Source organism: Mobula hypostoma, chromosome 2 (genome assembly GCF_963921235.1).
Source record: "Mobula hypostoma chromosome 2, sMobHyp1.1, whole genome shotgun sequence".
Taxonomy (NCBI): domain Eukaryota; kingdom Metazoa; phylum Chordata; class Chondrichthyes; order Myliobatiformes; family Myliobatidae; genus Mobula; species Mobula hypostoma.
In genome coordinates this window covers 228,231,060-228,303,148 of record NC_086098.1, presented here as the reverse complement: position 1 = coordinate 228,303,148, position 72,089 = coordinate 228,231,060, and the positions used below count along the sequence as shown (strand labels likewise).

Here is a 72,089-nt window from a genome sequence, read left to right as displayed (position 1 = left end):
TTTTTCAACTACCAGCATTTCTCAAACCCTCCCCAAAGTTTTCAGTCCTGACGAAGGGTTTCGGCCCGAAACGTCGACTAATCTTTTCAGCTGATGCTGACTGACCTGCTGAGTTCCTCCAGCGCATTGTGAGTGTTCCTTTGACAACAGCATCTGCAGATTATTTTGTGTTTACAATTATAGTGAGTTGCTCAGAATTTGAAAGAGAAAGACTGAAATCAAATTGAATGACACGAAAAGTCTCTAATCTTCCGTGGATTTGTATATTTACATAGAAATTGGAAAGCAAAGTAGCTAACAGAACCTCACAGCAAGTAGTATCGCAGTTACTTATTCATGAATTGGCCAGAGCCCTTTGCTTCTTCCTCTTGAGCCAGCTTCTGATCCACTGCAGTTTTGACTTGGGTTCCATGTGTGCATTTGTATGTTCCTGTTCAGTCTGCTAAGCAGCACCCTGACAAAGGCCTTGCTTAAATCTAGGCCTCTTGTCAAATGACTTACTGGCCTGTTATTAGGCAATTGGCCCCACTTCTAAATATTCAGCTATTAGTTATGGCCTTGCCTTAACATATCAATGCTGACTACTTTTGTTCGGTAACATTTTGTAAATGATATGTATTGACCCTCGGGGGTTTCTTGAATAATGTTAACCCTTCTGGATTATGTTTCTTCCACTTTCAAGCAACAAATTGTCAACAATCTTACAAACTTTACCTGCAGCCAGGCAATATGTAATCCTCGGCCCAGATCCTGTGGGGAAATTATATCCAAAAGCAGTTTAGGGCAGGGGTTCCCAACCTTTTTTTAATATCATGGACCCTTACCATTAACCGAGGGCTCCGTGGACTCGGGTAGGGAACCCCTCGGTTAGCGCGAGTTCAGTCATGGTATAGCTTACCTGGCGGATGGGGGGATGGGAGGAAGAAACTCAAGACTTCCTTGACCTCCAAGCTTCCTTGTTGTTTTATGAAATATCTTGACAGCGACTTTTTTCCTCCATTTAGAGCACATGAGCTGGCACAGAGAGGAATTGCGTTAGAATGAATTAAAGATTAGTTAGCACATTAGAGTACATGGCTTTCTTTCAGGTTGAGAAAATGAAATTAGTGAAATACCCTAAGGCTAATTTCTTAGCTCTCAATTATTTATGACTTGTATTATTGAACTGGGGGAGGAGCTAGAGTTTGCTTGTAACTCTTTCTCCTCCAAAACTAGAGCCATAGAGCTGAGCCGTATAGAAAGGGCCTTTCAGCCCAACTTGTTCATGTTGATTGTGTTCAGCCCAACTTGTTCATGTTGATTGTGGTGATTGCCTGTGCTCATTTGATTTGCCACATTAGGCTCCTTTCCTAACCAACTCCAAATGGCTTTTAAAATGCTACCTTAAGTGATCACCTCTTGATCTATATTAGCACGAAGTGCAAAAGAAACTTGCTCCTCAGATTTCCTTTAAGTTTCTCTCTCCTCACCTTAAACTTATTCTTTATAGTTTTAGACTCTCCTTCCTTTGGAAAAAGACTTTTGGCCTGAACATTGAAGAAAGGACGTTCTTGCTGTGGGAGAAGTTTGGCAGTTCCACCAGATTGACTTCTGGGGAGGAAGGGCTTTTGTATGAAGAGTTATTGGGTTAAGTAAGCTTATATTTGTGAAAGGTTAGAAGAATAAGAGGATGTCTCTTTAAATCTACAAAGTTCTAACAGGACAACTAAGCTGGATGATCTTATTGCGCTATTACAGATTGTCAGGTATGATGTTGTAGCCATCACTGAATCATGGCTGAAAGATGGTTGTAGTTGGGAGCTAAATGTCCAAGGTTACACTTTGTATTGGAGGGATAGGAAGGTAGGCAGAGGAGGTGCCATTGCCTCTGCTGGTAAAGAATGGTATCAAATCAGTAACAAGATGTAACATAGGATCAGAAGATGTTTCATCCTTGTGGGTTGGGTTAAGAAACTGCAAGGGTAAAAGGACCCTGATGGCAGATGTATGCTCCCAACAGTAGCTGGGATGTGGATCACAGAAAAGGCGTGTCAAAAGGGTAATGCAATGATAGTCATGGAAGATTTTAACATGCAGGTCGATTGGGAAAATGTGGTTGTAATGGGATCTCAAGAGTGAGTTTGTTGAATGCCTACAAGGTGACTATTTAGAGCAGTTCGTTGTTGAACCTACTAATGGATTATCTATACTGGATTGGGTGTTTTATAATGAACTGGAGGTGATTAGGGAGCTTAAGGTACAGGAACCCTTAGGAGACAGTGATTACAATATGATTGAGTTCAGCTTGAAATTTGATAGGGAGAAAGTAAAGTCTGATGTAGCAGTATTTCAGGAAAGTAAAGGAAATAATAGTGGTATAAGAGAGGAGCTGGCCAAAGTAGATTGGAAGGAAATGCTGGCAGGGATGACAGCAGAACTACAGTGGCATGAGTTTCTAGGAAAAATGAGAATGGTGCAGGATTGATATATTCAAAAGTGAAGAAATACTCAAAGGGCAAAGTAGTACAACCATGGCTGACAAGGGAAGTCAAAGCTAATGAAGCAAAAGAAAGGGCATACGACTAGGCAAAAATTAGCGGGAAGATAGAGGATTGGGAAGCTTTTAAAAACCAACAGAGAGCAACTAAAGGAATTGTTCGGAGGGAAAAGATGAAATATGAAAGCAAGCTAGCAAACAATATCAAAGTGGACAGTAAAAGCTTTATCAAGTATATAACAAATAAGAGAGGAGAATGGATATCGGACAGCTAGAAAATAAAGCCGGAAAAGCAATAACGGAGGACAAGGAGATGGCAGAGGAACTAAATGAGTATGTTGCATCACTATTCACTGTGGAAGGCACTAGCAGCGTGCTAGATAGAACATAGAAATTTACAGCACATTACAGACCCTTTGGCCTACAATGTTGTGCCGACTATGTAACCTACTCTAAAGATTGCCTAGAATTTACCTAGCACATAGCCCTCTATTTTTCTAAGCTCCATGTACCTATCTAAGAAGCTCTTAAAAGACCCTATCATATCAGCTTCCACTGCTACCGCTGGCAGTGCATTCCACACACCCACCACTCTGTGTGTGGAAAAACTTGCCCCTGACATCCCGTCAGTACTAATTTCCCAGCACCAATGATACCCCCTTGTGTCAGCCATTCCAGCCCTGGGAAAAAGCCTCTGACTACCCACACGATCAATGCCTCTCATCATCTTGTATACCTCTATCAGGTCACCTCTCATCTTCCGTCGCTCCAAGGAGAAAAGGCCAAATTCACTCAACCTATTCTCATAAGGTACCAGATGAACTGTACTCTAGGGTTCTGAAAGAGGTAGCAGTAGAGATTGTGGAGGTATTAGTAATGATCTTTCAAAAATCATTGGATCCTGGCATAGTGCTAGAGGACTGGAAAGTTGCAAATGTTACTTCACTCTTTAAGAAAGGAAAAAGGCAGCAGAAAAGAAATTATTGGCCAGTTAGCCGGACCTCAGTGGTTGGGAAGATTTTGGAGTTGATTGTTAAGGATGAAGTTTCGGGGTGATTGGAGTCACATGATAAAATGGGACAACGTCAGCATGGTTTCCTTGCCTGGCTGACCTGTTGGAATTCTTTGAGGAGATTACAAGTGGGTTAGATAAAGGGGATGCAGTAGATGTTGTATGTTTGGCCTTTCAGAAGGCCTTTGACAAGGTGCCCCAGATGAGGCTGCTTACCAAGTTAAGAGCCCATGGTATTACAGGAAAGTTTCTAGCATATTTAGAACATTGGCTGATTAGTAGAAGGCAGCGATTGGGAATAAAAGGATCCTTTTCTGGTTGGCTGGCGGTGGTTAGTGGTGTTCCGCAGGGGTCGGTGTTGGGACCGCTTCTCTTAATGCTATATGCCAGTAATTTAGATGATGGAGTAGATGGCTTTGTTGCCAAGTTTGCAGATGATACGAAAATTGGTAGAGGGGCACGTAATGTTGAAGAAACAGGAAGTCTGCAGAACGACTTAGACAGATTAAGAGAATGGGCAAGAAAGTGGCAAAGGAAATACAATGTTGGAAAATGCATGTTGGAAACTTTGGTGGAAGAAGTAAATGTGCAGACTCTAAACAGGGAAAAAAATCCAAAAATCTGAGATGTAAAGGGACTTGGGAGTCCTTGTGCAGAACACTCTAAAGGTTAACTTGTGGACTGAGTTGGTGGTGAGGAAGGCAAATGCAATGTTAGCATTCATTTCAAGAAGTCTAGAACAGCGGTCCCCAACCACCGGGCCGCGAGGAAGCGATATGATTTGCCGATATGAGTCAGCTGCACCTTTCCTCATTCCCTGTCACGGCCACTGTTGAGCCATTACACATGCGAGGTCATTACTCGCGTGTCAACCATTTCAGCGCGGGAAGGAGATCAACTCCTCGAGCTTGCAGGTGACGGCGGGCTGGAAAGTATGTTTGACATAACATCTCTGCCGGCATTCTGGATCAAAGTCAAGGCTAAAAGTCCTGAGATAGCCACGAAAGCTCTGAAATGTTGCTTCCATTTCCAACATATCTCTACAATGAATGCAACGGAAGCTAAATTGCGGAATAGACTGGACATAAGGAACCCCATTTGACTATCGCTGTCTCCCGTCACCCCTCGATAGGACTGTGTTGTTGCAGGAAAACAAGCCCAGGGCTCCCACTGATTCAGTGATATTGGTGTGTTGCAATGATTTTATATGTTCATACGGGGAAAATATGTGCTGCGTGTTTAATATCCAAACGTTACTTAAAATGTTGTGATGCTATTGACTTATATAACCATATAACAATTACAGCACGGAAACAGGCGATCTCTGCCCTTCTAGTCCGTGCTGAACGCTACTCTCACCTCGTCCCACCGACCTGCACTCAGCCCATAACCCTCCATTTCTTTCCTGTCCATATACCTATCCAATTTTTCTTTAAATGATAATATCGAACCTGCCTCTACCACTTCTACTGGAAGTTCATTCAACACTTACTTCAAGCTCCCCTGTCCTTATTGCTATATTCATGCGAGGAAAATATGTGCTGTGTGTTTAATATTAAATTGGTTAGATAAACCCTTTTAGAAAGGAAATTGAGTGTATTAGCCACTTATCACCGATATTCTGGTTGTGATTAACACCCCCCCCGAACAGAATTGCCAAAAACGATTTGTAGAAAAAAATCGCAGTCACGCATGTGCACTGGTGCCCGCACAAGGCTTCATGGTCATTGTAGTCTTCTTTTGGTAATCCCAGCGTATTTGACTGCTATTCTTGCCCGTTGGTGACCCTACCCCCCCCGCCCCGCCCCCAGTTGGCCGGTCCGCAAGAATATTGTCAATATGAAACTGGTCCGCAGTGTGAAAAAGGTTGGGGACCCCTGGTCTAGAATATAAGAGCAGGGATCTCATTGAAACCTTTCAAATGTTGAAAGGTCTAGACAGAGTGGATGTGCAAAGATGTTTGCCATGGTGGGGAGTCTTGGGCAAGAGGGCACAGCCTCAGGATAGAGGGGCGTCCATTTAAAACAAAGATGCGGAGATATTTATTTAGCCAGAGTGTGGTGAATTTGTGGTATCTGTTACCACAGGCAGCTGTGGAGGCTGGGTCGTTGGGTGTACTTAAGGCAGAGTTTGATAGGTTCTTGATTGGCTACGGCATCAAAGATTGTAGGGAGAAGGCTATAGGGTGGGCTGAGGAGGGGAAAAAATGATCAGCCATGGTTGAACGGTGGAGCAGAGTTGTTGGGTCAAATGGCCTAATTCTGTTCCTTGTGTCCTATGGACTGAACAAACCACAGATGAAGGATATTCCTAATTATGGAGATGTCAGATGTCAGGGAAAGGGTTTACATTTTAAGGATAAGGGTAAGTCATTTAAGATTGAAATGAGGAAAATTTCTGCTGAGTGATAAACGTACAGAATACTCTTTCACAGAAATCATTTGAAGCCAATACATTAAGTATATTAAAGGAGTTAAATGTTGCTATTTGGGGAACAACTAGGAATAGGGCACTAAATTGAATGTTAGAGCAGGCTCGAAAGGCGAAATAGCCTACTCTTACTTTCTCTATTCACTGTGGAGGATACATGTGTGTTTACAATGTGCTTTATGTGTGATTATAAAGGACATCTTTGTGTACTAATCCAAAGTGCTTTGTGCTTCTCTTGCAGGAAGTTTGCACACTGGTCCTTGCCAGCCATCTGATGGGTGACCAGCTGACTGTTTTAAACTGGTTGGGATTTGTAATGTGCCTGTCTGGAATCTCATTGCATGTAGCACTTAAAGCTATCTATTCAGAAGGTACAGCTTTTGCTTCTTGTTTAAAACTATTTTTTGTTGTAGTAGTTTGAGCATAAGTAGTTACAACTTGTGTTTTCCTATCAGTAAGGTTTCACAGTTCCTGTCATCCTCCTCTTCTCTCGTGATTGGGCAGTCAAGTTTTGTGTTTTTCCACAAATATTACTTTAAAGCTTATCTTTGCTTAGAGTTGCCAGCTATTGCTTTGTTGGCAGTGGTACAAGATACATTTTATCTTGTTCATTTCTCTAAGTGCAATTATATTTCTTCTACAGGGATCCTCTTTTTTTTATTCCAGTTAATTCTTTCTTGGAAAGCAGCTGGGATGCTCTCCCTTGCAGAATAACCAAAATTAGGAATCTTTAAACTGATGTGATTTCATCATCCTTATCTAATCTTGGGTCTTTTTCTTATGACATGTGCTTGATGTGAGAGGAAACTGGAAAACTGGGAGGAAAATGTGTAGTCTCAGAGAGAACATGTGAACTACACAGCACCAGAGGTGGGGTTTGAACCCTGGTATAGCTGAAACTATAAGGCAGCAGCTCTATTAGCTGTACCACTATACCTTACAAGGCTTTTTGTTTCTTTCAAGATGAAATCTTGACAGCCACTTTATTTAGGTCAAATGCTTCTGATTTTAAAGTAACTTCCAATTGCACTGCATGCTGGGTATGGCTATTCTAACTACAAATAAAGCAAGATCACTGAGCAAAACAAGCCAATGGAATAACTATAACTTCATAGGAGAAATATGTTCCTAATTTTATTGTTTGTGCATAGTCTCATCTATAAATTACTTTCAACATCTGTCCTTCTCAGATTCATCAAATGACAGAAGGATTGATAAGCTCCACGATATGGCTTTGACTGACATTGATACGGAGTTACTCCTAAGAAATGGACAGGCAAATGAGAGTGAAGAAGAGGATGTTCGACATCATTGACAGCTACATTGTCTACAATCTATATTGTCAACCATCCCAGGATTCTGCCTCTCATGTTGTACATTTGCTGTGCAAGGATATACCCCTAAAAACTTTAAACTTGGTCTTTGTGGTCCAGTCAGTGATTGGAACAAGTTAAATGGGCATAATTTGCACTGTGAGTGGACATCCCTCTGACCAAGGTAACACTGAAAATGTCGGATACATTTTAATGTTGTTACAGTTTTCCATTGAGGCCCCATGTGCCCCCTAAGGCACTAAGGGTTCAGAGGACGATGACAGTTTTCCATCACTTTCAACTATGGCGAAGCCCTACCTAATGTTCAATTAGGAATTTGGATCATCATGTTTGGGGCCTTAGAGACAATATTTTCAGCTGTGAAAGTACTGTGAATTAAGATCTATGGACGATGGATGTAGCAACTTGTGGAAGATGTGTTGCACTGAAATCAATTCCTCTTTTCCTCTGGTCATTTGAAATTAATTATTGAATAAGGCAGGTAACAATGCTGGGTTGAAGTGAAATGTTTATTTGATCAGTTATAAAGAGAAAAAGGACACTGATTTAGACATTAAATTGAGGTATAAATAACCTTCAGTTTTATAATTGAATCGTGACATCATGTGAGTGTAAACAAATAATAACTGCTTTAGTTGAATTGACCCTTCATTTGACTTTGCTACCTTTTCTCAAAAATGCATTATTTCACATGGAGACAATGAAATGTGGACTCAAAACATAACAAATCCAAAAGAAAAATACCCTGTACAGGACTTGAAACTCAGTCTGGTATGATTAGAAACAAATGAAGTAAGTTATTGACAGACAATTACAGTTGATGTTTTAGGGTTCAAGTGATGGTTACCTTGTACAATGTGCAATACTTTAAAAATCATTTCCCTTTTCTTGCTCCACGGTCTTGTGTATTTTATGTATGACACATGGAAATTATGTCTAGAGGTCACTGTGGTATTCCACAGCACCTCAAATATGACCCATTTTCCTGGGGAAAAAAATCAGTTCTATTTTTCTTCATTTTGGGAAGAAGCAGTGACCTAGAGTCTGAAGAATCTTAATTAATCTCCCCCACATATTGTCCTTCCCTAATGAAGCAGTGAAGCAAGTACAAGGTACTTGGACTACTTTTGAAGATCTTTTAAATCTTGTCTTCTCATTCTCTTGCTTTTCTCTCTGTTACTGGTTTCTTCACCAACCGGTTGATTTTTTTTTCCCCTCTGCTTCTGAAAAGCAACGAATTCAGTTACCACTCTTGCCCTGCTACGTGAATCAGACCTTTATTTGTGTCTTTGCCTTAATTATAAGAATCCTCTGCCATAATTACAAAAATTCTCCACTGTAAATAATACCAGCAGAGCCGCAGAATTTCATTTGTTGTTCACAATAACTATATTGTATTCCATGGAATTGTTCTTCATTAATAACCATTGCCCAACCCCACTAATGCCTCCGTCTTTTTTGTCGTACACGTACTGGGCATTATCTGCCAGTTGGATAATTGTGTGCTTTTATGCACTACAGCCTATATTTTATTTCTGTTTTTTCAGGCAGTCACTTGCTCTTGTTCCTCTGCTTTACTCTTTCTTTTTAACAGAGTTGGCTACCCTCTGCAATGTATAAAGCTTCATGTATTTTTCCTTGTGTATGTGGCAATGTGCAACAGCCCCTTGCAATATATAAACATCTACCGTTGTAGATGATATGTCATTAGTTTCACTTCTTACTTCCATTTTTATCTACTCTGGACAAAATTAATTGGGACTATTTTTCACTTTCTAATTAGATCTTCCAGATTCAAATCCACTTTATCTCTAGCAAGTTCCTGTATAGAACAAATTGATTTATTTCTTTCATCACATTTTATGGTCGTCTTCTCAGATTAAAGAAATCTGTCACTCGCGCAAACATTTTTGTATCTTCAAACTTGTGTTTGATTATTCACCTTTTTTGTCTTCTAATCACTCAATATACGCTGCACAAGTTTAATTTTTTTTAATCTGTGCAATTTGAACTAATGCAGCTTATGGACTGCCATTAATCAACCTCAGTCCCAGAGAGCCAACAGTTTAGATCATAACACCATAAGACATGCTGTAGGAGCAGAATTAGGCCACTCAGCCCATCTAGTCTGCTCTGCCATTCTATCATAGCTGAGTTATGAATCCCTCTCAACCCCATTTTCGGCCTTCTCCCTGTAACCTTTGGCACCCTGACTAACTAAGAACCTATTAAACTTCCACTTTAAATGTACTCAGTGACTTAGCCTTCACATCTGTCCATAGCGATTGAATTCCACAGATTCACCACCCTCTGGCTAAAGAAATTTCTTCTCATCTGTTCTGAATGGACATCCCTCTATTCTGATCCCTCTGGTCCTGGACTTACATATTATAGGGGACATCCTCTCCACATCCACTCTCTCTGGGCCTTTTAATATTCAATAGGTTTCTTCTCCTACGCCCCCCACCCCGCCCCCCATTCTTTTAAACACTCCGTGCATGTTAACCATCTCATTCCAGGAATCATTCTTGTGAATCCTCTGGACCCTCTCCAAAATATCTCTCCTTGGATAAAGGGCCCAAAACTGCATACAATACTCCGAAGTGCAGTATTTCCAAAGCCTTTTAGAGCTTCAGCAACACATCCTTGCTTTTGTATTCTAGTCCTTTCAAAATGGATGCTAAAATTGCATTTGCCTTCTTTACTGCTGAGTCTGCAAGTTAACCTTTAGGAAATCCTGCACAAAGACTCCCAAGTCCCTTTGTACCTTTGAATTTTATCCCTGTTTAGAAAATAGTCTGTGCCTTTATTCCTTCTACCAAAGTGCATGACCATGCACTTTCCTACACTCTACTCAATTTGCCACTTCTCCCAATCTCTCCATGTCCTGCAGACTTCCTGCTTCCACCACACCACCTGGCCTTCCAGCTATCTTTGTATCTTCTGCCAACTTGGCCACAAAGCCATCAATTCCGTGAAAAGAAGCAGTCCCAGTACCAGCCCCTGTGGAGCATCGCAAGACACCAGCAGCCAACCGGAATAGGCTCCCTTTATTCTGACTCTTTACATAGCCTGCCAATCTTCTGTCCAAGCCAGTATCTTTCCTGTTATACCATGGGCTCTCTACTTGTTAAGAAGTGGAGTGACTTTTGCATTTTTCCAGTCATTCTGAATCATTCCAGAAACTAGTGATTCTTGAAAGATCATTACTAATGCCTTCACAATCTCTTCAGCTACCTCTTTCAGAAACCTGGGGTATAGTCTATCTGGTTCAGGTAACTTATCCACCTTCAAACATTTTAGCTCCCGGGCAGCTTCTGCTTAGTTATAGCAACTACATTCACTACTGCCTCCAACACTAGAATTTCTGGCATACTACTACCAGTGTCTTCCACAGTGAAGACTCATGCAAAATACTTATTATTTCTTCATCCCGTTTCTTCTTCTCCAACATTATTTTCCGGAAGTCCAATATCCACTCTTGCATATTTTACTCTTTGTATAGTATTTCTGGGAAAAAACAACTTTTGATATCCTTTGGTATTATAGAGTCATAGAAAAGTACAGCATAGAAACAGGCTCTTTGGCCCATCGAGTCCATGCTGAGCCATTTAAATTGCCTACTCCCATTGACCCTCCATACCCCTATTTTCCATGTGCCTATCCAAACTTCTCTTGAACGTTGAAATTGAGCTCGTGTGCTTCACTTTTGCTGGCAGCTCATTCCACCTCTCACCACCCTCTGAGTGAAGAAGTTTCCCCTTAAATTTCTCATCTTTTACCTTTAACCAATAGATGCTCTAAAAAGCTATCTTGTGGGCGTTCTTCAAATTCCCTCTCTTGAGGTCCAGCACAAACGTGATGTTCCCAATTTGCCTCCTATTGTAATGCCCCATGATTATCATAACATTGCCCTTATTACCTGCCTTTTCAATCTCCCATTGTAATTTATATCCCACATCCTGGCTACTGTTTGGAGGGCTCTATATAATCCCCATCAGGGTCTTTTTTTCCTCTTGCAGTTTCTTAACTCTACCCACATGAATTGTATATCTTGTGATCATATGTCAGTCACCTTTTTCTAAGGATTTTGATTTTTTTTAACCAGCCGAGCTACCCCACCCCTTCTGCCTTCTGCCTTCTGCCTGTCCTTTCAATGCAAGACGGATCCTTGGATGTTAAGTTCTCAACTAAGATCTTCTTTCAGCCACAACTGAGTGATGCCCACATCTCTTAAATATGCTACATCATCTATCTTATTCTGTAAATCTGTGCATTCAAATATAACACCTTTAGTCCTCACCCTTTTTGATTTTGCCCGCATGTTGCACATCAACTCATCCCACTGACTGCAATTTTGCCCCATCATCTACCTGTCCTTCCTCACAGTCTCACTACACATTGCATTACTTGTATACCAATTGCCCGATCCTCAGACCTATCATTCTTGTTTCCATCCCACTGCTAAATTAGTTTAAACCAGGGGTTCCCAACCTGGGGTCCATGGACACTTCGATTAATGGTAAGGATCCATGGTATTAAAAAGGTTGGGAACCCCTGGTTTAAACCCACCCCAACAGCTCTAGCAAACCTGCCGGCAAGGATGTTAGTTCCCCTTGGGTGCAGGTGTAACCCGTCCTTTTTGTACAGGTCATACCTTCCCCAGAAGAGATCCCAGTGATCCTGAAATCTGAAACTCTGCACTTGCACCACTTAGTCAACTACTCATTCATCTGTACTATCATTCTCTTCCTGCCCCTTCTAGCATGTGGTACTGGGGGTAATCCAGAGATTACTACCTTGGAGGTCCTTCTCTTCATCCTCTTGCCTAACTCACTATGCTCACTACACAGAACCTCTTCTATCTATCTCATTGGTGCCAATGTACATCACAACCTCTGGCTGCTTATCCTCCCTCTTGAGAATATTCTGCAGCAGCTCTGAGATACTCTTGACCCCGGCACCTGGAAGACATCAAACCATCCTGGCTTCTCTTTCGTGGCCACAGAATCTGCTTTTCATCCTCTTAACTATCAAGTCTCCTATTGTTAGGTTTGTGGCCATGAATAACACACTTGAGGGATGGAGAGGTGAGGAACAAACATCCAGCTGCTTTATTTGCCCAGAAAGCCCTCTCACATTAAGTTTAGTACTTAACGCACAGGAAGCTAGACAGCAACCCATAAGGGTCAAGATATGCATGAATCCATATTACTTCCTTCTTATTTTGAAGGCTTCTCCCCCTTCCCATGCACAGACCAGCTGCTGAACTGTTAACATTTAATGGAGTAATCCTCAAATTCAACCAACAACAAGAACAATTTTTTTCTAAACTAGGGAAGAACTGCTTCTATTCACAGACATAACCCTGGGTATTATTCTGGAGATGCAGTCTGTCTGGAGGCTGCCTGTTCTTGGGATGGTACTGATGACCCAGGGATGACACCAAAGTCATTTTATCTCTTGCTGGTGTATGTATAGATCTTGGCTTGGGTACTGCATTGTCATTGGGGGGTACCTCAGAAAGCACAAGGGATGGGGAGCACTGTCTGTGTCAGTTGATCTTGGTGGCGGTTCTGCAGTTGTCTCAGAATCCTGTCCCATTTCTACATCAGGATCTGGATTGGTCATTTTATGTTGGTTTTCAGTAGCCTCAGAAGTGATCACCGTTCCCTCTCCAGATGTTGTGGTTACCAGTTTCCACTGTGTACGACACAGGGCCAGTTTGTGCCACCGCCATCGCAGGTATCCAATTTATTCCAGAGATGTAGTTCTGGGCAAGTACTCTCTCTCCTATGAAACTTCTGCACTTTGCTTTGGCATGTGTCTCTGCTTGTGTTTTCTATTCATTTAGCACAATCTGTTTTGTGTTTTGGTGTATAGGGTGTGAAGCTGTCTTTTCATCAGTTCAGTGACTGGAGCCATTTTGGTAGTGGTTGTTGCGGTATGTCAGCAAGTAAGTGCTAAGACGCTGGTTGGGGGATCCACTTCCCACTGAAGTCTTGAGGGCTTGTTTCATTGTTCGTATGAATCATTCAGCAGGGCCTTTCAGTGGCTGAATGATTTGGTGCTGACTTGATATGCTGAATACCATTCACTTCCATAAATGCTTTCAACTCTTCTGATAGGAGTTGTTACAACTAAGGGGAGACTGGATAGTCCATCAGCATTCAATTGACACTCAAACCTCCTGTACTTGATGTTGTACTGATGTGCAGATAGTAATAGAGTCCAGCGTTGCATTCAACTAGCAGCCAGGGAAGGAAGGTCCACAAAAATTGGACTAAAAACTGATATCAAGAGGTGATGGTATCTCAATACTGTAAATCATCTACTGAAGAGGAATTGATGGAATTCCTTAACTTCAAAGTCAATTGTGAGTACTTCCCACTTCAATCCGGGCATAGTGGCTTTCTGCCTTGCTTAATGTCCTTGATGTGAAAATGATTGGATACTTTTCACCCGACGGCTTGATGTGTGAGATAACTGCCCCACACCATCCTGGTAAACCTTTTCTACACCCTCTCCAAAGCTTCATCATCCTTCCTATAGTCTCCACAAAGCCTTTAAGAGCCATCCCTTTTTAGGACAGGAACCCCTGGAGTTGCCCATTCAGCTACACACACTGGTTCCAATACACTACCTTGGACTTGCCTTGCCTTCAGGCATTTGGCTGTTGTGTCGGGTTTAACAGCCAGTTTAACAGTGATTCTTCTCATACTGCCCAGTTCTCCATTGAATACTTCTGTGTGATTTTTCAATACCTCTCGTAGACCAGTGCTCCCACCAATCAAGTGTGTTTCATGCCAGTTGAGTTTTGAGCTGCCCAGAAGTGCAGGATAACTACCTTTAACAATGTACAGTGGATTTTCTTTCTCTGTTACTCCACTGTAACATGTATCACTTCCCTCAATGGAACAACCCCACCTGTGTAAGTCTAAAGCCAACCTCTTTAAAGTGAGATGCTGCAATTTCTCTTTGTAAACTGTCTCTAACACCAGCAATACTGGAGCACTGGTATCCACCTGCATCCTCACTGTGATCCCCTCTAACCGTGGTGTTAACCAATAGCCATCTTTGTGTCCTGAAATAGATTTTTTTTTAAATGCAAAGCTTCTTCAACTACTGAGTGAGAGTCACTCAGTCTGTCCTCAGTACGCTGCATCTTGTTAATGGTTCTTTTTGTTTTTCCAAAAGTCATTTTTATTTATTTGTGTTTTTGGTTAACTGTCTTTTAACTTTTACAGGCACGTTCAGTATGTTTCTTTCTGCCACAGTTTCAGCAATCTAAATCCTTATACCAGTGTTCTTTTGCTTAGTTTTGCCACGGCGGTAACACTGATTGCCAGCAAGTGTCTTATTCTTAAAGCTGGTAGAAACTTTATGAACTTGGGAAGATGTGCTTAATAGCTGTGCTTCTTTAGTTCCCATCGTTATAGATGTACTAATCTCATTTGCCTTCTGTAATGTTTGTCTGTCTTCTGTAAGCAAATGTTTCTGAATTGTCTCAGTACACAGACCATGTAATGTGTCATTCAGCAATTGCCCAAAATCAGTGTTCAGACAATTGCTTCAGCACTGGCACAAATTTTGAAATAGCCTCACCTTCCTTTTGATTCCCTTTATGAATCTGAACCTCAGTAGTAATCAAAGGTTTAGTGGAATAGTGGGTCCTTTAAAACTTTAACCATGTCCTCGAAAGGCTTACCACCAGGCTTAGCAGATTGCACTAGACTGTGTAATAAATTAAACGTCTTTGCACCCATTACAGTCAGAAAAGTTGGAACACGAATATTATCTGAAATTTTGCCAGTGTAAAATATTCAAATCTTTCCGTATATGAAGTCCATTGCTTTGTTGTATCGTCATAGTCATACTTCCAAACATTCTCACCATTTTCAAATACAGTCAAGTTCCAGAAAATTCAGTCTCATTCGTCTCTTTCTCTCTCTCTTCCTCTCATTTGATTTATTTAACCGTCCCATTTTCTCTCTGCGGATTCTTCATTCACCTTGCTTCCTGTGGCTATTTCTAGTGGCATGCGGCGTCGTCTTTTCACTCACCCACGTGACGCCGTGGTACACCGAGAGCTGCACACTGACTTTTCTTGCCGAAGGAAACAACACAATAAATATGACATGAGGACTTGTCACCTCATCACTAGTTGTTATGGGAAGCTGGGTGGCTGTGAATAACACGCATGAGAGGTGAGGAACAAATGTGCGGCTGTTTATTTTGCTTTTAAGTCGGCTACCTGGGATGCACTCACATTATGTTCAGTATGTAACACACATAGAAGCCTGACAGCAGCTCTGTTGGATTAAAATGTACATGAGTACATAATACCTATCACTATCGCTCTGCCTGACTTTACCCTTCCATGCTGAGCTTCAGAGTCTGTGCTCTGATGGGTTACTTCCTTCCCCCTTCCCCTCTCCCCAGCAATATCAAAAAGCATGTACTTGTTGCTGAGGAGAATGGCCACAGGAGAACCCGGCTCTGACTGATTACTACCTTTACTTCTCCTGGTGGTCACCCATCTACTGTCTGAAACCTGTGCTGTAGGTGTGACCACCTCAGGAAAAAGTCTCGTCTGTGAAGTTTCCAGCCTCCCGGGTGGTCCCGAGTACATCCGGCTCCAGTTCCTTGACCTTGTCAGCCAGGAGCTGAAGTTGGGTGCACTTCCTGCAGATGCAGTCATCAGGGAGACTGCTAGATACCCTGAAATCCCACACCTTACAGGTGTATTCTACTGCCTAAACTACCATCCTGCCTACCCTTGTTATACCTCTAACTTAAGTTCTAGCTTGCACCTGTTGAGCCAAAGCCTGACAGCTCCAACACAGTCCACTCCTATAGTGGTTGCTTTGTGTAAACCGTGCTACTTTTTATTGGCGCTTGCTGGGTTACTAATAACCCAAGCAATCTCCCGCTCCACAGACAAGTCCATAAAGAACTGTCTCCAACTCACTCAGCGATCTCCTGTTAAATAGTAATTATTTAGTTAATAATTAGTCATTTTCAATCAGCAAGATTTGTTTGTTGGGATCTAGTTCTGAAAGCAGACATTGAATAATATATTCTTAATTCACTGCATACACCAGAAGAGTTTTTTAGTTGAACAAGCATTGGGGATTGAAGTTGGTGAAAATATTACATTTGTCCCAGTTGTCTGCAAATTGAACAGTAATTTTTATGTATCCATTCCCTCCAACTTACTTGGTTTACTACATAAATTTGTCTACTCATGAGATTTTGGTGTATTTCAATAACAAATTAGTTTCAGGTTCAGATAGGACACTTTTGCAAATGTGTTACATCTTCTGTTATTGAAGACCTGGTGATGAGTTAGTGTGCCAGAAATGTAATGGCCATAGGGCAGTCAGTCTTTGTGTCATCCTGCCTCTTAATTTTACCTAAAATGCTGGTCTTTTGGACTCCTCTTTACCCCATCGCTTCTATCCATGTCTCTGCACCTGCCTTTTCACCACCCCTTCCTGCCTCTCTCTTATTATTACTACAAGTTCTTTACTTGTTCTTTTTTAAAATAGCTGTAAATAATTTTACGTAATTTTGATTAACAATGTGGCTTCTATTTAATTCTGAAGCACATCCTATTTGACTTCAGGACTGAAAGTTCATTTGCTTTGGCGTTCCAATATCTGGAACAAATAAGGCTATATTGTGGTTGTTTTGATTTCTCCCCTATGGGGAAGTCTGGTGTTTATCTGTTGCTACCTCATTTGCTGCAGCCTGGTCAAAAATCTATTTTGAAGAAATTCAGGCTCAAGCACACATACTATAATTTCTGTTTACTAATTGAGTTACTGTTTCCTGGTCTGTGTCGAGCAAAGTAGTTCTTGGCTAGTCTTCTCTCTATATTACTGCAACTCGTGTGGGATGTGTTGAACCAATATTTCTGTGTGAAAATTTAAAGAAAAATTGCAGATGCTGGAAATCTGAAATAAAAGCAGCAAACACTGGAAACACTCATTCAGTCAGGCAACATCTGATCATTTCAGGTCTAAGCTCTATCATCAGGCCTTTGACCTGAAAAATTAACTTTTTTTCCCCTCACAATGCTGTCTGGTCTGCTGGGTGTTTCCAGCATTTTGTTTATATTTCAATATGTATATTATAATTATGTGTAACTGATTTGAAATGATTAGCTGTTTTAATTGATATTTGATCACTTCATTGTGAATACTTTCGCTAACCTTTAAGGCCAAATAAATTAATTTCAATCTGTTTCAGCAAATAGCTCATCTGTTAATTTTGATGATTGCAGCAAATCCCTCAGTATCCATTTGAAAGGGAATTCCCTCTGATATTTCTGCTTTTAGTCTCCACTATTTTTTGGTATAACTAAAATCTGAAGATTTTTTGAACAACTTTACGAAATAATTATGGAGCTTATAGAATACTATGACACAGAAATATGCCCTGAAGCTCATCTAGTCCATGCTGACATGATCTTCTGCTTAATACCTGGACCATATCCCTCAAAACCCCTCCCATCCACGTACCTGTCTAAACTCGTAAATGCTGCAGTTGAGCCTCCATCTGCCACTTCTGCTGGCTGCTTGTTCAATACTTGCACCACCCCCTTCACCATCAGATTCCCTTAAAATATTTATCCTTTCACCCTAAACATATGCTAGTTTCACCCAGCATGAGGGAGAAATGCCTGCATGCACTCACCCTATCACCCATCATGATTTTGTAGACCTCTATGAATTATAATCTCCCCTCATTCTCCTGTGCACCAGGGCATAAAATCCTAACTTACTCAAACTTTCACTTTAAGTCAAGTCCCGGCAACGTCCTTGTACATTTTCACGGTACTCTTTCAAGCTTATTGGTATTTTTTCCTGTACCCCAGATTCATACTCACCAGTGCCTTGTACAACTTCAACAGAATATCCCAACTCCGGTATTCAGTGCCCTGATTTATTAAAGTCTATGTACCAACAGCTGTCTTTACAATCCTATCTACCTATGATGCCATTTTCAAGGGATTATGGATCTGAATTCCCCAGATTCCTTTGTTCTACAGCACCTGTCAGAGCTCTATCATTCACTGTGCGAGTCTTGCCCTGATGTGTCCTCTCAAAGTGTTGCTGTCAACTGCACTTGCCTGTATTAAATTCCATCTGCCATTTCTCACCCTATTTTGCTAGCAGGTCCAAATCACCTCTAATAGCTTTCCTTGCTGACCACTATATCCCTAGTCTTGGTGTCATCAGCAAGTATACTGATCCATTTTGCCACATGATTATCTAATCAACATAGATGATAACAATGGACCCAGCACCGATCCCTGTGGCACATGACTAGTTACAGGCCTCCGGTCAGTGAGATTTCCACCACTAATGTAAGACTCGCTGGTCTATAATTCCTATTGCCTTTCTTGAACAAAGGAATAACATTTGCCATCCTTTAATCCCCTGGCCCTACCTCTGTGGCCAACGAAGATGCAAAGATTATTGTCAAGGCACAGCAATCTCCTCCCCCTGCTTTTCGTAACCTGGGGTATATCCCATCTGGCCCAGGGAACTTATTTGTTCCAATACTTCTCAAAAGTTTCAAAACATCCTCTTTGTTAACATTGATATTCCAGCATACTAGACTGTTTATGTTGTCCTCATATACTGTACATCAAGATCTTACTCTGGTGAATACTGAAGCAAAGTAATAATTAAGGATCTCCTTAACTCCTCCTACTCGAGGCATGTTTCCTTATTTTTATCCCTGATAGGTCCTACCCTCACTCTAGTCATCACTCTGTTCTTCACTTGTAGAATGCTTTGGGGTTTTCCTCAATCCTACTCTCCACAGCCTTCTAAATAAGCTTATTTAATTATGATTCAACCATATATGTCAAATGAAACAGTGTTCCTGTCCACTTCTAGCTCTTCCAAGTTTGTACTTAAGCTCCTTCCTGGCTATCTTATAACCTTCTAGAGCCCTGTCTCAATCTTGCTTTGTAAACCTTAAGTATGCATCTTTCATTCTCTTGAGGTGATGAAGTTAGTCAAAGTAAAATTTGCTAACTTATGCATACTTGTTACCTGAGATTCTTTTCCGCGGGGATACATAGCAAGTATATAGAACCATAACTAAACAGAATCAATGGACAACAATATGTGCACATGCAGATATAAATAAATGGGAATAAATGACAAATGTGAAATAACAAGATAAGAGTCTTTAAATGAGTGTAGTAGAGCCTGATGGTAATTGTTCTTGAACCTGGTGGGGCAAGTCCTGAGGCACTATACTTTCTACCTGATGGCAGCAGTGAGAAAAGAGCATGGACTGGGTGGAGAAGATCTTTGATAATGGATGCTGCTTTCCACCAGCAACGTTTCATGTAGATGTGCTCGATGATTGGGAGGGCTTTATCCATAATGTACTGGGCAAAGTCCATTACCTTTAGTAGAGTTTTCTGCTCAAAGGCATTGGTGGTCCCGTACCAGGCCATAATATGGCCAATCAGCACACTTTCCATGACACACCCATAGAAGTTTGCCAAAGTTTTTGATGACATGCCAAATCCCCACAGACGCCTGAGGAAGTAGAGCCACTGTCATACTTTCTTCACAAATATATTTATAAGATGGGTCTAGGAAAGATTTTCTGAGATAGTGACACTCAGAAATTTGAAGTTACTGACCCTCCGATGATTGCTGGCTCAGGACTGGTTTTCCTCTCCTGAAGTGAACAATCAGTTCCTTGATCTTATCAACACTGAGTGAGAGGTTGTTGTTATTACACTGCTCAGCCAAATTTTCAATCTCCTTCCTGAATGCTGATTCATTACCACCTTTAATACAGCCCACAGCAGTGGTGACATCGGCATACTTGTATATGGTGTTGGATTTGTGCTCTGCCACAGAGTTAGAGGTGTAAAATGAGCACAGCAGGGGCTAAGTACACATCCCTGCGGTGCTCCTGTGCTGCTGGAGATTGTGGAGGAGATTCTTTTGCCAATCCAGACTGACTGGGGTCTACGTGAGGAAATCCAGGATCCAATTGCACAAGGAGGTACTGAGGCTCAGAACTCTTTGAAGGGGATATTGATTCAAGAAGAAAAAAGGGGATGTGTGTAAAGCATTGGAAATTAGGATCAAATGAGGCACATGAGGAATATAAGAAAAGCCAGAAAAGATCTAAAGAAGGGAATAAGGAAATCCAGGAGGGACCAAGAAAGGTCCTTAGCCAGTAGGATTAAGGAGAATCCCAAGGCATTCTATACGTACATCAAGAGCAAGAGGATAATTAGGGAGAGGGTAGGACCACTCAAGGATAAAGGGGAGACCATAATATGGTGGAATTCTTCATTAAGATGGAGAGTGACATAGTTAATTCAGAAACAAAGGTTCTGAACTTAAAGAGGGGTAACTTTGAAGGTATGAGACGTGAATTAGCTAAGATAGACTGGCAAATGACACTTAAAGGATTGACGGTGGATATGCAATGGCAAGCATTTAAAGGTTGCATGGATGAACTACAACAATTGTTCATCCCAGTTTGGCAAAAGAATAAATCAAGGAAGGTAGTGCACCCGTGGCTGACAAGAGAAATTAGGGATAATATCAATTCCAAAGAAGAAGCATACAAATTAGCCAGAGAAAGTGGCTCACCTGAGGACTGGGAGAAGTTCAGAGGTCAGCAGAGGAGGACAAAGGGCTTAATTAGGAAGGGGAAAAAAGATTATGAGAGAAAACTGGCAGGGAACATAAAAACAGACTGTAAAAGCTTTTATAGATATGTAAAAAGGAAAAGACTGGTAAAGACAAATGTAGGTCCCCTGCAGACAGAAACAGGTGAATTGATTATGGGGAGCAAGGACATGGCAGACCAATTGAATAATTACTTTGGTTCTGTCTTCACTAAGGAGGACATAAATAATCTTCCAGAAATAGTAGGGGACAGAGGGTCCAGTGAGATGGAGGAACTGAGCGAAATACATGTTAGTAGGGAAGTGGTGTTAGGTAAATTGAAGGGATTGAAGGCAGATAAATCCCAGGGCCAGATGGTCTGCATCCTAGAGTGCTTAAGGAAGTAGCCCAAGAAATAGTGGATGCATTAGTGATAATTTTTCAAAACTCGTTAGATTCTGGACTAGTTCCTGAGGATTGAAGGGTGACTAATGTAACCCCACTTTTTAAAAAAGGAGGGAGAGAGAAACCGGGGAATTATAGACCGGTTAGCCTAACATCGGTGGTGGGGAAACTGCTGGAGTCAGTTATCAAAGATGTGATAACAGCACATTTGGAAAGCGGTGAAATCATCGGACAAAGTCAGCATGGATTTGTGAAAGGAAAATCATGTCTGACGAATCTCATAGAATTTTTTGAGGATGTAACTAGTAGAGTGGATAGGGGAGAACCAGTGGATGTGGTATATTTGGATTTTCAAAAGGCTTTTGACAAGGTCCCACACAGGAGATTAGTGTGCAAACTTAAAGCACACGGTATTGGGGGTAAGGTATTGGTGTGGGTGGAGAATTGGTTAGCAGACAGGAAGCAAAGAGTGGGAATAAACGGGACCTTTTCAGAATGGCAGGCAGTGACTAGTGGGGTACCGCAAGGCTCAGTGCTGGGACCCCAGTTGTTTACAATATATATTAATGACTTGGATGAGGGAATTAAATGCAGCATCTCCAAGTTTGCGGATGACACGAAGCTGGGTGGCAGTGTTAGCAGTGAGGAGGATGTTAAGAGGATGCAGGGTGACTTGGATAGGTTGGGTGAGTGGGCAAATTCATGGCAGATGCAATTTAATGTGGATAAATGTGAAGTTATCCACTTTGGTGGCAAAAATAGGAAAACAGATTATTATCTGAATGGTGGCCGATTAGGAAAAGGGGAGGTGCAACGGGACCTGGGTGTCATTATACACCAGTCATTGAAAGTGGGCATGCAGGTACAGCAGGCGGTGAAAAAGGCGAATGGTATGCTGGCATTTATAGCGAGAGGATTCGAGTACAGGAGCAGGGAGGTACTACTGCAGTTGTACAAGGCCTTGGTGGGACCACACCTGGAGTATTGTGTGCAGTTTTGGTCCCCTAATCTGAGGAAAGACATCCTTGCCTTAGAGGGAGTACAAAGAAGGTTCACCAGATTGATTCCTGGGATGGCAGGACTTTCATATGAAGAAAGACTGGATGAACTGGGCTTGTACTCGTTGGAATTTAGAAGATTGAGGGGGGACCTGATTGAAACGTACAAGATCCTAAAGGGATTGCACAGGCTAGATGCAGGAAGATTGTTCCCGATGTTGGGGAAGTCCAGAACGAGGGGCCACAGTTTGAGGATAGAGGGGAAGCCTTTTAGGACCGAGATTAGGAAAAACTTCTTCACACAGAGAGTGGTGAATCTGTGGAATTCTCTGCCACAGGAAACAGTTGAGGCCAGTTCATTGGCTATATTTAAGAGGGAGTTAGATATGGCCCTTGTGGCTACGGGGGTCAGGGGGTATGGAGGGAAGGCTGGGGCGGGGTTCTGAGTTGGATGATCAGCCATGATCATAATAAATGGCGGTGCAGGCTCAAAGGGCCGAATGGCCTACTCCACCTATTTTCTATGTTTCTATGTTTCTATTTGCTTGGATGTGGAGAATGGGAGTGAGGTACTTATTGAGTACTTTGCTTCAGTACCTACCAAGGAAAAAGATGTGAAGGACCAGGAGATCAGTGCTAAGTGTTTAAATATGTTAGGGCGTTTAGAGGACAAGGAGTAGGAAGTGTTGGGCTGCCTAATGAGTATTAAGGTAGATAAGTTCTCCCAGGCCTGATGAGATTTACCCCAGGTTATTGAGAAGCAAGAGATGAGATTGCTGTGGCCTTGACCAGTATCTGTGTCCTCTCCAGCCACAGGCAAGATCCCGGAGGGCTAGCGAGTGACTAGTGTTTTATCTCTATTTAAGAAGGGAATAAGGAAAAATCCTCGGAACAATAGACCAGTGAGACTCACTTCAGTTGCAGGGAAATTGCTGGAGACCTTCATAGGGATAGGATGTATGACCTGGCCCGTCAAGCCTGCTCCACCATTCAATAAGATCATGGCTGACCTGACCATGGACTCATCTCCACCTACCTGCCTTTTCCCCATAACCCAATTACTATGCCAAAATCTATACAACCTTGTCTTAAATATATTTACTGAGGTAGCCTCCACTGCTTCATTGGGCAGAGAATTCCACAGATTCACCACTCTTTGGGAAAAGCAGTTCCTCCTCATATATTTACTCCCCTGAATCTTGAGGCTATGTCCCCTAGTTCTAGTCTGATCTACCAGTGGAAACAACTTTCCTGCTTCTATCTTATCTATCCCTTTCATAATTTTATGTTTGTATAAGATCTCCCCTCATTCTTCTGAATTCTAGCGAGTACAGTCCCAGGCAACTCAATCCCTCCTCATAGTCTAACCCCCTCATCCCTGGAATCAATCTGGTGAACCATCTCCAAAGCCAGTATATCCTTCCTCTAGTAAGGAGACCAGAACTACATGCAATACTCCAGAAGTGGCCCCACCAGTACCCTGTACAGTTACAGCACAACCTCCTTACTTTTAAATTCAATCACTCTAGCAATGAAGGTCAACATTACATTTGCCTTCTTGATAGCTTGCTGCACCTGCAAACCGAACTTTTGTGATTCATGCACAAGAACTCCCAAGTCCCTCTGCATAGCAATATGCTGCAATCTTTTACCATTTAAATAATAATCTGATCTTCTATTTTTCCTTCCAAAGTAGATGACCTCGCATTTACCAACATTGTACACCATCTGCCAGACACTTGCCACTCACTTAACCTATCTATATCTCTCTGCAGACTCTCCGTACCCTCTGCACAATTTGCTTTTCCACTCAATTTAGTGTCATCAGCAAACTTAGATGCACTGCATCTCTTCCATCTCCCAGATTGTTAATGTATGTTGTGAACAGTTGCGGGCCCAGTCGACCCCTGTGGCACACCGCTTACCACTGATTGCTAAGCAGAGAAACACCCATGTATCCCAACTCTCTGCTTTCTATTGGTTAAGCAATCCTCTATCCATGAGATAATACATCACCACTAACTCTATGCATCCTTGTCTTATGGATCAGTCTTCTATGTGGCACCTTATCAAATGCCTTCTGGAAATCCAAGTAAGTAACGTCCATCTGTCCACTGTGGTTGTTATATCCTCAAACTCCAATAAGTTTGTCAAATATGACCTGCCTTTGCTGAATCCATGTTGCATCTGCCTGATGGATCCATTTCTTTCCAGATGTCTTGCTATTTCTTCTTTAGTGTTACTTCAAACATTTTTCCAACTACAGCTGTTAAACTAACTGGCCTATAGTTACCTGCCTTTTGTTTTACATCCTTTTTTTGAAAAGTAGCATGACATTCACCTTCTTCCAATCTGCCGGGACCTGCCCAGAGTCCAGAGTATTTTGGTAAATTATCACCAAAGCCTCTACTATAACCTCTGCCATTTCTTTCAGTACCCTGGGATGCATTCCGTCAGGACCAGGGAACTTGTCTTTCTTTAGGCCGACAAGTTTGCACAGCACTACCGCTTTAGTGATAGCTATTGTATTGAGGTCCTCACCTCCCATTGCATCTATATCATCTCTCTTTGGCATGTTAGATGTGTCCTCCACCTTGAAGACCAACACAAAATAGTCATTCAAAGTCTTGGCCATTTCCTCATTACCCAATATCAATTCCCCCTTCTTGTCCTCCAAGGGATCCACATTCACTTTACCCACCTTTTTCCACTATATAATTATAAAAACTTTTACTATCCATTTTTATATTTTATGCTAGTTTATTTTCTTGATCTATCTTCCCTTTCTTTATTGCTCACTTAGTGGTTCTTTGTTGCTTTTTAAAGTTTTCCCAATCTTCCAGTTTCCCACTTCTCTTGGCGACTTCGTAAGCATGAGCTTTTAATTTGATGCCTTCTTTTATTTCCTTAGTTATCCATGGCTGGCTCTCCCTACCCTTACTGTCCTTGCTCTTAACTGGAATATACTTCTATTGAGCACCATGAAAAATCTCTTTGAAAGTCTTCCACTATTCCTCAACCGTCCCACCATATAGCCTGTATTCCCAGTCTACCCTATCCAGCTCCTCCCTCATCCCATTGTAGTCTTCCTTGTTTAGGCATAATACACTGGTTTTAGATCAAATAATTGTACCCTCCATTTGTACGAGACACTAAGTCATACTGTGATCACTCTTTCCAAGAGGATCCCTAACTACAAGATTGCTAATTTTATCTATCTCATAGCACAGGACCAGATCCAAGATAACACGTTCCCTTGTAGGTTTAGGAACATACTGTTTGAGGAAGCTATCACTTGATTCACCCAATCTATGTGCAAGTTAAAGTCCCCCGCAATGACTGTGTTCCTTTCCTACATGTCTCAGATATTTCTTGGTTATTGCCTGTGCTACTGTAATGTTATTATTCGGTGGCCTATAGACAACTCCCACCCGTGATCTTTTTTTCCTTTACTATTCCTAATCTCTAACCAGATGGATTCAACATTCTGCTCCTTATATCTTATATCGTCTCTCACTATAGCCTTGATCTCATCCTTAATTAAAAGTGCTACCCCACCTCCCTTACCTTCCTGCCTATCCTTCCGTATTACCTGATATCCTTGGATATTTAATTCCCACTCCTCTCCGCTTTGCAACCATTATCTCCGTAATGGCCTTTGTACTGATTTGTGCCGCAAGTTCCGAATACCTTGTTTCGAATACTACAGGCTTTCAGATAAAATGCCCTTATACTCATCGTGCCTTTAAAATCTAGTAATCTTTGTCTCTTATACACTTGACTTTTCTTCACTCCACCCTTACTTTTCTCTTTTTTTTTAAAAAAACTTTTGCCTTTATCTTTATCCACACTTTTCTCTTACTTTATCCATACTTCTCCAATCTGTTGAACCCTCCCCCACTACTATTTAGTTTAAAGCCCTATCCACAACCCTAGTTATGCGATTCACCGGGATCCAGGTCCCATCATGGTTCAGATGGAGCCTGTCCTAATGGAACAGCTCTCTCCTTCCCGGATACTGGTGCCAGTTTCCTATGAATTCAAACCCATTTCTCCCACACCAATCCTTGTGCCACAGTTTCAACTCTCTCATCTTCTTAACCCTGGGTTAATTTGGATGGCACAGGATAGATATATCCCTTAGAAGAAGTAGTAGTATTCCAAAGGTAGGATGATGCAGCCATAGCTGACAAGAGGTCAAAGCCAACACAAAAGCAAAATTTAATATACTGCAAAAATATGTGGGAGGTAGAGGATTGGGAAGCTTTTTAAAAGCCAACAGAAAGCAACTAAAAAAGCCATAAGGAGGGAAAAGATTAAATATGAAGGTAAGCTGGCCAATAATATCAAAGAGGACAACAAAAGCTTTTTCAGATATGTAAGAGTAAAAGAGAGGTGAAAGTAGATGTCAGACTGCTGGAAAGTTATGCTGGAGAGGTCATAATGGGGGACTGGAACTGAAGAAGTATTTTGCATCATTCTTCACTGTGGAAGGCACTTTTGCAGTTCAAGAGTGTTAAGGGACAGAAGTGAGTGCAGTTGCTATTACTAGAGATCAGGTGCTTGGGAAACTGAAAGGTCTGAAGGTAGATAAGTCACCTGGACTGGATGGTATTCACCCTATGATTCTGAAAGAGGTAGCTGAAGAGATTGTGGAAGCATTAGTACTGATTTCTCAAGAATCACTAGATTCTGGAATAGTTCTGGAGGACTGGAAAACTGCAAATGTCTCTCCACTCTTTAATAAGGGAGGGAGGCAGAAGAAAGGAAATTATAGGCCAGTTAGCCTGACCTCAATGGTTGGGAAGATTTTGGAGTCGATTGTAAGGATTAAGTTTCGGGGTGCTTGGAGCCACGTGATAAAATGGGCCAAAGTCAGCATGGTTTCTTAGCCTGACAAACCTGATGGAATTCTTTGAGGAAATAACAAGCAGGATAAACATAGGAAAATTGGTGGATGCCGTGTACTTGGATTTTCAAAAGGCCTTTGACAAAATGCCACACATGGAATTGAATTGAATTGACTTCATATACATGAGGAGTAAAAATCTTTATGTTATGTCTCCATCTAAATGTGCAATGTGCAATTTGTAGTAATTTATAATAAATAGTACGTACAACAGGAGAGTCAATATAACATAGAAATACAGTTGTGTCAGCATGAATTAATCAGTCTGATGGCCTGGTGGAAGAAGCTGTCCCGGAGCCTGTTGGTCCTGGCTTTTATGCTGTGGTACCATTTCCCGGATGGTAGCAGCTGGAACAGTCTGTGGTTGGGGTGACTTGGGTCCTCAATGATCCTACGGGCCCTTTTTACGCACCTGTATTTGTAAATGTCCTGAATAGTGGGAAGTTCACATCTGCAGATGCGCTGGGCCATCACCACTCTCTGCAGGGTCCCACGATTGAGAGAAGTACATTTCTCATATGAGGCAGTGATGCAGCCAGACAGGATGCTTTCAATTGTGCCCCTGTAGAAAGTTCTTGGGATTTGGGGGCCCATACCAAACTACCACACAACCGGTATGTACAGACCACGTAAGATCCTCGGTGATGTGTATGCTGAGGAACTTAAAGCTTAACAAGACTGCTTAACATGGTGAGAGCCCATGGTAATACAGGAAAGATACTGGCATGGATAGAGCATTGGCTGATTGGCAGGAGGCAAAGAGTGGGAATAAAGAGAGCCTTTTCCAATTGACTGTCAGTGACTAGTGGTGTTCTGCGGGGGTCGGTATTGGGACCACTTCTTTTAATGTTGTGTTTCAATGATTTGGATGGCGAGATTGATGGCTGTATGGCCAAGTTTGCAGATGATATAGAGATAGGTGGTGGGACAGATGGTGTTGAGGAAGCAGGGAGGCTGCAGGAAAAACTGGGACAGATTAGGAGAATGTGCAAAGAAGTGGCAAATGGAGTACAGTGTTGGGAAGTGTATGGTCATGCACTTTTGTAGAAGGAATAGAAGGATCACCTATTTTCTAAATGGGGAGAAAATCCAAAATCTGAGGTGCAAGAGGACTTGGGAGCCCTTGTGCAGGATTCCCTGAAGGTTAATTTGCAGGTTGAGTCGGTGGTGAGAAAGTCAAATGCAATGTTAGCATTTGTTTTGAGAGGACTGGAATATAAAAACAAGGATGTAATTCTGAGACATTATAAGACACTGGCGAGTATTGTGAGCAGTTTTGTGCCCCTTATCTAAGAAAGGGTATGTTGATATTGGAGAGGGTCCAGAGGAGGTTTACAAAAACGGTTCTGGGATTGAAAGGCTTATCATGTGAGGAGCATTTGATGGCTTTGACTCTGAATGAGACAGTAATTCCATTCAAGCTTGACACCGGATACCAGGTGATTCTGTTATCCATCGATGATTACAAGACTCTCACAGTAAGGAGCAAGATTTACCTAGTGAAGTTAAAAGTGACAGGCTACACTGGAGAGAACATTCCAGTAAAAGGAGGCCGTGTAGTGACCTTCAAGCACAAGGGGCAGCACCTAAAGGCGCAGCTACTGACTGTAGAAAAGAGAGTGCAGCTAATATTACGTCTGAGTGCATGCAAAAGGCTCAGCCAGCTGAAGAGTGTTCGTAGTGGCTTCACAGACCAACGATGACCACACGTCATGGATGAATACACAGGTGTCTTTAAGGAGCTCAAATGCTTACCTAATGCAACTCGAGAAACTTGTAATGGCATCCATGAGAGCTCTAGTGAGGTTATGCAAGAGAAGCACAAGAACTCCACCTTCCATAGATGTCCATACCAGCTACACTAGCTTGACGGTGCTGAACAGAATGATCATGATGAAGAAGTCGCCAGACTTGCTTCCACATCATGCAGCCTTGGTTCAAAATCTGTTTCTCATCAACTTTCAGTTAAAGACGGGAAATCAAAAATATCACCACAATCCTCACCGAAATAGAAGTGGAAAAATAAAAAAAAAAAGAAGATGGGGAGACCACGCAATCCCCAAGGTCAGAACAGCTGCACCAGTTCAACACAAACCAACAGGAGGAGTTGCTATCTATGTTACACAGCCAACAGAAGGAGCTCTGTGAGTTGAGACAGACTCAGATGGAACTTGTGCAAAGACACATGTAGTCTAGGACTTCATTATGAGGCAAGTGGAGCGAATATGGAACACAGCAAGAACAAGAACAGAGATGAACAGATAAGATCTTGGCAGATGGACGTAAAAGAAATGGGCACGTAGATCAGTGTTTTCAAAAGGACACAGCAAGTGAAAGCAAGACATCTGTAGAAACAAATAGCAGTCCAAAACGGATCATTAACTGCCAATAAGCAAATACACTCCCTGATTCACTCAACTACTTTCAATCTGTCTCTGTGATGGCTTAATCTGTGTTGGAAGGCACATTACAATTGAAGTTAAAGTAAATATCTTTGTTGGAAAGGAGTATTGTTTCTTGCAGGTTTATGAAGGATTAGTACTGTATTGTGTTTGCTTTAAAGGGGGAAGATGTGTTATTATGTGTGTGCATAATAAAGAACTTCAGTTCCCAGTGTGCAATGTGGGTGGTTCATCCAGAACCAGAAGGACATTGGTGAACTGGGAGCACACACTAAAGTGTGAAGATAGAAGGTATGACTGTCTCCTGTTAATAAATGGGTTAGCATTTGAAAACCCACGCAAAGTTCGTCTTTTATCAAGAGCAAACATAACAGTTAGAAACTTAACATTCAAGGGCACACATTGTATCAAAAGGACAGACAGATAGGCAGAGATGGGGTGGGTGGCTCTGTTGGTAAAAAATGAAATCAAATCCTTTGAAAGAGGTGACATTGGATCAGAAGATGTTGAATTCATGTGAGTAGAGTTAAGAAACTGTAAATATAAAAAAAATGATGGGAATTAAATGATGGGTTGATGGCAGAACACCAATGGCTGGAGATGGGGGCAAGTTGGAAGGTGCAGGATAGATAAATATTAAAGATGAAGTATTCTGAAGCAAGGATGAGTCAAAGACAGCATAAAAGCAAAAGAGAGGGCATACAATATAGCAAAACATCAATGGAATGTTAGAGCTTTGGGAAGCTTTTAAAAACCAACAGAAGACAACTAAAACAGCCATATGAGGAGAAAAGATTAAATATAAGGGTAAGCTAGCCAATGATACAAAAGAGGATTTCTTTCCCCAGCTATATAAAGAGTAAAAGAGAGACAACAGAGGATATAAGACCTCTGGAAAATGACACTGGAGAGTTAGTAATGGGGGACAAAGAAATGGCAGGTGAATTTAATAAGTATTTTCTATTAATCTTCACCGTGGAAGACAGTAGCAGTGTGCCAGAAATTCTAGAGTGCTAAGGGGCAGAAGTGAGTATGGTTGCTTTTACTGAGGAGAAAGTGCTTGAGAAGCTGAAAAGTCTGAGACTAGATAAGTCACCTGGACAAGATGGATAACAGCCCAGAGCTCTGAAAGTGATAGATGAAAAGATAGTGGTTGTATTGTAGTGATCTTTCAGAAATCAATAGATTCTCGCACGGTTCTGGAGGACTGGAACATTGCAAATGTCACTCCACTCTTCAAAGAGGGAGGGAGGCAGAATGAAGGAAATTATAGGTTAGTTAACCTGACCTCAGTGATTGAGAAGATGTTGGAGTCCACTGTTAAAGATGAAGTTTTGGAGTACTTGGAGGCACATGATAAAGTCAGCATGATTTCTTTAAGGGGGAAACATTTCCTAACAAATCTTTTGGAATTCTTTGAGGAAATAACAGGCAGGATAGACAAAGGAGAGTCAGTTGATATTGTCTACATGAGTCTGCTTAACAGGATAAAAGCCCATGGTATTACAGGAAAGGTATGAGTATGGATAGAAGATTGACAGACTGGCAGGAGGCAAAGAGTCAGAATAAAGGGGACCTATTCTGGTTGGCTGCCGGGGATTAGTAGTGTTTCACAGGGATAAATATTGGGACTGCTTCTTTTCATGTTATATGTCAATGATTTGGATAATAGAATTGATGGCTTTGTGGCCAAGTTTGCAGAAAATTTAAAGACAGGTGGAGAAGCAGGTAGTGTTGAGGAAACAGAGAGTCTGCAGAAGGACTTGGATTGGGAGAATGGGCAAAGAAGTGGCAGATAGAATATTGTGTAGGGAAATGTATTGTCATACATTTTTATAATAAGAATAAAGGCATGAACTATTTCAAAAGTCAGAGATGCAAAGGGAATTAGGAGTCCTTCTGCAGGATTTCCTGTAGGTTAATTTGCAGATTTGAGCCAGTGGTCAGGAAGGCAAATGCAATGTTAGAGTTCATTTTGAGAGGACTGGACTATAGGAGCAAGGATGTAATGCTGAGGCATTATAAGGCATTGGTCAGACTGAATTTGGAGTATTGTGAGCAGTTTTGTGCCCCTTATTTAAGAAATGATGTGCTGGCATTGGAGAGGGTGCAGAGGAGGCTTAGGAGAATGATTCTGGGAATGAAAGGATTAATGTAAGAGGAGTGTTTGTTACTTTGGGTCCGTACTTGGAGTTTAGAAGAGTGCGAAAGAGTTTATTGAAGCCTATCAAACATTAACAGAGTGAATGTGGAGAGGATGTTTCCCATACAAGGTGAGTTTAGGATCAGAGAGCACAGCCTCAGGTAGAAAAACGTACATTTAGCACAGTGGTGAGGAGGAATTTCTTTAGCGAGAGGGTGGTGAATCTGGAATTTGTTGCCATGGACAGTTGTGGAGGCCAAGCCATTGAGTATATTCACAGCGGATATTGATAGACTCTTGATTACTCAGGCGTCAAAGGTTATGGAGGGAAGGCAGGAGAATGGGGTTAAGGGGGATAATAAATTGGACAAAATGGCCCAATTCTGCTCCTATATCTTATGTCTTAAATACTAGAATTGAACATTAGTGATCCATTTATTTTTAAATTATGTGACCATGTTGCTAGGATAGAATTAAGAAAATGAATAGATAGCTGGGGAGCAGAAATTTAGGATACCTGTTGTGAGAATCACTGGCCAGCACCTGTAACAACTCACTGCACTCAGAGTTGCGCAGGTCCCTCAGCCCAGCTCATCCATGCCCACTGTATCACCCAGTGCGGTAATTCCCTTTGCACACACTTGGCCATAACTCTTGTCTCCATGTACTTATTTAGATGGCTTTGAAATTTTGTTAATGTGCCTGCCTCAACCACCTCCTTGCAACTCATTCCAAATACACACGCCTCCTTGGCAAGAAGAAGCTGCCTCTGATGTTCATTTTAAGTTTCTCAACTCTGATCTTGAACCCAAGTCCTTTTTTTTTAAAGTACCCCTCCCTGGGGGGGAAAGCGATGTACTTTCACACTGTCTATGCCCCTCATGATCTTGTATACATCTATCAGGTTACCAACCCCTCAATCTTCTACATTCCACCGAATTAAGTCTTAGTCAATGCCACCTCTGCTTGTAATTCAGGTCTCCAAGTTCAGCCAGTACCCTGGTTGTAAATGCTGGAAGCTACTTCCAAATCCTGCATTAATGTCTCAGAACGTGAAGATTACCTGTCCTCGTGAAATGTGTTGCAGTTCATCCACAACATTATTATGCAGAAAAATGTATAAACAGTACTCCTTGTTCAGTGTAGCAAGTAAGGATACTATTCTGGACCATTTTACTGATGCTTTCCATCAGTGTGTTTGGAATATCAGCAGTTAGATGGTCAAACAGTAACAAAATCACTCCAGTAACAGTGAACACCATTATGGGAGAATGCTGGATGCCACAATGATTAATGGACATTGTTCCCGACAACACTACTTATTGAACACAAGGAATATCAGCCAGTGAGCAGGAGGCTGAAGGACACTCAGCTCTAGCCATTTACAGAACCGGCTCTCCCTTGCAGGCATCTTGAGTAGAGGATGGGGGGTGGGGTGCTGGTGGTTACACAGGATCTGGTATTTTAATGTTAATGCTGGTATATGAATTAAAGAAGCTAGGTTCAATAACAGTTACTTCCCTTCAAACATTAGGTTCTTGAACAAACCTCCATAACCCCAAACACCAGTGACCATTTTGATCACTTTGCACTAAAATGGACTTTGTTACAATTATGCTCTTAATAGTAAAAATTCTGTTTACTTTACACTTAATTTTGCGTTTCTTGTAAATGTTGCTTATATGGTGCTGTGTCCTTGTGATGTTGCTGCAAATAAGTTTTACATTGTATCTGTGCATACATGTACTTGTGCAGATGATAAACCCGACTTTAACTCTGCAAAAAAAACCCACAGAGGACAAGGTGGCAATTCCATAAATTCAAAATCAATGCCAGTCAGGCAGCATAGAGGAGAATTAGACTACTGTTGAAAGAAATCACATCCCAAAATACCTTGTTTTGTTATTTATTTGTCCTTTTAAAAGTAATTGAATCTGCTTTTTTCAGTGAGAAAGTGAATGCAGTCTTTGTTTATCCAATACGGAGATACAGTAAACTGAAGAACTTACTCTTTTTTTTTCCAGACGCTCATGCAAATTGTTAAGCTTAAACAAAAATTGTGTTGACACACCAAAAGTTTCTTTTAAATGCCCTCTCAAAAAAAAATAGGGATTGAGATCAAAACTAATAAAGCTTGACTGTTGCTACCGCTTGTTAGAGGAATGATTTGGTTCCTCTAAAGTTGGTTATTTTTGTTTTATATTCTTCCAACAATACATACAGGAAGATTTTAGCAACACTTCCTTATGCTTATTAAAAGTCTTACACAAAAGTTCACACGAAGAGAAAAGAACAAGAAAAAAACCTGGAGAGGGAGCTTAACGATAGCTTTTGTTTGCAATGCACAAGACTAAAAACTATCAAGCTAGAAATGAACAATATTTGACAGAGAAAATGTAGTGGCCTTAAATAAAATCTCAGTTTAAAAAGTGGCCAGGTAATCAGAACAATCAGATGTCTATTTTTTTCCTGTCACAAAGCTTTGGCTGGGAGTGGCTGCTGGTTCCTGGGCGGTAACGAATATCGGTTGCAATCACCAGAATGTTCTGAAACAGTATCAATATTACATTATCACAAACTTGATATTCACCAGTACATGCTTTGAAGCACAGCAGCACAGTTTCAATCTACAATCATGGTTTTGTCATATGCCACAGATTATTGATACCTCACCATTCATAACCACAAGGCCATTCATCCCATGGTGGCTGGAACATCCCGTGAAAGAGTTTACAATTGAATTACTTCATTTGCTCTTTCCCTATAATTGTCATATCCCTCCTTTACACAGCTACATCCTGTTCTCTTCTGGAATTCACTATAGGATCAATTTCTACCACCTTTCCAGGAATACAATGCAGATCATAAGTCACCACATGGTCTCCCTGAATCTTTGTTAATGACCCTTTGCTCTGACTCCTGCTCATCCTTATGTTGGAAGCTATTTCTCCCACTAAGGAGCAGAGAACAGTCAACAGGCCGCTCGGCCCACTGGGTTGTGCCATTCCTGACACTAATTTATACTAATGTCCTTTTCCTGTGTATCATCCATTCCCTTCATAGAGAATCACAGCACAGAAGCAGGGCCCTTGGCCAAAACCATATGTCCATCTAAAATGCTTTTAAACCCCCATCACAATCTGTAGTATTTCTCAGTGGCCAACTACTCTAATTCCACTGCCACCCTGCAAGTGGAGGAAGTGCTCCCCCTGCCCACCCCACCTCCTCCCTCACTGCCATTCAGGGCCCCAAACTGCCCTTCCAGGTGAGGCAACACTTCACCTGCGAGTCTATCAGAGTCACCGATAGTGTCTGATGCTCCCACTACATCACCGGGAACCACTTTGTCGGGCACCTTTGTTCTGTCTGTAATGAGCAGGATTTCCTGGTGATCAATCATTTTAATTTCACGCCGTGGACTCCAATCTGACAGCATGAATATCGATTCTTCTATCTTCCAGTAATTTCTACCCACTCCCCCTCCTCTCTTTTCCCATTCCCCATTTTAGCTCTCTTCTTATCCCTCTCTTCTCCTTCCTCCGTACCACCCCTCATTGGTATCCCACTCCTTCCCTATCTCGCATGGTCTGCTTTCCCCTTCACATTCCTTCTTCAGCCCTTTAGCCTTTCCATTATCAGCTTCTCTACTTCATCCCCCACCAACCTTCTACCCCTTCGCCTGGCTGCACCTATCACCTTCCAGCCTGTACTGCTTCCTGCACACAATACGCCAAGTGATGTTTGATAAATCTTTTATACAGCTACAGAATGAGTTCTTTTCTGTTATGTTTGAAGACTTCCAGCAAATTTCCCATTTGCCTTCTCTACTCTAGGGAGAATAATGCCAGTTTCATCAGCCTCCTCACTCCAGCGCCTCAGCCCTGGAGCCATTGAGGCAAATCTCAGCATCTCCCAGAAAATCAAGTGTCAGGAATATTCTAATCAAATTCTTTGCTTTGAACAGGTTGCATCTCGTTGCTGTTCTTGTATGCTGTGTCAGTATTAACTTCTTACACTGGGTTTAACTTGAAACCACAATTAAAGTACACTTTCCCAACAATGTTGGACTTTCTCTAACTCTAGAGAAAAGTCAGTGGCACAAAACATTTAATTGTGAAGTTATTTTAAAGACATTGCGAACTGCTCACTATCACATTACCATCTGCCTGAACATGATGTTGAACCTCTGCATGGTGATGTTAGTTTTCACAGAAAGGACAAGGAGGAGGAATAGATCCCCCTTATACAAGTCCTCAAGGGAAATTGTTCCCTCGTGACTTTTCTTGTGACGTAATGTCATTTAAATGTCATTCATATCATTAAGTGGATTTCACAGCATGCAATCACTCACCTGGTTCACCGTTAGCACAGGGTTTACAAAGTCTAAGTTTTTCATACTTGGAAGTGGAACTCCCCTGGCTAGTTTCTCTGCAAGCAAAAGTAAGAGAATTTTCTAAGACATCCATAAAGCTAAACAAATAAAAAAAGATGCAGTTGTGGAAGATCCAATCCCTTGACCCCACACAGCATATTGTTTTATGTCAGCACCTTTATCCTATGCAAAGCCCACAACTAATATCCACAATCCTGCTGATCACCTGATGACTACATTCAATGACTGAGACCCAATGCTGTTGTGTAGAGAACCCCCTCTGGGCACCCATTTTGAGACTGTAACCCAACCTGATTCTAGACCCCACAGTCAGGGAAAGTATCATCATTACTTCTACCCCATCTAGATCTGGAAGAACTTTAGACATTTCCTTAAGATCACCTCACGTTCTTTCAAATTATAGACAGTGCAGACCCAGCCTGCTCAATTTCTCTTTATAGGAAAATCCCAACGCCCCAGGAATCAATCTGGTGAACCTTTGTGGCACACACTTTCATCCATCTTTGCGTCATCGGCAAATCTGGACCTCTGGCACTAGATCCCTTCATCTAAATCATTGATGTGGATTGTGAACCACTGGGGCCTCAACACTGTTTTCATGATCTCTTCGATTTCAGAGATTGTGAAAGGCTTCCATCAGGGACTTACCGTTGACCCTTGGTAACACCACGGCTCTTACTACAATCTTGATTAGCAGTTCCAGACCTTCCACCTTCAATGAGAAAGAAAGTGTGAAGAAGGTCATGTAGCTGAAATATCCCAGAATGAAATTTATGGTAGGGAGGTTAGTCCAGGGGAGGCTGGAGCTGACAACGTGAACATTGAAGACTCGGAACATCCCAACACATCCTGACTGCTGTACTTTTCATGGGATCCAGGGTTGGATTGTCAGTTCACTGGGGAATTTGGGCAGTGGACTGGAGCCAGCTTACAACTGAAGCAGGTTCAGTAACTACATGTATTTCAATGGAGAGCAATGGCTTACTGGGAGTCAGGTAAGTTTTTGTTGAAACCCAACATGGAAATAAGCCCTTTTTTTCCCCACTGAGTTCATAACATCAAAAAGTCAGTGGTCACTGGTGTTGCAAGCAAGGAGCTCTACTAGCTACAGCACTGTCTGACATAATTTTTTTAATTGAGTAAATTAATCAAAATGCCCGCTTCGCTGCCGCTGCTACTGTGCGATCGAGAATCTCCGGAGGGGGAGGCCCCAAATCCTCGGCTTTGCCTATTGCCCATTGCCGGGGCCGGGGCCGAAGCGCTTGGCAGAGATGGTGTTCGGTGCTCGGTGTCGGAGGGCTGGTCGGAGGCTTGAAAGTTTTTGGATGGACTCAAGAGTCGGCTGTGGTCGGGTGCTTCCAGGGTGCTGCATTGGGAAGTTTACGGCGCTGGAAGCTCATGGCAGGGAGAGTTTTTCTTCCTTCTACCATCTGCGTGAGATGATGGGACTTTCAAGAGACTTTGAGACTTTTTTTTACCGTGCCCATGGTCTGTTCTTATCAAATTACGATATTGCTTTGCACTGTTGTAACTATATGTTATAATTATGTGGTCTTTGTCAGTTTTTCAGTCTTGATTTGTCTTGTGTTTCTGTGATATCATTCTGGACGAACATTGTATCATTTCTTAATGCATGCATTACTAAATGACAATAAAAGAGGACTGCGTGTCCTCATAATCTATTCTAAAATCTAATTGTTTTTAAAGTAGTTTTGTGTTTCTTAATTTTTAGTAGTGAGACTTCCTTTGTTACATTTTCTGAATAGTTTCCTATGTTCAGGAATGTCAGAGACAGTTTTAACAGCAAGTAAATTTGGTGGGGTGTCTGATCTCCTGTCCAAGCACTATTGGCTTCTACCGACCCTAGCAATCAGAAGACATTTTTGAAACAACACGTTGCTGCAGGTAAGTACTGTCAAGGGAGCAACAAGTGTGGCAGCTCAGATATAGGCCAGACAAAAGTGTTCCATAGACCCATATGTATTACTGCATAGATATTACAGGGTCCAATAGGATTTTGAGGGAGGGCCAATGTCAATGCTGGCCACTTCACTTGATCTTAACCAGGATAAAATGATAAAATAGAACTTTCAGATAGGGCAGCTTTAAAAGTCTTGGAACGGTTTGAATAAATGCTTATCATTTGGGGCTAAATGATTATCATGACCGAATAAGTCGAAGATGATCAAGAATGCTTTCCACAAGTCATTGAGGGTTTCCAGCATTTTCTGTTTTCATTTAAAATATTCAATGTTCACAGTACTTTATTTTTGTGAATATAACTTGATTTTCATTGCATGGAACTTGAATCTTTTATTGCTGTTAAAAGATCAAAAACCTGCAATGTTATTTTTGCTTTCTGTGAGGCAAAGGATGCATCTGCCCCAAATATTCTGATTAGGCCCAGAACTGTTCTTTCCTCTTAGTCCATGTTGAGTTGTGGGGTATTGAGGTGAATGCTTCCATAGATTCTGCTGATCAAGCTGCCGAATCATTACGCTGAGTAAGATGTAGTAACATGTTGTTTGTCTAAAGGTATTACTTTGATGAAAATTCAATTTGTATTGAAGAATCAAATTCATGTCAAACAAACAATATGTAAGGTGTAAAATGAGCTTCTTACCGGAACAGGGCCCACTTTAGAATGTCCACCAGTCAATCCCAGACTATACAAAAGCAAAGCGGAAGAGCAGAACATGATTATATCATAGAGGAAATTGTCAGCAACTCTGGTTTTAACAATGCTGATGCAGACTGACTTTAAACTCCTTCAGTCACTAAAGATACATGTAACAAAAACAGTGAAAAGAATTGAAACTTTTCAAGCAAGTCTCAATCTGAAACTTCAGATGGATGTTAAAGTTTTTTAGCACTTGACAAATGAAGGGCAGTTAGTTCTTCTAGGATTCATCTGACCAGTGTTTATTCTTTAATGACAAGGAACTTCTAGTATTGCTAAAATAGACTGAGTGCTAATTACTTTACTCTGCATGAACTGACGCCATGTTCCGTTACTGAACTGAGCCTTTCGAGTACAAGTTTGTTTTTAAGAAATGGTGGAAATTATTTTACGCTGCACAAACTGAAACCATGTTCCCTTGCACTAATGTCTGAGGGCTTGAACGGTATTTCAAGTACAAGTTTTCTTCTTACCGATTCAGCGTTACGGACCCAACCACTTTCATCCCTAAGACATTCATCCTAACAGAGATGCTGGTGTCCTGGAACAGTCCAAAACAAGAAGGAAGAATCCCCATGATAACAGATGGCCAAGATGTTGAGACACGTTACGAAAGGAACAAGATTTTAGTACTTACAATGTTCAGGCCAAAAAGTGATACAAGGGATGAGTTTGGGAGGATCGCTGATACGTCAAGGGCAGCAAGTGCTTGAAGGGTGACGTCACTTGCAGCCCTCAGAACTGGTGGCTTAGTGGTGTGGAGGTTCATTATCATGTTCATGTTAGGATAGAGCTTTTCCAGCTGTGGGGAAAGATAAGCTATTAATATTTATGTGTGTGATTAACTTTTTCTTTCCTTCTGCATCAAACCTGGCTGATCTTTACATATACGAGCAGTTGAGGGTTGTTTTATATTTAATGTTTCCAGAATCGGTAGTATTTTGGCACTGGTAATACTAATTTTTCCCAGTGAAAAGAATGCAAGTTATAAGTTTGCACCGCAAACACTCTAAGGTGCAAAGAATCATGATCTGGTGAGCACACCCGAGCTGGCTCGGGGAAAGCTGCTGTTGATATCAGACAAAGGCACACAGACTCATGAAACGCTTACCTGAGGCATAATTATACCGAAGGACTTTGTGTTTAATCTGAATGGCGAATCTTTTGGTATCTGGGGAAAACAGAAAACAATTAGCAAATTTTGTCTTGGTGTTTTTTTTTGTGTGACCGTGTTATCACACAATCTTCAGAGGCAAGGGTGATAGGATGGCTAGTGTGCTCCGTGGATTTCAAAACCCAAATCCAATTCTGAGATGGGATTTGTAAACGATTGCAGATTGCATTGGTAAATACCAAAAGTTATCCTGAAGTTGTTGCAAGAAGTTAGTATTTCTAAAGAAAATCATTCTCTATTATTAAATCTAGATTCACTGCTACTTCAGCTATAGAACATACAACATAGAACACAGAACAGTACAGCACAGGACATGCACCTCAGCCCTTGATGTTAAGACTATAAGACTAAAAGTAGAATTAGGCAATTTGGCCCATCAAAGCTGCTCTGGTATTCCATCATGACTGATTTATTATCCCTCTCGACCCCATTCTCCTGCTTTTTCCCTGTAACTGTGACGCCCTTACTAGTCAAGAACCTACCAACGTCTGCTCTAAATACTTGGTCTCCACAGTGGTCTGTGGCAATGAATTCTAGAATCACCACCATCTGGCTAAGGAAATACCTCCTCCTCTCTGCTCTACAGGGACTTCCTTCTATTGTGAGGTTGTACCCTCTGGTCTTTGACTCCCCCACTATAGGAAACATCCTCTCCATGTCCACTCTATCTAGGTCTTTCAATTTTTGATAGGTTCCCATGAGATCCACCCCACTTTCTGCTAAACTCCGGTGTGTACATGCCCAGAGCCATCAAACCCTCCTCTGACATTAACCCTTTCATTCCTAGGGTCATTCTTGAGAATCTCCTCTGGACCTTCTTTATCTTAGATAAAGGGGCCAAAGCAGCTCACAATTCTCCAAGTGCTGCCTGACCAGTACCTTACAAAGACTCTGCATTACTTTTATATTCTGGTACTCTTGATTACCACACCTTGGTGTCACAGACACCCTGTGCGATACTGAGTAATACTACCATCACTTCATATCTGGATGGTGTGAACGTGCCTGTATTATTGCATAATATTATGGTAATTCTTGCACTACCATCTTATTAGGGAGCTTAATGTAAAGGAACTCTAAGGAGGCAGTGAACATAACGTGATCGAATTCATGCTGTAATGTGGGAAGGAGAAGCATATGTCATATGTATCAGTATTGCAGTGGAATAAAAGGAATTGCAAAGGCACGAGAAAGAAGCTTGCTCAGGTGGATTGGAGGATACTAGCAGGGATGACAACAGAGCAGAGATGGCTGAAGTTTCTGGGAATAGTTCACAAGGCACAGGATAGATATATCCCACAGAAGTTCTCATATGGCAGGGGTGGGCAACCATGGCTGACAAGAGAGGTTAAGGACAGCATAAAAGCTAAGGAAAAGACATATAAGGTAGCAAAAGTGAGTGGAAAGTTGGATAATTGGGAAGCTTTTAAAATCCAACAAAAGACCACTAAAAAAGCTATAAGAAGGAAAAAGATGAAGTATGAGGGCAAACTAGCCAATGATATAAAACAGGATATTCAAATTTTTTCAGTTATATAAAGAGTAAAGGGAAGGTGAGAGTTGATATTGAACCACTGGAAAATAACACTGGTGAGGTAGCAATGGGGGACAAAGAAATGGCAGACGAACTTAATGGGTACTTTCCATCTGCCTTCACTGTGGAAGACACTAGCAGTGTACCAGAGGTCTGTGAGTGTCAGGGAGCAGGAGTGAGTGCCATTGCTATTACAAAGGAAGAATGCTAGACAAGCTTGAAGATCTTAAGGTGGATAAGTCACCTGGACCAGATGGACTACATCTCAGAGTCCTGAGAGGTTGCTGAAGAGATAACGGATGCATTGGTCATGATCTTTCAAGAATCATTTGATCCTGGCATGGTCCCAGAGGACTGGAAGATTGCAAATATCACTCCACTCTTTAAGAAGTGAGGAAGGCAAAAGAAAGGAAATTATAGGCCAGTTAGCCTAACCTCAGTGGCTGGGAAAGTGTTGGAGTCTATTATTAAAGATGAAGTTTCAGGGTACTTGGAGACTAATGATAAAATAAGTCAAAGTCAGCATGGTTTATGTTACGGGAAACCTTGCCTGACAAATCTGTTAGATTTCTTCAAGGAAGTAACAAACAAGGTGGACAAAGGAGAGGCAGTGGATGTTATTTACTTGGATTTTCAGAAGGCATTTGATAAGGTGCCACACATGGGACAGCTTAACTGGTTAAAATCCTAGGGTGTTACAGGAAAGATACTGGCACGGGTAGAGGAATGGCTGACAGGCAGGAGGCAGCGAGTGGGAATAAAAGGGGCAGTTTCTGGTTGGCTGCCAGTGGTGTTCCTCAGGGGTCAGTATTGGAACCACTACTTTTCACATTGTTTGTCAATGATTTGGATAATGGAATTGATGGCTTTGTGGCAGTTTGCAGGTGATACAAAGATAAGTGGAGGGGTAGGTAGTGCTGAGGAAGCAATGCAATTGCAGCAGGACTTAGACAAATTGGAAGAATGGGCAAAAAAGAAGCAAAAAAAAAAGAGGCAGTGTTGGGAAATGTATGATAATGCATTTTGGTAAAAGGAACAATAGTGCAAACTATTACCTAAATGGGGAGAAAGTTCAAACATCAGAGGTGCAGAGGGACTTAGGAGTCCTCGTGCAAAACTCCCAGGAGGTTAATTTATAGGTTGAGTCTGTGGTAAATATTGGCATTTATTTCAGGGGGAGTAGTGTGTTGGGGCAGGTAATGCTGAGGCTTTATAAGACACTAGTCAGGCCGCATTTGGAGTATTGTCAACAGTTTTGTGCCCCATATCTTAGAAAGGATGTGTTGTCATTGGAGAGAGTCCAGAGGAGGTTCACAAGGATAATTCTGGGAATTAAGGGGTTAACATATGAGGAGCATTTGGCAGTTTTGGGCTTGTACTCACTGGAATTTAGAAGAATGTGGGGAGATCTCATTGAAACCTATTGAATGTTGAAAGGACTAGACAGGGTGGATGTGGAGAGAATGTTTCCTCTGGTGGAGGTATCCAGAACGGGAGGGCACAGCCTCAAAATTGAGGGGCGACCTTTTAGAATGGTGGCAAGGATGAATTTTTTTTAGCCAGAGAAGGTAAATCTGTGGAATGTTCTGCTACAGACTGCAGTGGAGGCCAAGTCCGTGGGTATATTTAAGAAAGGTGTTAATAGGTTCCTGATCAGTCAGGGCATCAAAGAATATTGTAAAAAGGCAGGTGCATGGGGTTGAGTAGGATCCGGGTTCAGCCATGATGGAGTGGCAGAGCAGACTTATTGGCTGAATGGCCCAATTCTACTCCTATGTCTTATGGTCTTATCAGTGTGAACTTGGAAATCGTGTAAATCTTGTCATCCTTCACTTGTCAATCTTGTACATCTTATTTTTAAGGTAACTTTTTTACATTCTTTCTTCTTGTACTTGTATATCTGTGCACTTGTAATGCTACTGTGAGACTGTAATTTCCTTTGGGATCAATAAAGTATCTATCTATCTAAATGCTTACATTGCATTTGCCTTCCTTACCACTGACTTAACCTCCAAATTAACCTTCAGGGAATCCCAAGTCCCTTTGCAGCTCTGATTTCTGAATTTTCTCCCCATTTAGAAAATAGTCTACACCTTCATTACTTCTACCAAAGTGCATGACCATACACTGTGCTTCACTGCACTGTATTCCATCTGCCACTTCTTTGCCCATTCTTCTGATCTTCTGCAGACTCCCTGCTTGATCAATACTACCAGACTCCCTCCCTACCAGACTCCCCACAAAGCCATCAATCCCATCATACCACTCACCGACATATACAATAATGTGAAAAGAAGTGGTCCCAACACCATCTCCTGCAGAACACTGCTCGTCACTGGCAGCCAACCAGAAAAGCCTCCCTATATTCACCCTCTTTGTCTCTTCCCAATCAAACAATCTTTGATCTTTCTGTAATACCACGGGCTCTTATCTTGTATAGCAGCCTCATGTGTGCACCTTGTCAAAGGCCTGCTTTGGTGACCTTTTCACCTTCTCCAAGATCAATCCCTTCTTTTCCACACAGCACTCCATTTTACTTTCATCCACATGCCTATTTATACGCCTCTTAACTATCTCTAATGGGCTTTTGTATTACCTCAGTACAATGCTGTAATGAGAAAGATCTGTATAGATGGCATACAGAGCATTTCTCACTATCTCGCAACACATATGGCAACAATAGACTTATCTATAAGTTACAAATTCACATTTCCAACTGGAGCTTCCATCATTTTCAATGGCCTTTTTCAGAAGTTTTAGTATTGCTTTACTATAATAGATTTAGACGGAATTATTAATTGTTCACGGAGGCAGCCTCTGGCGATTTATGGGCCTGTTCCCTATTTCTCTACAAGCAAGGTAACACAAGAGTTCTGCAGATAGCATTGCTGTCTCACTGCTCCAACCCTGACCACCAGTGCTGCCTGGGTGGAAACTGCATGCTCTCCCGGTGACACTGTAAGGTTCACCAGAGTGCTCAAGTCTCTACCCACATCCCAAAGACAAATGGGCTAAACAGCACCTTCCAGACCCACGACCACTACAATTAAAGAAGGACGAGAACAGCAGATACCTGGGAACACCACCGCTTGGAAATACCCCTCCAGGTCACTCACCATCCTGGCTTGGAAACATATCACCTTTCATTCATTGTCTCTGGGTCAAAATCATGAAATTCCTTCCCTAACAGCACCGTGGGGTGTACCTACACCTCAGGGACTACAGCAGTTCAAGAAGGCAGCTCATCAACACCTTCTCAAGGGCAACTAAGGATGGGCAATAAATGCCGGTTTAGCTGGCGACGCCTACATCCCGTAAGTGGATAAATAGAAAAAAACAGCTGCCGTTGGCTTAGGCAGCTGGTGAGAGAATCAGGTTGGTACTGGACATGTGTGAGGAGATAGAGTCAGAGGGAAATAAAAGAGGGAATCAGAGATCTAGCATAAACTCAATAGGTCAAATATTATGTGGAGAATATGAAGTGATGTCCTTTGTGATTTTTATAATCAATAACAGAATGCAGAATAAAGTATTACAGTTTAGTAATTTTATAATGAAAGGATAGAAGCTGTTATTGAGACTGGTGACACATGCCTTCAGCTTCTTCTGAGGGAATATACTTTGTTTGTTTCACCCTTCTAACACAGCGGCCTGGAACTTGGGTCATGCTTCTGGACTGATGCATTGGAGTAGATCAGTTGGCAATCACAAAAACATAATGCAACACAGAATCAGTTTGCCCAATGTCCACATCACTGAGCAAACTTCACTGCCTCCTCTCCACATACCCGGTCCCTCCACTAGTTTCACTACAAAGGTTAGAATGAGTCTCTGAAAGAGCTGTCCAATCCAAATTTGGAGTGATTGTGACCACAAGGCAGGTAATGCTTCAGGGCTACGTCTCTTCACTGTGTGGCAACATTTGTTTCCAGAAAGACCCACTCCTGCCTGTGAGAAAAATAACCTTGTTCCCATTGACCAATACATCAGGGCAGTGAAGACAGTCGCTACTCACCATACCATCAGTAACCTTTATTTGCAAAGCTCCAGCTTCGTGAAACACAAATCCTGCTGAATTAGCCAAGAAATCGGATATTCCCAAGTACAACATGTGATTGCTTTGACTGGGGAGGCTGACTGGGGGTGGCTTGAAGGGAAGTTCTTTACGATGTCCCACTCTGAAAACTTCACCCTATAAAAAGAATTAGATATCAAATGCCAGGTCCAGGAGAATGCAGGCCCATAAAATGCTATTTAACCAATGTTTATCTATTCTTGGTTTTCTTTGAAAAGGTGCTGATAAGCCATTTCCTAGGACCCTCACAGTCCTTCCAGTGAAAGTTTGCACTGGGTTTGCGTAGTTGTAAAGAGTTACAGTGTATTGGAAATCAGCTTGGTTCATGGGGATGAAGGGAACTTGCAGATAATAACATCAACTACCAAACATAAATCACCTTTTAAATTCTTGGTGTCAATGGTAAACAAACACATCAAAGGTTTTAAAAACTGCCCAAGGGACAATATTGGATTATCTGTCTTAGGCCCAGCACAAGGAAGCACACCAGTGTCTTTCTTAGAAGGTTAAGGAAGTTGGGCTTGTCTCTGATCTCCCAGCAACCATACATTTTAATTCCACGTGCCATTCCCATTCTGATATGTCTATCCACGGCCTCCCCTACTGTAAAGATGAAGCCACACTGAGGTTGGAGGAACAACACCTTATATTCCGTCTGGGTAGCCTCCAACCTGATGGCATGAACATTGACTTCTCTAACTTCCGTTAATGCCCCACCTCCCCCTCGTACCCCATTCCTTGTTTATTTGTTTGTTTATTTATTTATTATCTTTTTTTCTCTCTCTCTTTTTTTCTCCCTCTGTCTCTCTCACTATAACTCCTTGTCCATCCTCTGGGCTCCCCTCCCCCTTTCTTTCTCCCTAGGCCTCCCGTCTCATAATCCTCTCCCTTCTCCAGCCTCGTATCCCTTTTGCCAATCAACTTTCCAGCTCTTAGCTCCATCCCTCCCCCTCCTGTCTTCTCCTATCATTTTGGATCTCCCCCTCCCCCTCCCGCTTTCAAATCTCTTACTATCTCTTCTTTCAGTTAGTCCTGACGAAGGGTCTCGGCCCGAAACGTCGACTGTACCTCTTCCTATAGATGCTGCCTGGCCTGCTGCATTCACCAGCATTTTTTATGTGTGTGACTCTGACAAACTTGTACAGATGCACTGTTGAAGGTATCCTGACGGGTTACATCATGGTCTGGTATGGTAATTCAATGTGCAGGAATGTAAGAAGCAGCAGAGAGTAGTCCAATACATCACAGGTATTGTGTGTTTAATATTTCAATAATATTTGAGTAATTTTGTAAATAATATGTAGTTTGATTAAACATTCTTGTTTGTTTAAATAATTCATTATGGATTATATGTAAAAATGTGTTAATTGCACACATTATGCTACCACGTGATATGTGTGCACCTCGGTTAAAGCAAACTCAAATTAGACCCGTACGTGTGGATGCCGTGTCTTCCTTTGAATTAATCGAATGTTAAAAAACATAACATTGTCAATGAGGTGATTTTAAAATGAACCTGAGACAGTTAGCGACCTGTTAAGGTGGAGCAAAACATTTGAACTGAAAAACTATGCTGTGAGGAACAGTTGAATTTAAAAGCAACATCCCAGCATGAGCAGAAACATTGTTTAATAAAAAATCCATAAGCAGAAGAATTCAGCATTCATAAAGAGTGAGTACTGGGTGATAATAATCATATAAAGGCAGAAATGGCTGGCTACATCAGAAAAATTGACTATTTTGATTACATTATGGGTAATTGGCTCACGAAGCAAATGGAATATCCAATGAGAAGTGAATGCCAAGTTTGCTGAAGTTCGACTGCTCCAAGCAAACCAGCAGAAACGAGCTTTAGTGATATTGTCAAAATAACACAGGAACATTCAGAACCAAAGCCATTGTTGATTACAGAACACTTTAGGTTTCAAGTGGAATTAAAAGCAAGAGAAGACCATTTCAGCATACGTGGCTGAATTCAAGAGATTATGAGCAATGTCAGTTTGGTAATGATGCACCAAGAACTTGTATAGTGTGTGGAATCTTATAAGAAAGCTTTCAAAAACGGCTCCTAACCGAAGCACAGCTTACATTTAAAAGAGCAGTGGAAATCGCTATTTCCATGGAAACTGCATTTGAGTTGCAGTCAGGAATGAAAGTGAGGATCAACAAAGTTACATCGTCTAAACAGAAACTGGCCTAACTGAACAAATTGTGTCACCATTGTGGCAGCGGCTCACATACACCAAATAAATGCAGGTGTAAATATAATATTTGCAGAAAATACAACAAAGTAGGTCACATACTAAGAGCATATCATGCAGACAAAAATAAATGGACAGCTCAGGGAAGAGAAAAAAGCTTAAAAATCAAGTTGCAATTTCAAAAAGAACACTGATCTGCATGCTCGATGAAAAATCTGATAATGATGAGAGTGACACAGGACTGTGTAGCCTTGAAATTGACATGTGAAAATTAACAAAAGACAAGCAATATGGCTTACATCAGACATGAATAGCAAATGAATTAACATGGAATTGGTCACAGCTCAGCTGTTTCAGTCATTCCACAAAATTTGTTTGAACAGCATTTCAAAACTTCCAACTTGATGCCTGCAGATATCCAGTTAAGAACTTACACTGGAGAAAAGTTAACTTCTGTAGGAATAGCATCTGTAACAGTGAAATACAACAATCAACAAGCCACATTGGGCTTGAATGTGGTAAAATCAGAAGGACCAGCATTGTTGGGGTATGATTGGTTGAGACAACTACAACTTGATTAGAGATCCATCACCATTTTCATGCCACATCCCCTGCAATGGAGTCAACTGAAAGTAAATTAAGAAAGATACTGGATAATGTCACAACTGTCTCCATGCCAAACACTATGAACTGTTGCCCAATAAAGAATAAACAGGGTGTTGATGCCAACCTCTGTGTCTCTGTGACCAAGGAAAGGCCATGCTGCTCACAGGAACTGAAAGTGATAAAAGCAGTGATCTGTCTACGACAGTTTTTGTAGGCAACTTATCTGAAAGAGCTTCTGATATTTTAATCAGGCAATTACTTGTGAAATGTGGCTTGGTTTGAAGATGGATGAGAGTTCAAAGAGTTTCAGGGAAGTTGCAAACATTTAGCTTTTTCGGATATAAAGAACCAGAATCTACTCTGCGTGTGTTAAGGTTATTACATGAACTTCAAGTGGGAGACAAGAATGTGCAAGACCGAAGCCCAGCTGGGTGAATGGAAGGCCAAAAAGAAAGGAGTCTGTGGAGATGCAAAGCAAAGGACTTGTCAGATAATAAAGTGGATGAGGAAACCAAGGGGAAGAGATCAGATCAAAAAGGGAGCAATAGAAGGATCCATAACAGAATAGTCCAGAGAACTAAATGCACAAACTAGAAGAAAAAGGAAGAAGAAGGGTGGCTACCACTGTCAGAAACATTTCCTGCGTCTTGGAGTCAACTTCTACAACCACCATGGAGGGCACCCAAAGCACGCGATTGATTCACAGCCACAAGTCTCACCAGCCAAGCAGAGGGACCCTTCTTGTCAGGAAAGACATTATTCAACAAAAATAAGAAAGCCTCCACAGTGATGAAACATTTTGGCCTGAAGGGGACAATTTAAAAATCGACTATGCTGTGGATGTCAGTATATGGTAGTTGTTTTATATAGTATACAGTGCATTTGGCTGAGAAGCATTCTCTTTTGAGTTGGAATTTATAGCTGAGCAGGGAGAAGTGTTCTGTATTTCAGTAATATTTGAGTAATGTATATATATTGTTTGATAAGTACGCTCATTTATTTAAATAATTAAGGGTTGTATGTAAAAATATGTTAATTGCATAAGTCATCATGCTACCATGTGATACGTACTTGCCTCACTTAAAGTAATTTCAAACTAGACCCGTATTTTCAGACTCTTTGTCTTCCTTTGAATTATTTAATGTTTTGAAGTTACAAAACATAACCACAGGTTGATGCCTCTCCATGAATGGTAGAATATACAGGAGGCATCATCCGTCATCAAAGATCTCCACTAACTGTGACATGCCATCTTCTCACAGCTACCATCAGAAGCCAGAAGTCTCACCCCACCATGTTCAAGAACAGCTACTCCCACTGTCTTTTGAACTTGGTGGTGGGTTTCTTCAATCACGTGGTCAGAAGGGAAGGATGTATGTGGTTCACTGCAGAATGTTCCAGTTACTCTGGTGAGACTAAGAAATGCCATTCAAACAACTTCTGGGCAAGGCTGGTGAGACGGCAGGTAACGTTCACCCACAGCGTGTGATCTGCAACAGTAGAGAGTAACCACTTTCCGGAAATATGGACTTCCCTACTATCTCTCTGCTGGTCATATGTTTCAGAACCTAAGTATTCTGTGGTGTGTGACTCACTTCTTGAGCCCCCACAGCCTCCGCACCACATATAATTATTTCCTTGTGTAGTGCAGCTACCCCAACACCCGTCTCTAAGCAAGACAACTCAGCCTGCTGCATTGGCACCTCCTCCAGCACTCGGAACATTCACGCTTTCTGCCGGCGTTGCACACTGTTACCGCAGTGCGCCGGTCATTCAGCGAGACTGCACCTTCTAAACCAGCGTCTCGGTCACAGCAACGGGTAAATGAATGGAAGTACCATTACCTGCAACACTCATTCAAAGCCATGCACAAAGCTCACTTCCAAATGCATAGCCAACATTCCCACCACAAATCCAACACAGATTATGTACACTAAAGGCACTGCAAGGGTTCAAGCTGTTAGATCATCAGCACTTCTTCGAAGCAATCAGCACCACCTGCTGCCTTTACCAGTGAGTCTACACCAAGGTGCTCAACTTAAATAAGAGCATTTCTCAAAGATCACTGACAACCTATAAACAGACAACTGGAAAATAGTCTTGAACACATTTCAAGGTAACAGAACTATTAAAACAGTCAATGCCACTCCATCTAACCTGTTTTACATCTCCCTCTCTCCTTCCAGTCGTCAATGCATACCTTAAAATCCAGGTCCGCGCTATTGGATGTGAATCCAATTGGATTAACCAGGGAATAGTCAACCTCAGCAAAGTCATTAAGGCGGAAAGATACTGAGAACACAGAGGGAAAAGAGCATTAGACATCAGATTGTATGCCATTAAACATTATTATCCTAAGTATGGTCACATTACACCATTGAACATCTTGCTTATTCATTACTGTTGAACTCCTGAACGTCAGAGTTCTGTATCTCTCAGCAGCTTGATCAAAGCCAACTGGTTTACAGAGCTGTGGAGGTCCAAATGGAGACACAAGAGACTGCTGATTCTGGAATCTGGAGCTCCACACAATGTGCTGACGGAACTCAATGGGTCAGCAGAGTCCAGAAGAAAGGTTTTGACACAAAAAGCTGCCTGTCCATTTCTCTAGATACTTCTTGACCTGCTGAGTGCCTACAAAGCTTTATGTGTTGGTTTACAGAGGTAGCTGAGTCACATCAGCTCAAGAGATTCCAGACAGAATTCCCCATCTATGTTGAGATATTTGGTTGCAGCCAGGGTAAAAGACAATGATTGCCTTTGAGTCAGTTTCCTGGTGTCTATGTGGTCTTTTAATGGCATTTTTAGTGGCATATTTGACCTTCTCCATCTCCTAACAGGTGAAATCACAGAAACCAGCCTTCCCTTCCACAGACTCTTTCTATACTTCTCACTGCCTCAGTAAAGCAGCCAGCAAAATCTAAGACCTTGGTCATCCTAAACAATCTCTCTTCTCCCCTCTTCCATTGGGCACAAGATATGAAATCCTGGAAGCACATACACCAGGTTCAAGGGCAAATTCTTTCCCTCTGTGATGAAACTCTTGAATGGACCCCATTGTGATCAAACTCTTGAATGGATCCCACTGTGATCAAATTCTTGAATGGACCCCACTGTGATCAAACTCTTGAATGGATCCCACTGTGATCAAATTCTTGAATGGACCCCACTGAGATCAAACTCTTGAATGGACCCCACTGTGATCAAACTCTTGAATGGACCCCACTGTGATCAGATCCTTGAATGGATCTTTTGTATGATAAGATTGTCTCTTGACCTCACAATGTACTGCATGATGACCTTGCACTTTGTTGTTTACCTACACTGGCTGCAACATCAGCTTGGTTTCACAAGAGTAAGCAGACATTCAGAAATAAGGTCAAACTGATGGCAACTAATTCGCAGAGCCCATGATAGAAAGGACCACAGATAGCTGGTGGACAGAATGGGATGAGTAAAGGGGATTGTGATCAGTGATCAGAAAGGGTGCCAGTGATATGGAGATGGACAGGGACCAGCAGTACAGTGGAATATAGAGAGACAGGAGGTAGGAGAAATCTTTGGATGTGCAGCGAATAAGTGCACAAAGGTTGACAGGGAACCAGCACTTAGAGGTATAAGGATCCAGTGGATGGAGTCCAGACAACCAGTGGAACAATGCAGAGGGCCGACTGCCAACTCTTGTTACCCCATTACAGGAAGGATGCAGAGGATTTGGAGATGGTGCAGAGGAGGTTTACCAGGATGCTGCCTGGATTAGGGGACATGTGCTATGAGAGAGATTGAGCAAACTTAGGTATCTTTTCTGGAGTGGGCAGAGGCCGAAGGAAGTCATGATAGACTACTAAATGATTCCCTGCATGATAAGATGGCCTCTTGATTCCTGACCTTATAATCTACCTCCTTACTTGCACTTCACTGTTTACCTGCACTGTACTTTCTCTGTTCTGCATAGTTATGTTGTTCTACCTCAATGCACTTTGCAATGATGTAAACAGTATGCAAGAGAAGATTTTCACTGTGTCTTGCTACATCTGACAATAATAGACCAACACAAAGGAAATAATCAACATTGCCATCCAACATGCCTCTAAGATGAGCTTTTGCTTTACTCCCTACCATATCTGTTGCCAAGACTACATTCTATGGCCTCTAAAACACAGCTCACTTCCTCCTCTACCAGTCTCCCTGATGCTCAACCCCTAGTCCTTAACACTTTAGGTGCTGTTATCACCAGGGCCTACACTTCAATTCTTTTTTTTATAATTTATTTTTTATTGAATTTCATCATCAAATGTACTTCAATTCTAAGATTCCAACCAAATCAAAACTTGTTTCTGTGTCGTCAAATACATAACCCATTCCTTCCATCCTCATCAAGTTGATTGTACTCTCATAGTTTAAGCTCTACCTCATTTTGACATGACTCAGTCACGTTCTCTTTCAATACATTCACACCTATCTCCTTCACTTCCCTTATCTGCATTCCTTCCCTCACAAACTGGTCCTGTCCTTACACCTAGCCATACAAACAAATCTTCTATTTCCTTGAAAATATTTGGAAACAAATGGCTGTTGATTGTTGTCCATCTACAATCCACAGAGAGCTCTGAATTCTCAGTTGCCTCATCTTTCTGGTGAAACGCTCAATTCAAGCTGACAGCAACCTGATGGCATGAACATTGACTTCTCTAACTTCCATGAATGCCCCACCTCCCCTTCGTACCCCATCCGTTATTATTATTTTTTATCTTTTGCCAGTCAACTTTCCATCTCTTAGCTCCATCCCTCCTCCTCCTGTCTTCTCCTATCATTCTGGATCTCCCCCTCCCCCTCCCATTTTCAAATCTCTTACTATCTCTTCTTTCAGTTAGTCCTGATGAAGGGTCTCGGTCTAAAACATCGACTGTACCTCCTCCTATAGATGCTGCCTGGCCTGCTGCGTTCACCAGCAATTTTTATGTGTGTTGCTTGAAATTCCAGCATCTGCAGATCTCCTCGTGTTTGAGCCACTGTTTCAATTGTCTTTTCCCTTGGGTTCCTTAATATTAGTAAATCAATACAACCGCTGATTAGCAGGTCAGCTTATTATCACCTTGCCACTGGTAACTCTGGTCACACCAAATGGCTATCATAAGTTTTCGCTCAGTTTATAGCTTGTGAAGCATTTTGAGATGTCCGTCAAGGGTCATGTATACCAAAACTGATTTTGACCAAGGGTCTTCAATCTGAAATATTAACTCTGTAACTCATTGCACAGAACCTGTCTGGCCTATTTCAATCTTTTAGCTTTTTTAAATATTTCCACTTATTACATATATTTATATACCCCCTTGCTTCCAAGAAGGGTTTTTAGAAGAAGAATCAGGACTTTCTTAGTAAGAGCTAATTCACATTCTTAATTAATAAATATGTCAGTTAGTGTGGATTGAACCAAACCATTCAGACCGGAGAGATCCAGTGGGATGGACTGAGTCAGGTAATCAATGAGGATTTTACTTTGCACTCCAGACTAGTGAATTGACCAAGTTAAGTATCCTGTCTCAGTGATTAAGCAGGTCAGTTTGCATCTGAAAAAGAGTTAACATTTCAGGTCCGGAACCATTCGTTGAAACTAGGAAAGAGAGAGCAAGTCGCCCCATTACAGGAAGGATGTGGAGGCTTTGGAGAGTCTTGTTTACCAGGACAATGCTTGAATTAGAGTGTATTTGCCATAAGGAGAAGCTGGACAGCTTGGGACCGGCGATCTGGGGGCAAAAGGGAGACCTGATAGAAATGTATACAATTATGAGAATCATTAATAAGTTAGACATATGGTATCTTGTTCGCAGGGTCAAAATGTCAAATACTAGTGAGCATAGCTTTAAGGGAAGGGAGGAAAAGTTTAAGGGAGATGTATACGGCAAGATTTTTTTTTACATAGGAAGTGGAAGGTCCCTATACTGTGTTGCCACAGGGAGTGGTAGAAGCAGACAAAATAGTGGTGTTCAAGAGGCTTTTAGGCAGTCAGTTGACACGTAGGGAATGGGGGAATATGGATCAAATGCAGGTCAATGGGGTTCATTTCATTTGGCATCATGGTGGGGAATGAGGGATGTAGATCATGGGCAGGCAAATTAAATTAATTTAATTGGGCATCATGGTTGACACAGATGTAGGTTGAAGGATCTCTCTATGTGCTGCACGGTTAGTTTTAGGTAGCAGGAAAGGTGTGAAACAGGATGGTTAGGACTAAAGGAAATATCTCTGGCAGGGTAAGATTGTAAGACTTAATGGGGCAGTAAAAGTGGAGTTAAAATCAGATTAGGCTTTAACTTTAATTCACCATCCCACTATGATCTGTCAATCTGTAAATTCCTGCACAATCATCGCAAGCTCAAGGAACGACACCTCATCTGGGCGCATTGCAACCAGTGGGAATCAATAGATAACTCACTCTTTCTTTCTGTATGAATCAGCATTGGCCAGTTCTACCTGCCTCTACCTTGGCACAGTGTTTCTTTGAAATTCTTTTACACATACTCTGACCTGAATGTCCCACAGCTTTATCATCTGCAACACATTCTTATATAACACAGTTTAACTTTAGCTTAAATCCCTCCTTAAACTACCACTTTCGGTCAGCAGCCTCACACTAACAGATTTTCCTTTATTTCACCCACACTCTTCATCTTCCTCTTCTCTCTGCTGAAACAAACTTGTTTTCTCTTTTTCCCAGTTCTGATGAAAGGCCCCTGAAACATCAATGCTGTCTCTCTCCACAGATTCTTCCCAACCTAATGAGTGTCTCCATTAGCTTTATTTTTATTTCAGGTTTTCCAGCTTCTTCACTCTCCAATGGCTGCTGGTGGTTAATACAATGTAAGCAAGGACAGATAGGGGATCATGATTTTTATCTGCAAATCTGATTCATTCTAGGGAACAGAAGGCAACTTCCTCCTGTGAGTCTCTGGAAGGTGATGGAAGAGGAAGAACGTAAAACAACCTACTTTTCATGTCCTTTAGCTTCTTTTCCAGGTCATTGATGACACTAGAGACTTGTGGACAAATCTGTGAAGAAAGAGAAAAGGCTTGACTAAGGTGTTCTGCCTCATGTTGTACATCTGTAATGGTATCCAATTTAACAGCATAAGTATCCAATATTAAGGATGAGGGGAGATGACCTACCTCCTTGCTAAGTTTAGACTTAACAGGTTTCTCAACGAATGCGCGGAATATCGGCTCCAACCATCTGCAAAACACAATGTTACCTGGTCAGGTCAAATCTGTGCATTGTGCAGAATCACCTGCAAATGCAGAAAATACTCTGGAATAAGGATGTGGGCTGGCGTGCAGGAGTAAGCATCACCAGATGGTTCACCTGCAAATGTTTTGTGTGAGTAAATTACCTCATTTTGACATTAGACCTAATCAGATCCCAGTGAACCATGTAAATAGAGCTAATCTAAAAACGTCAGGAAGCATTTAGAGTTAGTAGAGTTTTGCCCCACAGAAGCATCTATGTTGGCAAAGATGCCCCATTCTAGCTGTTCCCATTTTCCATTGTTTGGCCTATAACCTTCTAAACTTTTCATATCCATATACCTGACTAACTTTCTTTTAAATGATGTTAATGCTTCTGCCTCAATTACCTCCACTGACAGCTCAGTCCACATACCCACCATCTTCTCAGTAAAAATACATTGCCCCTCAAGTTCATACTAAATCTCTCCCCTCTCACCCTAAACCTTTGCCCCCATTGGAAAGTGATTGAGTGAATTCACCCTGTCTATGAGCCTCGTGTTTCTCTTTAAGATCAACTTTCACTTCCTTTATTCTTTCCGCTGCCCAATGCCATGTTACTGTATGTATCATTAATCATTCAAAGTGAATTGAACAGTTTTAAAGTTCTGATCAAGGAAACAGAGTGGCAATGCTCATGTAAAGACTCTGAAACAACATTATTAATGTGGCCTCTGCTTGTTCTCTGCAAACTCCTTTCTTCTGCTATTAGTTCTCCTGTCTGTGACCATGCATTTAAAATCATCTTTATCCACTCCTTGTACCTGTAAGGGAATAGGACCCATGGGATTGTCTGTTGGGAGCCAGCATGGGACCTATAGGCTGAATAGCTTCCTTTTATGTCTTAATAAATGAACATTTAACTTTGTACCTGTTCTTTTCCTTTCTGCAACACCTCTGGGGATCCCTGGGATTTGCATGGAAATCTCTTCAAACAATTTGTGGACTCACTTGCGCCAAACTCTGACAACAGTTCATAAATGCTCTGTGACAACTCTTTCCTGAACACCAAAATGTATCTCCCACCTTGGGCCTCTGACTTTGACTCAGAACTCCTTCTTATTTGTTTTTCACATTCACTGCATTCATTGATATATTTATTTCAATGGGGCCAGTTGGGCAGAATTGAGTATTCCACAGGTCCATTTCATTTTCTCTTTGGCTGCTCCTCTGGATGCAAGGCCATCTCTTCTACTTGTAGGGCATACTGGAAATACTCAGCAGGTCAGGCAGCTTCCATGGAAGGATGGACTATGTCAATGTTCTTGGTTGGTGGTATTTTATGTTTGGATTTCTATGTTCATTCTTTTTTTTTATTAAATATGTTCTCTTGCACCCTTTTTGGAGTCTCCTGTCACATTTAACACAAGCTGTTAGCTCTGATTTTAATAAATAAATGGGTTGTCTGCAGGTTTGTTGTGGGTGGGGAATCACATTATCTTGTTTGGAAGGGTTCCTCGCTCTGGATACTGACGGATTTAGACAACTTTTCTCTGGCAGGTCCACATCAGACATGTGCAGGGTGATTACAGATCAACTGCACAGAGTACAGGAAAGGTATGCTCCTGTTAGAAAGAAGGATGGGGATGGAAAAATAAGAGTACCTTGGATGTCCAGAGAGGTGATGAATTTAGTCAAGAAGAAAAAGGAAAAGTATGTAAAGCTTTGGAAGTTAGGATCTAACAAAGCACACAAGGAATATAAAGAAGACAGAAAAGAACGAAAGAAGGGAATTAGGAAAGCCAAGCGGGGCCATGAAAAGTCCTCATATAGGTGAAAGTAGGATTAAGATGAATCCCAAGGCATTCTATGTATACATCAAGACCAAGAGGATAAGTCGGGGGAGGGTGGGACCACTCAGGATAAAGCGGAGACCATTTCCTTGGATGTGGAGAATGGGAGTGAGGTTCTTAATGACTAAAGTATTTACCAAGGAAAAGGATATGGAGGACCAGGAGATCAGTGTTGATGTAAAAATACATTAGGGCATTTAGAGGTCAAGGAAGAGGAAGTGTTGGGTATATTAATGAGTACTGAGGTGGATAAGTCCCCAGGACCTGATAGGATTTACCCCAGGTTATTGAAAGAGGCAAGAAATGAGATTGCTGAGCTCTTTGCATCCTCTTTAACCACAGGTGAGGTCCCAGAGGGCTGGCAAGTGGTTAATGTACCTCTATTCGAGAAGGGAGCAAAGGGAAGTCCTGGGAACTATACGCCGGCGAGTCTCATGTCAGTTATAAGGAAATTGCTGGAGAAAATTCTTAGGGATAGGATATATGAGCATTTGGGAACCCATGGCCTAATTAGGGAGAGCCAGCGTAGCTTTGTGCAGGGCAGATCGTGCCTTACCAACTTGATTGAGTTTTTTGACAAAGGGTTGTTGTCTACATGGAAAGATTGATGATGCAGGAGTTGTTGTCTACATGGATTTTACTAAGGCATCTGACAAAGACACTCATGAGTGCTAATCCAGAAGGTTAAGATGCAGGGGGCCCAGAGTGAATTGGCGGCTTGCGCAAGAAGACAGCAGGTAGTGGTTGAAGGGACTTATTCAAGCTGGAGGTCTGTAAGTAGTGGAGTTCCACAGGGATCTGTGCTGGGACCTCTGCTGTTTGTGATGTATATAACTGACCTGGATGAAAATATAGATGTGTGGGTTAGTAAATTTACTGACGATACCAAGAATGGTGGAGTTGTGGATAGTGTAGAAGACTGGCAAAGAACACAGTGTGTTATAGATCAGTTGTAGATATGGACAGTGAAATGGCAGATGGAATTTCACCCAGACAAATGTGAGGTGTTGCACCTTGTAGGGCAAATGCACCATTAAGGGCAAGATCCTTAACTGTGTTGCTGAGCGGAGGGACTATGGGGTTCAAGTTCATAGCTCCTTGAAAGTGGCTACACAGGTCAATAAGGGATTAAGAAGGCTTATGGAATGCTTGCTTTTATTAGTTGAACCACTGAGTTCAAAAGTCAGGAGGTTATGTTGCAACTTTATAAAACTCTGGTTAGGCCACATCTGGAGTTTTGCAGATGGTTCTCATCGTACCACAATAGGAAGGCAGTTGAAGCTTTGGAGAGGGTACAGAAGGATGCTGTCTGGTTTAGACATGAGAGGCTGGATAAAATTGAGTTGTTTTCTCTGGAGTGCCGAAGCTGAGGGAGATCTGACAAAGTTTATAAGATTATGAAAGTAAACAGGGCTATCTTTTTCCCGCGGTTGAAATGTATAATACCAGAGGGTATGAATTGAAGGTGAGAGTGGGGTGGGTTCAAGGGGGATGTGAGGATGGGAGGGGTAAGTTTTTTTACTCAGAGTTGTGGATGCTTGGAATGTGCTGCCTGGTATGAGGGTAGAGGCAAATACATTAGAGGCTTTTCATTTAGATAAGCACATGAATGTGACAGAGATGGAGAGATAGGGACATGGTGTAGGTGGGAGGGATTGGTGTTTGGGTGTTGTTGGTTTGCTTTTTAGCTGGATCAGCAGAGCGTTGTTGTCTGAATGGCCTGTTCCCATGCTGTACTGCTCTCTGTTCTACGTTCTGTCATTTCCCGTGGGAAGTTTCAACTCCCTTGGGAAGTCAGCTGATAGTGATTTCCCCATTCAGGTACACAGCCACCCCTGGAAATCTGAGATGGGGACAGTAAAAGCACTAGAGGAATTGTGAACTGATACATTAACTCTGCCCCTCTCCCCACAGGCGTGGCCTGACCTGTTGAGTGTTTCTAGCAGGTTTGGCCATTGCCATTAATTCTCTTAAAGGCCAAAAAGGTGGGGGCAGTGCAGAGCCAGCTTCAGGTTACTTAGGGAGTGGATCTTTCTGCTATACAAAGGCAGACCGCTTCTCACGGCTCCCAGATCTCCCACGGTGCTGCTTCACCCTGTGTGCACAAATCATTACTTTCGACTTTAGCAACAATCTTAGTGTCCATTGGTGGCCAAATCCTGGCCAGTGAACTTTTCCGGTGATTTATGGGAAAAGGCTAATCCAAGATGAGAATCACCCATACTGGGGCTCAGTATTGAAGATATTACTTTCCTGCTCACTAAATCCTACACCACTTACATAGCCTGTATATACAGACTCTTTCGTAATTAACTCTTTCAAACCACCATTCACCTTCTAGTCCTCAAGTGAAAAATCCGCACTGAGCAAGAATGCAGAGGAATGAGGGCGAGAAAGAGAGCACAAGAGAGGGAAAGAGAAGAAAGTTTCTTTCCAGAAATGCTAATACATTACCTTTTGCTTTTGTTGAACCTGATTTTCATACGACCTACATTGGCAGAACAGGCAACGCTGCGCACTGCAGGACGGCCTGTATTGTCCCGGGTCAGTCCTACAGTCTGTGATATTGACACCCTGCTCACAGTTACCAGAAACCATCCACTCATCCTACTGCGGTAAGGAGAAACCAAAGTCATTAGGTTAAATAAGCACAAGAAGACAGACTGACAAATGAACTGAGATCCATATCTCTGCTGATGTTTATTGTACCAGTGTCTAGTGTTAAACCCCCCCTTTACTGGGGGCTGGAGGAGTAGAGTTTGGAGTAGCAGGTGTTCTTCCAGAATTGCATAGCGTTTGTAGTAGAGAAAAAGGCCATTCAGCCCAACAGTTTTGTCCTAGAGATAATTCCATGACATCTTTCTCCCAAGGTGTCCTTAGCCTCTTTTTTCCCACTGATTTCATGTCTCTCCAAGGTCTGGAGTACTCCCTGGGTAAATTGAAATACTTCAACAGACAACCTGCTTTCTGGGATTAAATGACTCAATTCTTGTTCACTTTCATTGAGCCTGGAAGTGTCCGGGTCAGAGTCATTCTGGGGTCAGATACAGCAATTTTAAAATGTGAATATTGCAACAAACAACTATCTATTCATTTTTGTTTTGAAAGAGGAGGATTGTGGTTGGGGTGAGATTTCCCAAAATTCTTTTCACAGACACAGTTTTTATTTACAAACTTGCTGGAGTCAGGAAAATAAACCACGCCACTCTACTGAGAACTCAATTTTGTTTCTTCGCTGATTATTGATGATAGAACTGGAAACAGGCTGTCACACCTCAAATCCACTTCACAATGAGTTGGACCCAAATGGGAGACAATGGGTAAAATGATGGGAGCTGTGCCATAGCCACTAATTGTCTCTGCTCCCCTGGGCAATGAGGAAGAGGTAGTTACAGCAGACTATTGTCACTTTCCAAAATCCAACCCAAAACAGGGAGAGTGAGGGACACACTGTCACCGACTGGAGTCCTCCAGTAGCTCTGGAAGAAGAAAAATTAAAGCAAGGTCTGAATACTTACAAGAAACGACGCTTCTTTACTCTAAAATTGCCCCTCACACCAATGTAGCCATCAGCGACAGAAAACTGGATGCCTTTCCCAGCAACGAATTTCACAGAGGACTGAGGTAAGCCAAACTGTACAATCCGAAAGCTGGAGGCAAGATAGGTGCAATGAGTTACTGTTACATTGTTACAGAATGTAGAACATTAAACAGCACAGGAACGGGTCCTTCAGCCCACGATGTTGTGCCGAGCTAATTAAGCCAATGACAATTAATCCCCTCTGCCATGTCCCACCATTCCCCCTTAAATGCCTCTATTGTATCTTCATCCACCACTTCTCCAGAAAGCACATTCCAGGCACCCTCTGTTCTCTGCGTGGAAAAACTTGCTCCTCACATCTCCTTTAAACTTTCTCCCTCTCACTTTAAAGTGCAAGTCCGCTGTAGTACTGCAAGTGTGCTGTTTGGCCAAGTGGATATTACCAGGGGACCAAAGACTACACTAGAGGAGATTCAACCTTGAAAAGAGAGCAAGGATTGAGAACATTGCAGATTTGGTCAATCTATAGTTGGATTAGACAGTATAATTGCTATTTCTCTACAGGCGAGCTTTATTATGATTGTTTGTATTTTCATATAATTATCCATGTATATGCAATTGCTCAGAGTGTTTCCTAGCAGTTACAGTTCTTTTGTCTCTTTCTGGACAGAAAGGGGTCCAGTGTATTGCACTATGTGAATGATTGGTTAACTCTTATCTATGAAATTTGAATGGAATACCTGTTATCTACGGTATAAGAAGAGCAGAGCATGTGAGCTCACTTTTTCTTCTTTGTTCTTTCCTGCCGTCACTACTAGGTTTTATTCTTACTACTCTCCTTTCCCAATTCCTTCGTTCGCTTAGCACTTAATAAATCAGAGCAACAAGTTTTATTCCTCACTCTTGACTTCTGAAGCACCTCGGATCAAGAACATCAGAATCTAACAAGGTTGGCTTTGTCAGCAAGATGGTCGTGAACACTTAAGGAATCGGAAGGATCACACATGAAGGTGGAAACTGTCAGCATACAAACTTAAAAGGAGGTAAGATCATCTTCTATAATTTCACTGGACAAGAAAGATTTTGCTTTCTGAATACTTTTGGGTGTATCTTATAGATTCTGGGTGGCTGATCATGATAATCACCATGAAATTGCCCTATCACGCACAACTTTTTAAGAAATCGCCTGTACTTGTTACTTCAATTCATAGTTCAAGTCAATTAAAATTTTGCCCACAATGTAAGCTGAAAAGTTTTCTATCTTGCCCAGGCAATCTCAGGACGAACAGATGATGTTGCAGGACAGGTTGTAGAAAGACTATAAAATCATCACACACATCGTTCTATGCATTACATTTACATGTATGTCGGTTTGCAATGCATTTACACATGTCTGTTTGTGATCACGTTGATACGTATGCTCAATGCGCATAGCGTATTGTGTGTACTCATTATAATAAAGTAATTGTACTTTCAGGAGTATTTGTGATAGCAAAATGTCTCGCCAATGTTGTAACAGCTGTGATACTTCCTGTTACATTTAAATCTCTAAGATGGAGCATGATCCCTCTTATTAAGAAAGCCTATGAGCTCTGCTTTTGGTGTAAAATTGGCGATCAAGACCAAGCCTGGGCTCCTCACATTTGTTGTGCATCATGCGCTCTCGATCTTAGAGCTTGGCCCAGAGGTACTCGGAAATCAATGCCATTCGCTGTCAGGATGATACGGCAAGAGGAGAAGGACATTGTGACAGACTGCTACTTCTGTCTGACCAGTGTATCTGGTTTCTCTGCTAAAAACAAGAAATCCATTGAATACCCCAATCTCCCTTCAGCTGTGAGACCTCTGCCGCATGACGACAGTTTTCCAGTATTGAAACCACCAGAAACATGGAGTCTAGAGAAGGCAGATGAAGTTGCCACGATGCACGAGCCAGGAATGGAAAACGACACTGATACTGATACAGATTTTGAACCCATTATGTCGAGTGAGGCTCAGCTGATAACTCAATCTGAATTAAATGATCAGGTCAGAGACTCTGTTTTGTCTAAGGCAAAAGCAGAATTACTGGGTTCAAGACTGCAAGGACGGAACCTGCTGTCACCAGGCACAAAAATTTCCATCATAGAGACAACTAAAATTAATACGCAGGCCTGGAAGGGTTAAGGGTCTAGCAAAGGACTATATAGTCATGATCATTAGTCCATGTCTAAATACAGGGTTTTCTGATAGAGCAGGTAATGGTTCCATTATCCAAGCACACCAATTAAATCGAGTTTTCTTTTACACAAATGTGAATGGGACAACCATGCTAAAGAATATCATTACATTAAAAAGGATTGGCCACTCTGCAAGCAGTTGGTTCCAGGGCAGAAAAGTATGGCACATAATAAGCCACTTGTAGACCCAAAGATATTTTTGCCTGCTCTTCATACAAAAATGGGGCATATGAAAAATTTTGTGACAGCAATGAACAAGTAAGGTAAAGGATTTCAATATTTGAGACAGATGTTTCCAAGAATAACTGAAGCCAAAATTAAGGAGTCATTTCTGTTTAACTACAGATCAAACAGGTCATCAATGACAAGGAATTCAAAGAACTTCTAGTGAGGCTAGAGAAAATTGCATGGAAGGCATTCAGGGATGTTGTTGAAAATTTTCTTGGCAACAAACCACAAACAGCTGTTTGACAACATTCTTCAAGCACACAAAACCATGAAAACGATTCATTTTCTACATTCCCTTTTAGACTTCTTCCCTGCAAGTCTAGGCACTGTCAATGACGAGCATGGTGAAAAGTTTCACCAGGACATTGTAGTCATGGAGAAATAGTATCAAGGCAACTGAAGTCCATCAGTGCTGGCTAGCTGATTGTTGAACATTTAAGGCTAGGAACCTCAGACACTGAGTACAAATGAAAATCATGAACAAAACATTTTTAGCTTAGTTGAACTATTGCAAAGTGTCAGCATCGTTATGCAATTATATTAAATAAAAGTTACTTGCTTGTTTCTCCAAATTCCTATATATTGCCAGTAGTCTGAAATTACATTTATGTTCAGCTTCAGGCAGTTTATCATAACCATAGAATATCTCTCAGCAAGCAACATTTTTGAAAAAAAATTGCTGTCCAGTGTAATATGAAGCTTTGTTTGGTCAGCCCTATTCTTTGTCAATTTGTCCTTTGAGCAATTTTCAAAATGTTCAAATCATCTGAGAAACCCGTCTAGTTCTTGCTTCCATACATCATTTAGTAGAAGTTTAAGAGTAAAGGGAAACTATTACACATTGCTATTCTGAAAAAATCAGACCAGCACTGAAATTAACATCATGCTCAAATTTAATTTGTACAAGGAGTATCTAAGAAATCTTCCAATGTAATTTAATGCTTTAAAAATATCTACATTACAATACAGTGAGGAAAAATTGTCACTGGCAAGCCAAAAATATCAATTGCAATCAGACAGAATTCTGATTGTAGTCCTAAAATAAAACATTGACTGCAATCCTACAAAATTTTGATTTATTCCTAAAATGATATTTCAGTTGCAATCCAATAATATTTTGATCACAGTTCAAGTGATAAAAAGTATGTACACATTAAATGTTACATGAGTTTTCATTAACAGTTAGACTTAACAATGGCCAAAGTTGTGAAACCTAATACTACAGAATCTCAAGCAATCAAGTCCTTGTCAAATGCAGCAGAAGAAAGCAGCAATTGGATTTGGATTAAAAGGAAAGACAACAACTGGGCTGCAAGATGAAGACAGGAGGGTATGGAACTGAGGGGGGTGTATCTGGGACGCCAGGTAGCACCGTTGAGCCCTCTGGAGACGTCGTGGGCTTATCAACGAAACGTCAATGAAGGAGGGTGCCCACCTGATGACCCCGATGATGTACCTACCCTCCCTCCTTGTCACCACTCCAAACCCACTGCCAACATCGAGAGTGCCAACTTACCATAGGGATTGAAACATCAAGTCCTAGTAGCTCTACTAGTTACATGTGAGTAGGTGTCTGAGGCTTTGAGCTCTTACCTGAATAAAATATTTCAATATGATGAGATTAATTTAAAAAATGAGATGAAATATACCATCAATGTTGAGTCTAATGAAATGTGGCTCTGAGCTGATATTAAGAAGACATGTGATAAGATCCAGAGAATGGGTGAGGGAAAGAGAAAAAACTGGAGTGTGTGGGTTTAGGCTAACATATAGTCAGCTTGAATATAGAATTTGTGAGTTAACTGAATAAGTGAAGAAGTTAACTGATTAATTAGTGAAAGAAAAGGAAACACGTGACAAATTACGTGATAAACTACAAAAATAGTGTGTTAGAGATAGTAAAAAGCTGAAGGAACAAATTTTCACATGAACTGAACGAGTGAAGAAAATCATGTTAAGCTTAATTGAAGTGCATTGTACAAAGCTTTGTGAAAGACAGACCTGGTAGCAGCGTCCAGCTTCAGAAAGCATTGCTTTCATTTATTCCGGGTGTTCCTGCTTCCTGTTTGTCATTGTGGGCACTTTGGAAGTTGCTCAGTGACTGAAATATTTGACAACACAACTCATTTTATACGCCAGGGAACACTTTCCTGGAAAGTACACCATTCATTCAGCGTAATGTACTTGAGTTTTGTTTGTACTGTGTACTGAGCAATACCACAAAAATCACTTAGACCCGGTGCATCAAACTGAACAGGAGGCACAGCATTTACAAAGCTGCCCAGTCAACCCAGGTCAACACACTTCAGCTAGCAATGGAAGCAACAATCTGAAAATACAGTTCCATTTAACAGGCAATGAACATGGATTACAGAACAACATAAAGTAGCACTAACCCTGTGAAACTGAAATGGAGGCGGCCTATAAACTTTTTAGTTTTACCCGATATATCTGCAATCTTTAACTGTTGCATCTTCTGTTGTAACACAGCCATCCCAATCGACTGAGCTGCATGAGAAAGAAATGTTGGAGAAGTCAGTGCTCGGTAGGAATTGGACCAACACAGCCACGTGCTTAGTTATGCACCGTACATATCAGCACTCTCCTCCACAATTTGTGGCTGTTGTGGGTTCACCCACCATCTTATCGGCTGGATACTCACACTAGTCCAAATAGTGACGCCAAGTTTAAGTTGCCCAGTGCCAGGTGAGTCTGAATATAAAGGGATGGAGCCATCACAAACCCAGCACACAAGAAAATATAGTTACTGCATTTTCTGTTGGTAACTAATGATTAATAGATGGTGCTGTTAACAGAGACAGGTAATGTTAGAAATACACAGCATCAGTGGAGATGAGAATAAAACCAGCCAGCTACAGGCTCATCTGTAAGCTTTGGGGATGCGAAATTTTAACTTTTGATGTATTGTTGGTCGTGTAGCTCAACAGAATGGAGGGTGAATATGGGTATTTTACATTCTTGGTTACTGGATCCATAAGACCATGAGAGATAGGAGAGGAATTAGGCCATTTGGTCCATCGAGTCTGCTCTGCCATTCCATCATACCTGATCCGTTTTCCCTTTCTCCTTCCTTCTCCCCAAAACCTTTCACACCCTGACGAATCAGGAACTGATCAACCTCCACCTTCAATACACCCAGTGACCCGGCCTCCGCAGCTGTCTGTGGCAATGAATTCCACAGACTTACCACCCTCTGTCTAAAGAAGTTCCTCCTCATCTCTGCTCTTTTCTGAGGTTGTGCCCTCTAGCCCTACACTCTCCTACTGTAAGACCCATCCTCTCCACATCCACTCTACCTAGGCTTTTCAACATTTGATAGGTTTCAATGAGATATCCTTTTATTCTTCTAAATTCCAGTGAGTATATGCCCTGAGACATCAAATGCTCCTTATACAGTAACACTTACATTCCCAGAATCATTCTCGTAAACCTCCTCTGAACTGTCTCCAATGTTAGCATATCCTTTGTAAGGTAAATCTCAAAACCACTCACAATACTCTGTGCCTTATGAAGCCTCAACATTACATTCTTGCTTCTATGTTCTAGTCATCTGAAAATTAATACCAGCATTGCATTTGCCTTTCTCACCACTGACTCAAACTGCAAGTTAACCTTGAGTGAATCCTGTACCAGGACTCCCAAGTCCCTTTGCACCTCGGATTTTTGAATTTTCTGTCTTTCTCGAAAACAGCCCACACTTTGATCCTTCTGTAAAAGTGCATGACCATACACTTCCTGACACTGTATGCCAACTGCCACATTGTTGCTCATTCTCCTAACCTGTCTAAATCCTCCCGCAGACACCCTGCTTCCTCATCACTACCTGCCCCTCCACCTATCTTCATATCGGCTGCAAACTTGGTCACAGAGCCATCAATTCCATCATCCAAATCACTGACGTATAATGTACATTGTTTTCCAAACGCACAAGTGTGAAGCTCACACATGGTTACAGATTAGCCAATTATGATTTATTCTATCAGATTAATACAGAGCAGTGTATCTTAGCATCAAAGTAGGAAAAGAAAAGGCACATTGCTTCCGGAGTTTCTCCGGTTAGCGGGCGATTTCCCTCCACACCTCTCTGACGTCGTGGGGAACCGCGTACGAGGCAAGTTGCCTTTGCCTTCTGCTGGGTGAGTTTCCAAAGAGATCACCAGCTCGTAACCCAGCACAGATGGAAAGCGTGCAGGGGAGCCGGCTGGATTCGAACTTGGGACCTTTCGTCCCGAAGTCCGGCACTGATGCCACTACGCCACCAGCAAAGTAGAGCACATCAGAAACAACACTAGACAGGGTGGGCCAAAGGACCTTTTTCCATGTTGTATGACCCTGTGACTATAAAATTGCACCCACCATCGTGAAAAATATTAGTACTGTTTCTGGAGCGCACGCCTTGCATTTGTATAGTATTACTCAGCCCAGACAAAGAACTCACGTGTGTCTAGTTGTACAAAAGGCTTAAATTCATTGAGGTCAGAGATGAAATTGAAATGACTGAAGCAGGCGGACCTGGGGGTGCAAGCTGAATCATCAGCTTAGTTTCATAAGAGCAAACAGACATTCCGAAATAAGGCCAAACTGATGGAGAAGAATTCACAGATCCGGTGATATAAAGGATCACAGATGGCCAATGATCAGGATGGGATCAATTACTATATGACTCTCTAGTATGATAAGATGGACTCGACCTCACAATCTATCTCATTATGCTCTTGCACTTTACTGTTTCCCTGCACTTTCCCTTCAGCTGTTACACTTTATTCTGCATTATCATTGTTTGACCTTGTTCTACCTCAACGCACTGCGTAATGATTTGATCTGTGTGAACAATGTGCAAGACAAGCCTTTTGCTTACCTCAGTTCATGTAGCAAATATAGACCAACACGAATACCAATACCATTATGAGAGACCACGTAGAGTGGCCAGCCAGTATCTATCTCCCAGGAGCAGTAGTGCAATAGAAATGTTTAAGAGCTCTCGGGCCAGCACAGGAATCTGCAGAGAATGGAGGAATATGGATCTTGTGTAGGAGAAGGGATTAGTTTAGGTGAGTATTTAGTTAGTATTTTAAGTAGTTCAGTACAAGATTGTGCACTGAAGAATTGTTCCTGTGCTGTACCTTTCGATGTTCTATGTTTGATGGATGCGAACAAGGAACAAGTGAGTATGAATAGACAGCCAATGTGAGATTAGAGAGGCAGGGGAGTCAGTGGAAAGGTATAGGTACCCAATGGATGCCTGGCTGGGGCAAATAACAGGGTAAAGGGAATGAGCGAAGGGGCAGGGGGAATCTGTGGAGGTGAAGAGGAATACAGAACAGAGGATACAGGAGTAGACCTCCTGTGATTACCAGGTGATAGGCATACATGAGAGGATAATGAATGCATGCAGGATGTTGCGGTGCTCGATGGCGATGGGTAAGCTTGTGGGCGTGTGGGGAAGTGAGAAAGAAACTGCGATCACAGTGGCAGAAGGGAACTTGCTGTCAGGGGATGCAGAGGGGAAGAGGTGGCCAACGTTTTGCAGATGGCTGTTCAGGTGAGAGAGTAAGATTCAGCAAGAAGCCCTGGGCATTGAGCACAAAAGAATCAGAGGAGGAGGAGGAGGAAGTCATTCAACCCTCAACTCTGCCCCACTGTTCAAGAAATAATGGCAGATTTAACACAGTCCTCCTCTGTATCAGTACCCCACAGCCTTCAATACTCCAATTTCTCAAAAATGTATCCACCTACACTTTGGAACATAGCAACTGCTTCCATACAGGATAAAAGACCCCCAGGTACAGGCTGCGAGCTGTCCACACTTACCATAGTTCAAGGCTTTTTGTGTAATTCTTGTTTTCAGTCCCGGGTTTGTACACAGGATGCACGGGGCAAAGAACAGGAGAGCGATCGTCACAACCCAAAGCCTTGGCAGCATCTCGACTGGATGTGCTACACCAAGAGAGTCAGGGGGTCAGTGACTGATCACACCCATTTTAACAAGGTGCAAAGCAGAAGTTGCTGAAATAGGCTGATTTCACATTTCACCATCTGAAACTTACTAAATTTCCTTCGGCTGAATCTCCAGTCTCCAGCTTCCCCCATTACTTCACGACCTAGCATTCACAACTGTCACTTGAAACTCTTCAACGTTCTGTTGCCCCAGACTCAATTACTCCCAGCATGCATTCCCATGGGACCTTTCACACCTCGTTCCTTCTCATTTCCCTAGCGCCTCAGACTTAAGATTCTGATTCTCATCTGAAGTGATAAGGAAACACTGGAGATGTTTAGGGGGAAGTATTTTCAGCTTTACAGCACATTAAAGTGGAGAAATCCCCAGGGTCTGACCGAGTGCATTCTCAGACTCTGTGTGAAAAGAAATTCTGGATGCTCTTTTGGAAGTAATTACTTCAAAATTACCCACTTGCGTAGTTCCAGAAGACTGGAGGGTGGCTAAATTTGTCCCGCTGTTTAAGAAGGGTAGCAAGGACAAGCTGAGAAACTACAGATTGATTACCCTGGTGTCCACCAGTAGGAGGTTACTGGAGGGAATTCTGAAGGACAGATCTACCTGTATTTGTCCATAAAATATAGGAGAAAAATTGGGCCATTGAGTTTTCTCCACCATTCTATCTTGTCTGATCCATTTTCCCTCTCACCCCCATTCTCCTGCATTCTCCCCATAACCTTTGATACCCTGACCAATCAAGAATCTATCAACCTCTGCTTTAAATATTCTCGAAGACTTGGCCTCGACAGCCATCCATGGCAATGAATTCCACAGATTCACCACCCTCTGGCTAAAGAAATTCCTCCTCATCTCTGTTCTAAATGAACATATCTCTCTTCTGAGGCTGTGCCTTCTGGTCCTAGGCTCATCCACTATAGGAAACATCTTCTTCACCTCCACTCCATCTTGGCCTTTCGATATTCAACAGGTTTTAATGAAATCTCTCCTTGTTCTTCTAAACTCCAGCAAGCACAGGCCCAAAGTCATCAAATGTTCCTCATACATTAACCCTTTCATTCCTAGTATCATTCCTGTGAACCTCCTTGGGACCCTCTCCAACACCAATTCATCCTTTCTTAGATAAGGGGCTCCAAGCAGCTCCCAATACTCCAAGAGTCTGATCAATACCTTATAAAGCCTCTGCATTACATCCTTCCTCCTATATTCTAGTCCTCTCAAAATAAATGCTAACATTGTATCCTTACCACCCTCACTCAACTTGCAAGTCAAACTTCAGGCAATCCTGCACAAGGACTCCCAAATCCCTTTGCAACTCTGGTTTTTGAATTTCCTCCCTGTTTAGAAAGTAGTCTACATCTTTATTCCTTCTGTCAAAGTGCATGACCATACACTTCCCTTCACTATAATTCCATCTGCCACTTCTTTGCTCGTTCTCCCAATATGTCTAAGTCCTACAGTGGACTCTCTGCTTCCTCAACACTACTTAGCCCTCTACCTACCTTTATATTGTCTGCAAACATGGCCACAAATCCATCACTTCTGTAATCCAAATCATTGGCATATTATTTGAAAGGAAGTGATCCCAATATTGACAATATCCACTAGTTACAGATAGCCAACCAGAAAAGGCTCCCTTTATTCCCACTCTTTGCCTCCTGCCAGTCAGTCAATCTCCTGTCCATGCTAGTGCCTTCTTTGTAATACCATGCACTCTTATCATGTTAAGCAGCCTCATATGAAGCACCTTGTCAAAGGCCTTCTGTTCACTGACTCTCCTTTGACAGCCTGTTATTTCCTCAAATAATTCCAACAGATTTATCAGGCAAGATTTCCCCTTAAGGAAACCATGCTGACTTTGACCTATTTTATCATGTGCCTCCAAGTACCCTGAACCTCATCCTTAATAATGGACTCCAATGTCTTCCCAACCACTGAAGTGAGGCTAACTAGCCTATAGTTTCCTTTCTTTTATCTCCTTCTCTTCCTAAAGAGTGGAGTGACATTTGCAACTTTCCAGTCCTCCAGAACCATTCCAGAATCCAATAATTCTTAAAAGAACATTACCAATACCTCTATAAACTCTTCACCTACCTCTTTCAGAACCCTGTGGTGTATTGCATCTGGCCCAGGTGTCCTATCTACCTCCAGACTTTTCAGCATCGCAAGCACCTTCTTCTTACTAAGACCAACTACACTTTGCCCCTACGCTCTCAAATTTCTGCAATACTGCTAGTGTCTTCCACAATGAAGACTGATGCAAAATGCTCCGTCTGTTCATCTGCCATTTCGTGCCCTTCGGCTATGTGGAGTACTTCGCCATGTATTCACCCTGAGCCTGAGGCTCCGGAGGGTTCCTGTACTGTGGAAGACATCCTGCCTCGTCCCTGTGCCGAAGACGCCGCGCTCCAGCGGCCTCAATGACTACAGACCGGTGGCATTGACCTCCCACATCATGAAGACCCTGGAGAGACTTGTTCTGGAGCTGCTCCGGCCTATGGTCAGGCCACACTTAGATCCCCTCCAGTTCGCCTATCAGCCCCAACTAGGAGTTGAGGATGCCTTCGTCTACCTGCTGAACCGTGTCTACGCCCACCTGGACAAGCCAGCGAGC

The 72,089-nt window shown here is 41.9% G+C and overlaps 2 protein-coding genes across 2 annotated transcripts in view; one reads left to right on the top strand and one right to left on the bottom strand.

Annotated features, from left to right (window-relative positions):
• slc35c2 (solute carrier family 35 member C2) overlaps nt 1–11,744 on the top strand; it is a 40,527-nt gene extending 28,783 nt beyond the window's left edge. The window contains exons 8-9 of the mRNA XM_063041593.1: nt 6,160–6,289; nt 7,109–11,744. Of these exons, the coding sequence (XP_062897663.1) occupies nt 6,160–6,289; nt 7,109–7,233 (255 nt within the window). The 3' untranslated portion in view covers nt 7,234–11,744. The remainder of the gene's footprint in view (nt 1–6,159; nt 6,290–7,108) is intronic.
• A 21,919-nt stretch (nt 11,745–33,663) lies between these two features.
• Nucleotides 33,664–69,474, bottom strand: LOC134336988 (bactericidal permeability-increasing protein-like). The gene is made up of 15 exons (XM_063031733.1): nt 69,331–69,474; nt 65,895–66,006; nt 61,029–61,160; nt 59,965–60,120; nt 55,604–55,667; nt 55,426–55,486; nt 50,637–50,728; nt 45,570–45,746; nt 39,958–40,017; nt 39,484–39,648; nt 39,320–39,387; nt 38,790–38,832; nt 36,815–36,878; nt 36,125–36,201; nt 33,664–34,319 (listed from the first exon to the last, which is right to left on the bottom strand). Exons 1-15 carry the CDS (start codon nt 69,440–69,442, stop codon nt 34,224–34,226), a joined length of 1,479 nt encoding a protein of 492 aa, XP_062887803.1. The 5' UTR covers nt 69,443–69,474; the 3' UTR covers nt 33,664–34,223.
• Nucleotides 69,475–72,089: the final 2,615 nt, after the last annotated feature.

Coding starts and splice junctions, on each gene's coding strand:
- LOC134336988 (XM_063031733.1), bottom strand. CDS start 69,442: ATGCTGCCAAGGCTTTGGGTTGTGACGATCGCTCTCCTGTTCTTTGCC. Junction 39,649..39,957: donor TCGGTATAATTATGCCTCAG/GTAAGCGTTTCA, acceptor CTTTCCCCACAG/CTGGAAAAGCTCTATCCTAA. Junction 34,320..36,124: donor CTGTGCTAACGGTGAACCAG/GTGAGTGATTGC, acceptor ATACTGTTTCAG/AACATTCTGGTGATTGCAAC.